This window comes from Martes martes (assembly GCF_963455335.1).
Source record: "Martes martes genome assembly, chromosome: 1".
In the NCBI taxonomy this organism is placed as follows: domain Eukaryota; kingdom Metazoa; phylum Chordata; class Mammalia; order Carnivora; family Mustelidae; genus Martes; species Martes martes.
This window is the reverse complement of record NC_137888.1, coordinates 73816005-73888093: the sequence shown is the minus strand read 5'-3', so window position 1 is coordinate 73888093 and position 72089 is coordinate 73816005. Positions and strand designations below refer to the sequence as shown.

The window sequence follows — 72089 nt, the reverse complement described above, 5'->3', positions numbered from 1 at the left end:
AAATTTCTGTAAATCAGTAAGAAAAAAAGAAAGCTTAGCTGGAAAATGGACAGGAGATGTAAGCAAGAGATTAACAGAATTAGAAGCTCAGCAGCCAATAAGCATATGAAAAAATGCTCAAACTCACATTATCAGGAAACTGAAAATTTAAAAACGAGGTTACTCAGAACAAACATTTCATACTCATTAAAAGTCTGAAAATATTCTGTCAGAAAGAATGAATACCTACCATTTCTACCGACATGGACGGAACTGGAGGGTATTATGCTAAGTGAAATAAGTCAAGCAGAGAAAGACAATTATCCTATGGTTTGACTAATATGTGGAACATAAGGAATAGTGCAGATGACCAGAGAAGAAGGGAGGGAAACCTGGATGGGAAGAAATCAGAGAGGGAGACAAACCATGAGACACTCTGGACTCTGGGGAACAAAATGAGGGTTGCAGAAGGGAGGGGGTGGGGTAACTGGGTGATGGGCATTAAGGAGGGCATGTGTGGTGATAAGCACTGGGTGTTATATGCAACTAATGAATCAATGAACACTACATCAAAAACTAATGATATACTATATGTTGGCTAATTGAACTTAATAAAAAACGTCTAAAAATATTTAGTATTATCGAGGATGAGGGGAAACAGAAAACCATACCCTGCTGATGTAGTAACAGTGACAGCTACTTGACTACATCTAGTATAGCTGAAGATTCCTATACTCTTTTATATATATGCCCTAGAGAATGCTTATAATATGCTTAATGAGACACATAAAAATGTTTTTTTGGAGTATTACTTCTATAATAGTCAAAATGTATATACAACATATTAGTAGAGGAGTGGATAAAAATTGTGGTATATTGAATATATAATAGCAGTTAACATGAACAAACTGTTGTGTCAATTTGAATAAATACAGAAAACATGGTACTAAATGAAAAAACAAGTTGTAGAAGGATTCATAGGCTAGACTAGTATTGAAGTAAATCTTTTAAAACATCCCACACTCATGTATTACTTTGGGACAAAAACACCCACAGTACAAGTATAAAAAAATGGACAGAAACAACAGAGACCACATTCGGAGCAGATGAATAAGGAAGGATGAAGAATCTGGGGAGGATGCAAGGGAGTTTTAAATAAGGCTCTAGTGTCCTTTTACTTAAAACACATTGTGGTGAAGATGGGCTAGAAGCGGCAGAGGAAGGAGTGCCTGTTGGAAGCCTCACTGTCTTAGAAGAGTGGTTGCCCCATTGTCTGTTTGGCAGTGCCTTTCTCATTCTGAGCCAGGGCAGACAGTGGGGAGTGGCAAAGCATCTTTCCACCTTCTTTTCAGCCATCAGGTTTTCTGCAACCCAGTGCCAACACATTCATGGATCACCAATTATATTTCTCGATCCAATTCTAAGGATTTTACAAATAGTGGCCATTTCTCCAGATTTTGGCAATTAAGAGCCAGTTCTAGTTTTCAGTGTTGTGAGTTCTCAGCACTTATTGGGGGGCTTTTTAAGCATCTGTATTAGTCAGAGTAGACTAGAATATACTGTGATAATAAATAAAAATGCAAAGCACAGTGGCTTAAACTAGCCCATGTTTCATTCTAGCTCCTGCAGTATCCAATGCAGATATTCCTGGTCAGTGGACTTTCCTGACTGGTTCTCCAAGCAGTGTACTCATGGACCTAGGCTTCTTAAGGGATGGAGAGAAAGATGGTGACAGATTGTGAAGTACGGTCAGCAGCCAGTTCTGAATGTGATTTACTTCACTGTTGGCCAACACCACCAGCCAAAACTCAATCACATAGTCCCACCTAGCCACAAGGGGTCCAGGGAATGTAGCCTTTTCCTGAGCCTCAGAGGAAAAATAAATGAGTTTGGTGAATTTATAGTACTGGCCAGCCACCACATTTTACTGAGGATGGAAGACTCTGTGACAGAATTTAAAACCATTATGTTTTGTTTATTTAACTTTTACTTTTAATTATTTACTTAGTTATCATTAATTAGGTGATAAGCCCCTGCAAACTCACTACCCTAAATATGAGCAAGGATCTTGACAAAATCCTGCAACTAACTAAATGCTCTTCCCCACCTCGATCCTGACTCCCTACACAAGATTACCACCATTCTGAAACTGTATTGATCGTTCCAATGTTTTTCTTTCTTTAAAAATATCAACCATTCTCTTGAGGTAATTTGAGATTCACACACAGGTGGAAGTAATAACAGAGAGAGATCCTTTGTGCCATTTATCCAGATTCCCCCAATGGTAACATCCTGAAAAATTATACTACAGCATTATAACCAGGATCTTAACATTGCTACACTCAAGATATAAAAATATTTCCATCATGGACAGGATCAGTTATGCTGCACTTCTGTAGTCACACCATTTCCCCTCCAGTCCTCAATCCCTCCTTGGCCCTGGTATTTCCTAGATTGTTCCCCACATTTATAATTCTGTCATTTCAAGAATGTTATACAAAGAGAACCACTTAATTTTGGGCTTGGGATTTTCTTCTCTCAGCGTAATTCTCTGGAAACTTATCCGGACTGCTGTGGATATTAATAGTTCATTCCCTTTAATTGCTCAGTGTATTCCATGGTACGGAGGTACCGCAGTTGTTTAGCCATTTCCCAACAAACGGCAACTGAACTGTTTTCAGTTTTGAGTTACACAAATAAAGTTCCTATGAATATTTGTGTATAGCTGCTGCTGCTTCTTTTTTTTTGGAACATAAATCTTCATTTCTCTAAGATAAGTGCCCAGGAGTGCAATTGGTGAAGTTCATGTTTTAGCTTTGATAGTCCTCTTGTCCTTCCACACAAACTCTAGAATACCTTTGTCTACACCTACAAAACACCTTGCTAGGATTTTGGTAGAAATTGTGTTAAACTTGTATATCAATTTGGGGGGAACTGACAGCTTTACTGTGTTGAATCTACTAATCCATGAACATGGTATGACTCTCCTTTTATTTAAATCTTTTATTTAAATTGTGCTTTGTAGTTTGTAGTACAAGTCCCGTACATGTGTTATTAGATTTATACCTGTTTTGTACAATTTTTAATGACATATTTTTAATTTCAGTGTCCATGTATTTATTGCTAGTGTATAGAAATTTAATTGATATTTCTGTTTATCTTGTATCCCGCAACCTTCTTGAATTCACTTATTAGTCCTAGGAGTTTTTTTTTTTTTTTTTTGAAATTCCTTGGGATAGTCTATATAGAAAATCATGTCTCTGCAATAGGGACACTTTTATCTCTTCCTTTCTGATCTTTATGCTTTTATTTCATTTTCTCACATTATTGCACTGGATAGACCTTCCAGTACTATGTGGACTAAGAGTGTGAGAGTGGATACCCTTGCCTTGTTCTGAATTTAAGGTGAAAGCATCAGCCTTTCACCCTAAATATAATATTAGCTTTGGAAGTTTTTTTTTTTTTTTTTTTTTTTTTTTTTAAGATGCTCTTTATCAGGTTGAGGGAATTTCGTCTCTATTTTTTCTGAGAGGTTTTGTAATGAATGAGTATTGAATTGTCAAATGTCTTTTCTGGATCTATTGATATAATCCTGGGATTTTTCTTCTGGGAATTTGTAAGGCTCCACTTGGTGATGGCATAAAATCCTTTTTATATATTGTTGAATTCTATTTGTTAATATTTTATTAGAGATTTTTGCATTTATGTTCATCAGGGATGTTGACCTATAGATTTCTCTTTTAATACTGTCTGTGGTTTTGGTATCAGGCTAGTACTAGCTTCATAAATGAATTGGAAAGTATCCTTTTCCTGTCTATTCCATGCCTTCTTATTAGAAGAGATTTCGTAGAACTGGTATCTAAAGTTCTGTTAATTTGGTTTTTGGGGGGCCTACTTTTTCCCTGTTGTTTAGGTTGGTTAATTTCTGCTTATTTTATTCTATTTTTTATTTGTTCATCCATTTTGCTTCCATCCACTGAGGTTTTTATTTTGTTAAAAAATTTTTTTTGAGTTCTAAAATTTCCATTAGTTCTTTTTACCTTCTTTGTTGACACTATTTATTTTTTCATTGAGATTGTTTCTTTTTTTTGTGCTCATAATTGTACACATGCATTTTATATTATAGCTACTTTAAAATGTTTACTAGATAAATTAACATTACTTTCATCTGTCTTTTCAACTATCTTTTAACTCAGTTTTAGATCATCATTGTTTCTGGTCTGACAAGTGATTTTTCAAATAAAACCTGGACATTTCGTGTATTACATTATGAGATTCTGGATTTTCTTTTAAACCTTCTGTTCTGGTATCTCTCTGGAGAATAAGGGAGGGCCCTGCCTCACTACTACCAGGTAAGTATAGAAGTCCAGGTTCCCTACCTGGTCTTTGTTGGTACCTAAGGATGTGGTTCCTCATTACTGATGGGCAGGTTTGGGAGTTCTGGCTCCTTAGTAGGCCTCCAGTGATACTTCCCTGGCAGAGAGGGTTATGAATACCACATTACTGCTCCTCATGTGGTCTCCACTGTAATGTCAGCCTCACTACGCTGGGTAGTGACGAAGGTACTGAATTTCCCCAGGGCTTCCTCTCACACCACCGCAGTGGAGAGGAAAGACCAGCACCCTGTTACTCTCAGGTTGGAGTGAAAAAAATCCAGGTTCCCCATCTTGTCTTCCCTAAACCCACAAGGGACGTTATTCTTGCATGGTGCAGATGGAAGTCCTGATTCCCTACTCTACTCTTTGACACTACCGCTACTGGTGGTTTGGAGTTCTTTGTTACCGCTTGATGGGATGTGGGTGAGTGGTGGGATTGTGATGGAAGTGTAGGCAGTTTACTCAGTCTTTGCTGGCATGGGATGGGCCACAGTTTTCTGTGGTGTTTTGATGGAATAGAGCAGTTTTTGCCTACAGGTTTTTCTGTCTTGCTAGGCTGTCCCTTTCCTGGTTCTTTGGCCAGGGAGAATAGGCTTTGTTGGGGCCTTTTGTTCTCTGTGTCCATTGGTATTTCTATGTTGCTGGATTCTTCAGCTATATGTGTGGTATATATAAGGCAAAAATAAAACCCAGAAAACTCACCAGACTTCCGTGGGTCACAACACATCCCTAGATGGTCTACTTTTTTCCCTCCACTTTTCAGGTCTTCTAATGATTGTCTTTTTTTTGGTTTGTTTGTTTATTAATTAAATAGAGGTACAGTTGACATACATTTTTCAGTTTCAGGCATACAACATAATGATTCTCTCTCTATATAAATGATCACAATTGTCTAGTTATTATCTGTCACCATAATAGTTGCAACACTTTTTTCTTGTGAAGACTTTCAAGATCTACTCACTTGGCAACTTTAAAATACGCAATACTGTATTATTATCTATAGTCACCATGTTGTACACCATGCTATACAAGCTGACCTCAGCAACATGCACTTGAACTGCCATGGTGAGAGGTTTTTTTTTTTTTTAAATTTCAATCTATGAATAACTATCTATCTACCTATCTACTTATCTAATATATTTTTAAAATTTTAATTCCAGTGTAGTTAAAATACCAGTTTCTTACACCACACATAAAAATAAACTAAAAAACAGATTAAGGATCTAAATATGAGACCTGAAACCCTAAAAATCTTAGAAAAGAGCAGTAATCTCTGAGACATTGGCTGCAGCAACATCTTTCTAGATACGTCTCCTGAGGCAAGGGAAACAAAAGCAAAATTAAACTACTGGGACTACCTGAAAATTAAAAGCTTCTGCACAGCCAAGTAAACAACCAACAAAACTAAAAGACAACCTACTCAATGGGAGAAGATATTTGCAAATGACGTATCTGATAAAATATATGAAGAACTTATACAACTCAAACCCAGAAAACATAATCCAGTTAAAAGATGGGCAGAAGACACAGACATTGCTCCAAAGAATACATAGCAATGACCAACTGACACATGAAAGGATGTTCAATGTCACTCATCATCAGGAAATGCAAATGAAAACCACAATGAGATATCACTTCATACCTGCTGGAATAGGAACCTTTTTCAGATGAAGGTCAGCTGCTCTGGGACTCCAACATCTTCCTGGAGAGGGAAGTAGAGGTCTTCCCGCACCAGGCAGAGAAGTGGAGGTGGCAGATCTTTGCGTCTCGACTCCAGGAGAAAGAAACTATGCAAAGGCTATGCTGTTTGTGCTCGTGAAAAGCACTCTCCACACCGGAGGCGGCCGGGCCCGCAGAAGACGCCCTGCGTTTTAATCCGCAGGGGCGATCCACACAGGTCGTGTAACCCGAACAAGCCGCAGCATAGAAACTTTGCACCGGAAGAGCTTGCCAAGTGGTGAGCCAGCAGTGAGGTGCGTGAGGTGCGTGAGGTGCGCACGCACTGGGCCCTGGAGTGTGTGGCGCGCGACTGCTTGTGGAAGAAGTTAGAGAGCTGCTTGTTTGCGTCCGTCGTGGCAGACCCGGCTGGGCTGGGAAAAGTGTGGTGGGATCCAGACCGGGACTTGGACCTGGTGACTCTAGTGGCCCCTGCCACCCCTGGCCACCGCTGCCGTGGGATTCGTGGGGCAGCTGCGTGCAAAGGCCTGGCCCCATCCATCCTGCGGAGGTGAAGAAGGGCCTTTCTGCCCTGCAACCCGCCCAAACGGGGAAACACTTGCAAACCATTCGGATGAGTTCTGTGGCTGATTGTGTTTGCAATTCCAGTGAAGGGAGCCCTGCTCTGTAAGGGGCAGTTGCTTTATCTCTACACCTCCTGGCAGCCTCTGCTGAGTTGTTACCACATTGGTCCACCGTCTTCCACCAAAAATGTTTCCAGAGTGTCTCCGGGACAGCTCTTGCAGTAGACCTTGACCTCGGTTGATCATATCTCCATTCTGAAGGGGTCAGTTGCCAGGAATACCATGACATGGCACTTTGTTTACAGAGGTACAGACTTCAAAAAACCTCCATAGCCTAGAGGTTGAGAGATAGGCACCATGACTGCCGATGTAGTGATGAACAAGAGCATCAGTCCTTTCAGTTGTCTTGTCAATCTTTATGCTCTTTACAGCCTGGAGGAGATCGTGTAGTGCCTGTTGACAAGCCTGAGGGAGACCCCGACTCTGATCTTCATTCTTAACTTCAGTGTTGTCTCTCCAGTGGGGTACAATGGTGGCTTCTATGTTAATTTAGCGACTGGATGAGCTGAAGAAACTGTGCGAGCAAAACTATCTTTTGGTCTCTGGAAGAAGACACGTCGTCTTTTGCTGACTCGTTCTGTAAGTAGACATGACTGAGTCTGTGAAGGGAAAATTCTGATAACCTCTGAGAATCAGCAGGCGGAGGCTACTGAGTACTGCTTTGTTGGTTGGGGGTCACCAAGATTCCAGGCATATCTGGGTTGTGTGAAGTAGGTGAGGGGGGTCAAAATTACAAACTAACAGTTATAAATAAGTCACGAGAATGTAATGTTCAGCATGATGTTTGTCTTATATACGCGGGTTTTTAGTTATACTTAGTGGGAGGAGTAGGGAAAAATACATCTAAGCCCCTGGAAGTGGGAGCTGCTTTCCTTTTTTGTATGGATAAATTGTATTTTTACTTCTTTTTTTTGTTTAAGATTTATTTATTTGTTTTAGAGAGAGGTGCACACCTTCTTGTGTGCCCCCACCCATGGGGGGGAGGGGCAGAGAGAGACTCTTCAAGTGGACTCCCCTGAGCAAGGAGCCAACTGGGGCTCCATCTCACATGCGATGAGAAACTAAGAGTTGGAAGCTTAAACCAGTGAGCCACCCAGGCACCCCTCTTTTTACATATTCTAATGTAGCCTTTGTTAATTTTTAACTTTACAAAAAGAGTATCATGTTCAACCTTTCTGTTTTGTCTTTTTTTCCTGTTATCTTATCACATTATATCATATATCATTAATATCGTATTAATGATATTAATATCATGTTGAATGAATGTCATATTGAAAAAAGTTCTCCTTATGGCAACAAGTCCCTGTGTAGTTAATTAGTTTTGCCTGCTATGTATATATAGAATGGTTCATTCATCCAAGTTACTGTGGATAGATATTTGTGATGTTTTCATGTTTTTGCTATTGTGAACAATGCTAGTATGAACAGTGTTTTACAGGTATCCTATCCTACAGGAGCTAGAGTTTCTTTTTATAAATACCTAGGAGTGGAATGAATTGCTAGACTACAGGTTATGTAAATCTTCCAACTTATAGAATATAATGTTAAATTCTTTAACAAAGTGGTTTTACTAATTTACATTCCCCCTAGCAGTGTGTTACAGATACAACAGATTTTTACTGAGCTGAAGTTTGAAAACTCTCCCAGGCGCTAAGCTTCTGGGTGATTGTGGGGCTCCCTTCAAATTTTCTGTCTCTCTAACATCACTTAACTGTCAATTGTTGTGTAATGACCAGTATCTAAAAACTACTTTTTCATATATTTTGGCTTTTTTTTTTTTTTTTTTTTTAGTTTCTGGCAGATGAGTCAGTCTGGTCCCTGACTCTGTCTTGTTTGAAAGTAGAAGTCTTTTAAAATAATTTAAACTCCTATTTTTCCTGTAATAATTGCCTTTTTTAAATTTATAAAATTATTTGTGTTTATTCTCTACTTTACTCGATTAAGTTTGGCAAAGTTTATTTAGTCAGTTTTTCCAGATAGCCATATTTTAGCATTATATCTTTGTTGGTCTTCTCTATTCTATGTTTTCATTCATCTCTTATCTTGTATTTTCTTTAGTTTTATCCTGTTACTCCTTTTCTGACCTCTTAAGATGGACAATTAATTCATTAATTTTGAGGCTTTCAGTTTTTTTCTGTCAATAGTCCTAAACAGGCTATATAACTTTCCCTCCGATCACTGTTTTTCTCACATCACATGAATTTTGATATATAATTTAAAAAAAAATTTAAATCAGTTCTATCATTGAGCACTTCATCAAAAACTAATGATACACTATATGTTGGCTGATTTAAAAAATGAGTATACTTATCATGGAGTTAGAGTATTATGCTAAGTGAAATAAGTCAGTCAGAGAAAGACAAATACCATATTTCACTCATCTGTGGAATTTAAGAAACAAAATGATGAACATAATAGGACAAAAGAGACAAAATAGAAAACAAGACTTTTAGAGAACAAACTGATGATTATCAGAAGGAGGTGGGTGGGGAGATGGCTTAAATAGGTGACGGAGATTAAGGAGAGAACTTGTGATGAGCACTGGGTGTTGTATATAAGTGATGAATCACTAAATCCTGCACTATAGACCAATATTACAGTGTATGTTACCTAAATAGAATTTAATAAAAACTTGGAAGAAGAAAATAATAAAAAAAAGAACTCCAGTCAATAAAAATGTGTTTGAGATTATTCTGCTAAAAAAAAAAATCAATAAAATAAAATTGAAAAAGTAAAAATATTTAAATCTGTTCTAGATATTTTAAAATTTCCATTAAGATCTTATTTTAACCCATGAGTCATTTATCAGGGCTTTGAAAAATATATTTTGAATAAGTGGGAATTAAAAATTTATATTTGCATTATTAATGTCTAATTGCATACTTTTTTGGGTAAAATTGTTAAGGCTTATGGCCTAATTCATGATAAATTTTTATAGTCATCCGTACTTGAGAATATTTTTATTCAAAGTATCAGATGTTCATTAGGTTATGTTTTTTAGTTATGTCATCCAGATATTGTATATCTTTGTTGTTTTTTTCCTCTATTTAGATTTATTACTTAGATTTATTACTATTTAGATTTTTCCTCTACTTAGATTTATTACTCTGTCCTTGTGATGAAGTTTTAGAATATAAGTGAGGTCCAGAGCCGAGGACCAAGAAAAAATTCTTGAGACCTCTGTGGTGCAAAATGGTGGTTTATTAGAGCATGGGGACAGAACCCATGGGCAGAAAGAGCCTCACCAGGGTCAGGAGGAGTGGCTCATTCTCTACCTACAAGTTGGAAGGAGGAGGTAAGAAAATGGAGGTTTCAAAGGAACTTTCATATGCTAAAGAGGACCTGCAAGATACCAGAGGCCTTGCCTTTGTCAAGTTAGGTGGTTTTTCCCCCTCTAGCAAGGCATTAATGGTGAGATAGTTGGGAGATTCAAGGAGGAATGTCACACTTGGCCCACCCTGGAGTGTGGGGTGGGTTTACAGTGTGTCAGCTTCTGCTTTGTCTTCAGCCATATTTCTGTTCCCTCATCAATTGCACTTCCTATAAAATTTACTTTATATACTTTTAGGCATTTTATTAGTAACCACATATATATATATTTTTAAAGATTTTATTTATTTATTTGACAGACAGAGATCACAAGTAGGCAGAGAGGCAGGCAGAGAGAGGGGAAGGGAAGCAGGCTCCCCGCTGAGTAGAGAGCCTGCTGTGGGTCTCGATCCCAGAACCCTGGGATCATGACCTGAGCGGAAAGCAGAGGCTTTAACCCACTGAGCCACCCAGGTGCCCCAGTAACCACATATTTAAAACTACTTTATCTTCTTGGATAATTGCATTAAGTAGTGAATTGAATTCTCTCTTTAATAATACGTTTTACTTTGATATTTATTTATTATATTGTTAGTAATAGCTGTAGCAACTTTGTTTTGGTTGTATTTGCTTTGTGTTTAATTTTCTATCATTTTACTTTTTTTTTTTTTTTTTAAAGATTTTTTATTTATTTATTTGACAGAAAGATCACAAGTAGGCAGAGAGGCAGGCAGAGGAGAAGGGAGGAAGCAGGCTCCCCGCTGAGCAGAGAGCCCGATGCGGGGCTCGATCCCAGGACGCCGGGATCATGACCTGAGCCGAAGGCAGCGGCCTTAACCCACTGAGCCACCCAGGCGCCCTCTATCATTTTACTTTTAGTTTTTGTGTGTTCTTATGCTTTAGGAATATCTTTTATAAACAGCATATTTTAGATCTTATAAAATCTGAACTGTGACTTCATCTTTTTAAAATCTAGTTAATATTTATGCTAATTATTAATATATTTGGACCAGTCCAAAATATCTCAACTTGTTTTTTCCCCCCTCTATTTCTATTTCTTTTCACTCACTTCATCTCCTTCTCTCCTTTAAATTAATAGCTTTGTCTACTCAAAATGCTCCTCTGAGAATTGTTACTGATCATGAGATAAAGACCTCCTGCTAGAATTTAAAATAAGCACCACTCCCTTCATTGAGAAAGTCTTTATATGTAAAAATCACATTACCTGAGCTAAGTGATTTTAGTGATGTGATTGATACACACTTTGGTGCAAGAAAGTAGTTAAGAACTGACAAACAGTTCACAAACTGGCTAGCTTGGTGGACTACAGCTTGCGTTCTTACACACCTTGTGAGAACCCAACTAACTCTCAACATACTGATAACATCTAAGCTTTTAAATAGGATTATTGTATTTCCTCTTTTATGTTGATAATATTTTTTCCTTCCCTCTCTTTAAGGTAGGAACCAACTTTAGCATAGCAACCAAGGTACTTAATCTCTTTTATTCACATATCACTTGCAGCATCTCCCTTTTATTTAAGCATCTCCCCACCCTGTTGTCATCATGGATCTTTGCATGGCATACCTTCTGAGGCCTTATATTTCTGAGAATGAATGTGTTTATTAAGCCTTGAGATTTGATTTATATTTGGGCTGTGTAAGGACCTATTTAGCCAGAGCATGGTCCATCGTCCATCCGGTTAAACAATAACTTTGTTGTTTAAAACTTAAACTGTCCCTGCCCCCCTTCCCCCAGGGGACTTACTTAAAAACAAGTCCTGGAAACCAGTCCCAGGTAACAAAGCCCAAATACAAGGATGGGTCAGGCCAGGCAGAGACATCCGATCAGTGGGCGGGGCGCATACTGTCTCCCTAGTTAACAAGGAGTATGGGCCCCGCCCTTTGGGCACCTTTTGGGTGCCAATTCTGACCAAGGTGATAGGCTGGTTCAAATATCTACTAGGGTAAATTGTAATTCAATTGGTCACTTATGTGTGACCTAACATGACTGTGCAGCTTTCTCTGTATGTTACATACAATTTTATTGGCCACCTGTGTGTGGCCAGGCTCAGCCACATGGCCTTTGCCCTTAAAAGCTAGTCTGTGAAGCAGAGAGAGGTCGCCCTCTCTGTAAGAGGCGCGGCCCAAACGTTCGGTTTGATTTTTGATGCTTGGCGCGAAATAAAGCTTTGCTTGACCTTCGCTTTGTATCAGTCTCGCTCCTTTAATCACGGACCCGTTATTGGGGGACCTAAAAGGCTGGATATACAGTTCTAAATACTAAGTTCTTTTCCTTCAGTATTTTGGGAATTCACTTCCATAGTCTTTACGGCAGTGTTGCTTCTGAATAATTTGATTAATATGTTTTTTTCTTTTTGTTAACTTTTAGGATTTTTTCTTTATCTTTCTTCTTAATTTTTAATATAATGTGGTGTGGGTTTTTCTTTCTTTCTCTTTCTTGCCACTGTACAGACTCTTTACATCTTAGGCCTGTTATCTTTTTTTTTTTTTTTTTTTTTTTAAAGATTTTATTTATTTATTTGACAGACAGATCACAAGTAGGCAGAGAGGCAGGCAGAGAGAGAAGGGAGGAAGCAGGCTCCCTGCTGAGCAGAGAGCCCGATGCGGGGCTCGATCCCAGGACGCCGGGATCATGACCTGAGCCGAAGGCAGCAGCTTTAACCCACTGAGCCACCCAGGCGCCCCAGGCCTGTTATCTTTTAAAAAATTGGGTATTTATCTGCATTGCTTCTTCAAATATTTACTCCTCTTCAATTTTTTTCTCTTTCTGTGATTTGCATTTTAGCACTTCTCTTTCTATTCCTTATGCCTATTGATTTTTTTTTCTTTGCCCTTCCTTTCTGAGCAGTGTTCTTTTTGAAGTGTATCGTTTTTGTGTTATTTATTTCAACTATTATAATCTTGTCTTTAAAATATTTGCTTCACTCTTTAATAAATTTTTAATCCTATTGATGCATTCTTTCCTTTAAAAAGAATATTTCAGGTGCCTTGGTGGCCCAGTTGGTTAAGCAACTGCCTTTGGCTTAGGTCATGATCCTGGAGTCCCAGGATCTGTCTGCATCAGGCTCCCAGCTCCACGGGGAGTCTGCTTCTCTCTCTGACCTTCTCCCCTCTAATGTTCTTTCTCTCTCTCTCAAATGGGTAAATAAAATCTTAAAAAGAAATAAAAAATATTTCATTAAGCTGATTTAAAGTTATTGGTATGTGTAATTTTGCTTCTGATAGAATCTGAAAAGCCAGATAGTTATAATCCTTAAATATCTTATGCTTTTGATTTATGTGCTGTGTTTTTCTTGGAGTTATTCTGTTAAGCCGAGCATAGAGGGGAAGGTCAGACCCCTTCCTTTGTCATCTCAGTTAGCTCAGGGAGCAGGAGTGGGATATATGTATGAGCCCTGGTGTCCAGAGGCTCAGGCAGTGAAAAACTCAGTCCATCTCACCTCATCCTAAAAAAAGAAGGTAATGTAGGGCTTTGCCCTTTGCCCCTCAGAAAAGAGTAGCTTTAGGTGGGGATCTTCCTTAAGCATAGCGACTTAACCGGAATTGATACTTTACTTTTTGCATGGTGTCGCAGTAGCTCCTGCCATTGATTTTCCTTTGTTTTTTTTTATTTTTTTAAAATTTTTATTATTTATTTATTTATTTTTTAAAATTTATTTTAATAAACATATAATGTATTTTTATTCCCAGGGGTACAGGTCTGTGAATCGCCAGGTTTACACATTTCACAGCACTCATCATAGCACATACCCTCCCCAATGTCCATATCCCCACCACCCTGATTTTCCTTTGTTTTTGATATCACTCAGAACACATCTGAGTTGCTGTAGGTGTAGGGTAGATACTCTTTATCCCAACGGTGCCTTTTCTATTTTATTCTATTTTCTATCCTCTACACTCTACTGAGCTGCCTCTTGTTCTCCCTTAAGCCAGTCGCTTCCTCTCACATCAGTTCAAGATAGCCCTCTGTCTTCATCTCAGGGATTTCTCATACCTTTCTTGGTATCTTTGGTTGGTCTTGGGAGTGCGAGTCAAGAACAATTGCCTCTTCACCTTCCTAACCTAATAGGATCTAGAAATGGATCCACCTACTCTTTGCTACTATTTTTAGGGACCATCATTTTTTTCCCCCAACACAAAGTAATCTATAGTTTTTCTCATTGTTTTATTTTTACAAAAGGTGTTTAGAATGTAAGTAAAAATGTAAAATGAAAGATATTATACTCAAACTCTTTGTGTTCTGTTTCTAAACTTTTTACCACATGTGCAATCACTTTTTTTTTTATGCTGCAGGGTTTTTTTTTTTAACCATACATTATTTTGAGTGTACTTATTTTTATTTGTTTTTCTTGTTGATTTTTATGGTTCTACAGTGTTTATTTTTGACATACTGCATAATATTCTTAAAAATGATATACCAAAGTTTACCAAGGCTCTCTTAGGTTTAGGTTATTTTTACTTTACACTGTTAGAGGTGAATATAACAGCTTTATAAATGTATCTTTTGTCTTTTGATTTATTGGCTTAGATTTGTTTTAAGAATGAGATTACAGGGTCCATGGATATAAAAACTTTATGGCTCTTGATAAGAATTACCAAATTGCCCTTCAAAGAATGATACTATTCTTTGAATGGTTTTCTATATACTTATTCTGATGTATACTTAATTGCATATGCACAAACTTGTTGTATGTCACTTAAGACAAATCCTCTTCTGTCTTTTTACACTACTCTGATTACATTTTTTAAGGATACATTAAATTAAAATGGTGATAGACCATCTCCTTTTTTTTAAACCACTATTACTTCCAAATAGCCCTTTAAAATCCTCTTAATTCTAATTCTAATTCTAATTTAAGTAATTAGGAATATAAATATAAATTAAGACAATGGGTGACATTTACTCCCTTAGATTCTAGCAATGTAGAGAGCATGTATTACTTATATAGTTTGAGGTCTTAGGTGTAAAGGTACAAAATGTTTTTTGAACTCCATTTACTTCCACAAGTTGTCTGAAAGTCTGGCCTTCTCCCTCTGTTTGGAACCATCTAAGTCCTGAGGGTTTTGTATCATGCAAGAAAGGGCTGAGGGGTGGAAAAAGGATAGCTGTTAGACTTGTTGCCAACCCTGATGTCTAGTGCTCAAACTAGATATAATTTGATATAGAAAATGTAAAAATGTAACATTATTTACATTTTGAAGCCTTGCTATTCATACCTGCTATTATCTTTAAACAAAAACTCTGAATACAATGCTTACATATATTGCTTACATCATGCTGTATAATTTACAAGATTCCTGAAATAGTTATGGTTAATATGTACCAAGCACTGTTTTAGATGTATATTTAATCCTTGTAGTAATTCTTTTAGCATAATAACAATGTCAATATCTTGGGGGTTTACAATAATAAACATTCATTTTCTCCCTCATAGGTCTGTGGGTTGTCTGTGGCTCAGCTGGGCTCCAACATTGCCTGGCCTTGCCTCTGGGCTGTGGGTTGAGTTCCTGTCTGCTTCTCCAGTGCCATTGGCTGTCTGGGGCATGGTCTTCTTATTACAGACAGCTGAAGTGTAAGTAGGCAGGCTAAACTGCACAAACATATTTAAAACTTCTGCTTGACTTACGTCTACTAAAATTCCATTGTCTCATGCAACTCACATGCCAAGTGCAGCTGCAGTAGGTTGAGATATGTATTCTTTGCCCACAGTGGGAGGCACTGCAAAGTCATGTGGGAAAGAGTGTAGATGTATATGTAACCTTATTAAGGAGTGAGTGAAGAACCGAGAACAATTGTACAGATTGTCTCTTGTTAACTTACGGTCATCCCCATCCCCTGTATGATATTAAAGGGGCTGATTGCACTTCATTTTATGAGAGAAGCCTAGTGTATTAATTAGCTTGGGCTGCCATAACAAAATCTCATCGACTGGGTGGCTTAAACAACAGAAATTTCTTTCTCACAGTTGTGGAGCCTCAGATTAGGGTATCAGCATGATTGGGTTCTGGTGAGTGCTCTCTGTCTGGCTTATCACCTTTTCACTGTGCTCTCAAGTGGGTGGGCAGAGGGAAGGATCCAGCTCTCCAGTGACTTCTTATAAGAGCACATTCTGTCATGTGGGTCCACTCTGTCAGCAGGTGGACAGGTAAAGGGCAATGGCAGACAAAGGTTTACTTTTGAGTTCTGGGCATTCTTCTATAGAATTACTTGGTACCAGCAGCTGAGATCGCTATCATCAGAGGTTTTCTGTGATCCCTTAAACCTTCCCATTAGTGGTTTTCCCTTACCTTGGCTCCCCCAGAGCTTCCCTTAATTTTGTAAGCACTGTCATATTTTATTGAATTTAAGATGCCATCAATTGTGTTGCTAAGAAAGGAAAAAGAGCTACTAATTAGATAAAAATTTTTTTTATCCCTAAGCTTTTTGTTCCATATTTTTAGAAAAGGCTCTTTTAGACTTAATTAGATAGGTTTTAAAACACCCGCACATACGATTGTACATACATAAAAATGTAAATATGAGCACAATAAATCTACTATTATTCCTGAAATAGCTTTATATCCAGAATTTTGCTCTTCTGAATCATTTTTTCCACTTAGAGTCCCCGGTGTGAGTTTTTCCTCTCATCAGGAGGCATTGGGAGAAATGGTAATGGATCATTTCTTAAGAGTACTCCATCATTACTTACTGTCTTTTCTTTCACGCTGCTAACAAACATTCTGCTAGTTTGGCTGGAATTGTCTTAATTTTTTTTTTTTTTTGAAATTGTCTTAATTTTATGTCAAATCCTGTTCCATTCACAAAGAGTACTTAAATAGTTTGTGGATTTAGTATGTAAGGATTTTACAGTGGTTGAGTCATGCCAGTGGGAATGACCATGAGGTTCTATACTTCTCTGTGAGCTTATTCTTTATTCTTCTTGATAGACATTTCTGTGATGCATCAAGAATTGATCAGTGGGTTGTATAGGATTGCTAGGGATCTGTTCCAAAGACTTTTAGCTGGCTCAGTTGGGTATCTGTCTGTTTTCTGAGCTGTGACATCTTGGGTGAAGATCTCATTTTTGTATACCATTTTGCAATTAAAAATTAAGTCTAGACCCTTAGAATGTAGAACAGCAAGAGTGAAAGTTAATGTATATATGGACTTTGAGTGATAGGGATGTGTCAGTATTGATTCATTGATTGTAATAAATATGCCACCGTGGTGTGAGATATTGGTGGGGGAGGCTGTGCATGTGTGTGGCAGGGAGTATATGGGAACTCTATTTTATGGGAACTCTACTTTCTGCTCAGTTTTACTGTGAACCTAAAATCATTTTAAAAAAACTGAAAAAAGTCTATTAAAATAGTAAATATAAAAATAATCTTGTTATTGGTAATTATTCATACCTTTACAGAGTTAGGCTACTTTTTATAACCTGTGTCATGATGTTGTTATCTTTAGCATCTTTAGTAGTGACAGTATCAGCACTGGAGTTTCTTTAGCATTTTGTTTGACCAAACAAATGGTTTTATTAATTTACTCAATTGAACCATAGGTTACTGACAATTAAGTAACTGCTGTTCATAGTCAGCAAAAAGTTTCTGACAAATTGATACTTAGGGCCTTAAGGATAATCTTGGATGGTATATAAATTATTCGCAGAAACCTCTTTTTCAGCTCTTCTGGATGACTATGCAATTTCTTCTGTCTTGATTTTCCTCTTAGTTTGGGTTCCCCTAAAAGCAGAGCCTGAGATAAGGATGTGGGTACATAGAGAGTCTATTTAGAAAGTGCTCTCTGAGGGTGCCTGGATGGCTCAGTCGGTTAAGCATCCAGCTCTTAATTTTGATTCAGGTCATGATTTCAGGATTGTGAGATCAAGTCCCAGTTTGGGCTCTGAGCTCAGTGGAGAATTTGCAGGAGGTTCTCTCTCCCTCTCCATCTGCCCATCCCGCTGGTTGCTCTCTCTCTAAAGTAAATAAATAAATCTTTAAAAAAAGTGGTGCCTGGGTGGCTCAATCAGTTAAGATCTGACTCTTGGTTTCAGCTCAGATTGTGATCTCAGGGTCAAGATATGGGAGCCCTGTGCTTGGGCTCACTGCTCAGCATGGAGTCTGCTTGAGCTTCTCTCTTTGTCTTCATCTCCCTCTGCCCCTCCCCTTCCTCACATGTGTACTCTCTCTCTCTCTCAAATAAGATAAATAAACATTAAAAACAAACAAACAAACAAACAAACAGGGAAGTGCTCTCCGAAAGCATGTTATCCTCTACGGCCAGTAACTTCATCCTTGAGCCATTTACTGCCTCCACACCCCAGCTGCCAGGCTTCTCTGAGGTACAAGAGCAGAGATACCTTATTGTTTTGAGTAAAGGGAAAGAACAGTGATGAAAAGTGAAAATTGGCCACTGGGAAGCATATGCTAGTTTTGTTTTCTCCATATTACTTGCTAGTTCAAAATGCATGAAGTTGAGACATAGCATGAACTTATGACATTTATTCTCCCAGCCTATTTGCATTTCTGCCTCTTTAACAACTGCTTGGGATGAATGCTCTCTCTGTACCCCAAGTGTATCTACTCTGCTTTCTTTGTTTCCTTACAAACCCCTATCAGCCCATAGTAGATGAATAGGTTAGCAATCTTACGTGGAAATCAGACTGTAGTGAATCCATTGACATGTGTTCATTTAACAGAGCTTGTTTATGCCTCATCACATTTCTGCACATCAGATTCTGTACTGTGGTCCCTCTGCCTAGGTGTTGCCATCCCAGGAGGCTCTGCTGAAGCAACCTGCCAGGACTGGTTTTATCCTTTACTATGTCGTAGATGTGGAGAATAAACAAGAAGTCCATGCAATAGTGGCTGGTTTGGGGCAGTATAGATGCATGCTCAGGAACTCAGACTTGAAGCAGTTGAGACAGAGGAGAGCCTTCATGGACTGGAGCCTTTTGGAAAGGCCCCACTAGGGGACTGGGTCTAATTAATACATTTGAATTGGGAGAGCAATTTTGAAAAGGGCTCCTAGGACACATTCTTTTTGGAGGCTGGACACCCCAAGCAAATGTCATTTTAAAATGTGATCTTACTCTTCTTTGATCACCAAATGTCTGAGAAGTTAGTTGAAATCTATAAACCTTAAAAGCAGGCAACTTGATTGTGGGATTGAGGTTGAGTGTGGGTTCAAATGCTGTGTTTGCCACAGAGTTGGATGACTGACATTTAGCGATGTCCTTGAAGAGGCTTGGTGGCTTACTTGTGTGTGGAAATGTCAGTCTCTGGAATGCCTGGCACTTCTGGATAAGAGCCACAGATGCAGTGGAACCCATAAAGAGGAGAACCTCGTGGTTTGCTCTTTGGGGCAGCCAGACATATTTAGTTAGGTCCATGCACTTGGGTTCAAGCCATTGTATCATCTGTGCTGGGGAATAGCTGGGGGGAATTGCTCCCCCTGGCTTGCTGCATGATACTGACCAACTCCTAGGTGGACTTGCGCTTTGAAGAGCCATTGCACACCTCCCCCAACACTTTTCATCACTAGGGAAGAGTTGTGCCGTTTACTTTGGTTACATTTTACCATGGGCTATGGTGGCTTGGAGGTGGGGGCCTAAGGTGGCTGGGTGGAATATCAAACCTTCCTTTTGTTTTTTTGTTCCTTGTTAGTCTATGCTATCCCTAAACTGTCACTTGTTAGATAGGGAAGAGTTTACTTTCAGCTCTAGAGGCCTTGAATGATGTACCACAAGGACTTACGGTCACCTTTGGAAGGCATTGTACTTGGCTCTCAGAGCTGGGTTCAAATCCTGATGCAGCTCCTCTGATGAAAACCATGGGTGATTCTCTTAGATTCTTTGAGTCTTGCTTCCTCCTTTATATGGTGGTTAATTGTACTTGTTTCATAGCATCGTTGGGAGATTAGATAAAATAATAATTAAAGTCCTTGGCACAGAGCTTTAGAAATGTAGTTTCGTTCTACTGTAACCTAATAATGTCAGTTGTGATACCTGAAGCTAGAGCCTTCAAGGATTCCATTTAAATTTAATGAAAAAGTAATATATTTATGCATTATTTAAAAAAAAGAGTGAGAAAAATCTTTAGATTTAAACAGGGATTTTGAAGATAGAATTATGGTCTTATTTTCTAAATGCATTTGTTTCGGGTGACTGTTTTATTCACTTTATAGAGAAAAAGTCATGTCATATAGAAGAGATAGTCTTGATATAAAGGCATGTGATGAAATGCAACTAATTAAACACATAATTTGGTATAGACTGTGTACCCAACATATTTTGGCACATAAAATATTTACTCTGATAGACTGAAGCTGTTATTTTGAACTGGGTCTCAGTTGTTATTGAGACTGAGTGTTTTTAATCTAGCAAACGATAATGACTTCATCACTTCTGACTTTGTGTGTCTGGTTTCAGCCGGGAATGAGATTTTATTGCTGTGCTTTCAGCTTTCGGTAAGAGTGCTTGATAGACTATCACTGCTAAATTCTGTTTTTGAGAAGAACATTAAATACTTGTTAATTTATATTTATATTCAAAACTCTAAATCTGTGCTAAACATAAGTAAGTCTCCTAATTATGAATTTCCCTCCTATTTTCAGTTTTATGTGAAAGCTAGGAACTTGAACAGCACAAAAAGTAGATCAGCTCAAAGTTTCTTTCAAAATTCTTTGCTATTTTGGTCTCTGTCTTTCCTGCTTTGTGATTCATTTGTATTAGAAAAAAGGGATAGTCTTGGTCATGTTCTAAATAGGTATATTTTGAGGAACCCCCCCAAACCTGTGCTAAAAGAAAGCATTGTCTGAGTTTCAGTTTTAAGTTTTTACTTAGTGTGTTTAAATTTACTTCTAGAGATGCAAGTTCTACTTTAGTCTAACTTTAGTTTCCTTCACTAAGTCTCAGGTGATGCTGAGGCCGCTGGTCTGAGGAGCCCACTGCGTAGAAGGAGCTCAGTGTGCACATTTGAAAATCTGACTGCTTGGGTTCGAGCACTTGCTGTACTCTTTATTATCCCTATGACCTTGCGTAGGGTGTTTAGCTGCTCTGTGTCTCTATTTTTGGCATTGTCAACATGGGAGTGATTAAAACAGCATTTGGCTCTAAGAGTTCATTTAAAGAATAACTGATATAGCCCACATAAAGTATTTAACATCTAATAGCAAAGTGATAACTACTAATAAATTTTAATATATTTTATCTGTTGAAAATAGCTTTGAGAAAATTGGAAGGGGAGAGGGGGAGTCCTAATATTTATTTATTTTTGCTTGAGAAATGTTTCATTGCAACTCAGTGACCAGTTGTCCTGGTTTTCCCAGAACCGGGTTTTTCAGTGGTTTTAGTCCTGAAAGTCTCTTGTGCTGGGAAGACATTTCTGAGCAACTAGAAGAGTTAGTCACCCTTATATTTACGGGTTTAGGGTGAAGTCTCTATTCAAATCTGCCTTTGAGTAACTTCATAGTCCTTGGATGCTTCATTACATCTGTTGTATAATCAAATGTTGTTGCTGTATTCTTATGCAGTCTTTCAGAATGTGTCAGAAGCATATTTGGTTTAGAATAAGATAAAAGAATACAAGATATTCAACCTTCACAAAGTTCATAAACAGCAGGTAAAAAGGGATATACTGGACATGCAAGAATCATGAGGCTGCCTGCCCTGATCTAAGGTCTGAGGAAAGATGACTCATCTCAAGAACTTTTTCATTTCAAAGTCTGCTTTTTGTAGACTAAATAAAATGGACAGTTGGATTAAGATGGGGGCTCCGTGGCAGACTATATAATTCTAGTAAAGGATAAGAGTTTGTGGAAGGAAGAGGATAGGAGTTTGTGGAAGGAGTTCTAGGGAAAATCTGATTTTATTACTTTTTTCTTTTTGACACTTTTCTTTCTAGTCTTCTGCCAAAACGACCAGACAGGTGTTCCTTACCTATCTTCATTTCTCTGCCTTTGTAAAAAATTAATTGAAGTGGACACAAGTGAACTTTGTCAAGTGGCAACATCAAGGGATTCCCGAACATAAGAAAGTCCTCATATTATCCCATTACCCTGTCTAAGCTTTTTATGTGACAGCCAGAGAACTGTATCAGCTGGAATCCTTCCTTTAGTCTTCATGAAACAAATGTTCTTAGCTCCAAAAATACTTCTACAAATACTTCTCACAGAATTTGCTCAATTTTACTATTAAGAAAGCTACTGCTTATTGCCAAAGGAATTCTTACAATAGTTTCCAAACAAGAGTTTCCTTAGTTGGATATAACCCTAGTGAACCTGGCCCTCAGGGGAAGTCACATTTTTTTGTTCTAAAAATGGACTTGGATATGACATTTAACATAAAAACTGAAAACTCTAAAAATTCAATGCATTGATATAAAATATAGATATAAATAATACAAAATACATTAATGCTAGTTATCTTAAAATATGTAGAATCAACAAAATTTTAAAGTAGGAACCCCTTGTTATACTTTTTTATTTATGTATATTTGTAAACTGTTTTAATGTGTATTGGATTTGAAATGTGTGTGTTCAAATGCTTGATTTTGCTATTTACAAACATTTTTATAGAAGATAAGAATTGAAATGGAAATATCCCAGTTTCATCTGTTTGATCTGCCTACAATTTTAATTGAAGATAAAACCCATGAGTAAGTTACTTTTGCAAATAAACTGCACATTTCAATAAAGATCACTAAAGTTATTGAAAAAACCTCAATCATTGAAAAATAGAAAGAAAATTTAGAATTATTCTCTACCAGTGGTTCTCAAAGTGTGGCTTCTGGACCAGCAATATCAGTATTACTTGAGAACTTGTTAAAAATGAAAATTGTTGTGTTCCACTGGAGACCTACTGTTTCAGAAACTGGTGGAGGGCCCAGCTGTCTGTACTTTAATCTTCCTTAGGTGATTCCTGTACATGTTCAAGTGTGAGAATCTCTGGTCTAAACCCTCCAGAAGAGTGTCCAATGGGTCATTATACCTTTAGCAAGGTTTGAGTACTAGAATGTGAATTGATGACTCAGAAATTAAAAATTATTTTTTTTAAAGATTTTATTTATTCATTTGACAGATAGAGATCGCAAGTAGGCAGAGAGGCAGGCAGAGAAAGAGGAGGAAGCAGGCTCCCTGCTGAGTAGAGAGCCTGATGTGGGGCTCCATCCCAGGACCCTGGGATCATGATCCGAGCCGAAGGCAGAGGCTTTAACACACTGAGCCACCCAGGCGCCCCATGATGACTCAGAAATTAGATAACCTCTTTTTCTCTTTGCCTTTGAGAAAAGTGATGACTGTTGGACAGTGTGGTGTAGTGAAGAGAATTTGAATTTTGAAGTGTGAAGATTTGGTTTCAGTTTGCAACTTTATATATGCAGACCACTGAGGAAGTTTCTAATATATAAAATGGTGATAATGATAGCCTCCCCACAACTCAGTCTCATAGAATTGCTATGATTGAATGCAGACATGCATGTGAGGGCAATTTTTAAATTATCCAGTGCTGTGCAAATGTTACTTTTCATATGATCATTACTGCCAGTATGATTACAGTTCTCAAAACTTACCCTTCTCACCTTCCCTGTCTTTGCCCCATTAAAATTTAATTACCTCTTGAAATTTAAATTTTGCAAAGCAGAGATTTTTAAAAAAAAGAAATTGGAGACTTTTTAAACAAGAAAAAACCCAGAGTTCTTACAATTTCTTTTATATATGAAATGATACTTGTGGATTTTTTTCTTTGTTTCATGAATAGTCTTTTAAGCATCTAATCCACAATGTAAAATATCAGTAGCACATTTCAGTGATACCATAGCAATAATAATGCATTTGGAACATTAAGTGTCAGATTTCCTTCACATATTTCAAAAATTGTTTCACATTTTTTTTTCTGATTTAACCTCTCTTGACACCAGTGAACTTAAGGCTTGTAATTGAAGGATAAGTGAACAAAAAAGCAGTTCAAGTGGTAATATATCCATTTCAATTCCTGTTTTCTGGACGGAGACCTTTTATGCTAAGTTCATCTGAGAATAAATTTTTATGACAAAATTATAACCCTTAGATCGATGTTACTCACGCAGGCTGAGATCTGTCCTGATGTAATGGATTTTGTGACAATGAAATGCAAGAGAGTCTCCCAGAAGCTTTGCCTAAGAAATTTCTGACAGTAGCCTGTATGCTACCAAAATTTTCAAGATGCTATTATGACTCATTTCTACTCATTACAGAAAAATGGCTTAGTATTTTAATCATGAACATACAGTTGTGTCAAAGAGGAGAAAGAAGTGTAAAGACATAATCTTTGAAATATTGCAATGTATTCATATTAGCTGCACCATTTAGTAGATGTTGTTGCTTTTACTGTTTTTTAAAAATATTTTTTAAAAAAGATTTATTTATTTGAGAGAGAGAGGGAACGAACAAGGGTGGGGGCAGAAGGAGAGGGAGAGTGTTTTAAGCATACTTCGTGTAGAGTGTGGAGTCCAACGCGGGACTCAATCTCATGACCCTGACATCACGACCTGAGTCATAACCTAAAGTGGGGTGCTTTAACCGACTGGACCACTAGCCTTCCCTTATTGCGGTTTTTAATTTGGAAGGTTGCATATATTTGTTACTCCTAATTTGACTTCCAGTCATAATTTTCTGCATGTCACAAGTTGAATGAATAGAGGTGTCTTCTGTAATTAGAGGTAATCTGAATTTAAGTTATTTCCTGTAAGTTCTTTCTTCCCTAAGTGATACTGCTGCTTCTCCCATTTCAGTAGGTTCATTTTTTTCAGGGAGAATATGTAAAGTTGCCTCAAAATATTATAACACATGCAGTTGAAAATATCACAGCATCTGTAAGGGCTGCATAGTTTTTTCTTTTCTTCCCCTCAGTTTTATTCAGTTATAATAATATAAACATTGTGTAAGTTTAAGGTGTATACCCTGCCTATTTGATACATGTATATATTGTGAAATGATTACCACAATAGAGTTAACACCTCTGTCACCTCACCTAACTACCATTTGTGTGTGTGTGTGTGTGTGTGTGTGTGTGTGTGGTGAGAACATTTAAAATTTATTCTCTTAGCAACTTTTATGTATATGATACAGTGTTGTTAACTGTTGTCATCATGCTCTGTATTAGAACCCTAGAATTTATTCATCTTTCAGCTGGAAGTTTGTACCTTTTGATGAACATTTCCCTGTTTCCTCACCCTCAGCCTGGCAGCCACTATTCTGCTGTTTCTTTGAGTTTGGCTTTTTTAGATTCCACATATAAGTATTATCATACAGTATTTGTCTTTTTCTGTCTATCTTATTTCACTTAGCGTAATGCCCTCAAGGATCATCTGGGTTTTCATAAATAGTGATTGCCTAGTGTATATGTATGTATATATGTGAATACCGTTACAATGACATTCATGTTACATATGTTACATATATACATGTATGTTACACACACATATTTATATTATACACATACCCACATTATATGTATCTCATATCTTCTTTATCTTTTCCTCCATAGATGGATACTTAGGTTGTTTCCATGTCTTAGCTATTGTGAATAATGCTGCAGTGAACATGGGACTACAGATTTCTCTTTGAGGTCTTGATTTCATTTCATTTAGATATATACCAAGAAGTGGGATTACTGGATCATATGGCAGCTCTATTTTTATTTTTTGAGGACTCTGTATTATTACAGTGGCTGTACCAATTTCTACGAGTAGTGCCCAAGGATTCCCTTTTTTCCAAATCCTTGCCAACCCTTGTTATCTCTTGTCCTTTTGACAGGTGTGAAGTGATAGGTCACTGTGATTTCAGTTTGCATTTCCCTGATAATTGGTGGTACTGAGCATCTTTTCGTGTACTAATTAGCCATTTGTATGTCTTTGGAAGATGTCTGTTCAGGTTCTCAGTCTAATTGGATTGCCTTTTTTTCCCCTCTCTATTGATTATATGAGTTCCTTATAGATGTGGTTGTTAACCCCTTATCAAATAGGTGGTTTGTAAATGTTTTCTCCCATTCCATAGGTTGTCTTTTCATTTTGTTGATTATTCCTTTGCCTCTACCTACAGGATTTCTAGTTTGATGTAGTTCTACTTATTTATTTTGCTTTTGTTGCTGTGCTTTTGGTGTCATATCCAAAGAAATCATTGCTAAGACCAGTGTCAGGGAGACTTTACCCTATGTTTTCTTCCAGGAGTTTTACGGTTGCTGGTCTTACGTTTAAGTCTTTAATCCATTTTGAATTAAATGGTTTCCATTTGCATGGAATAACTTTTTCCATTCCTTCACTCTGAACCTCTGTGTGTCCTTAAACTGAGATGAGTCTCTTATAAGCAGCATATGATTAATTTTTTTTGTCTGTTTTGTGTCTTTTGATTGGAGACATTTTTTACACTTAGAGTAATTTTTGATAGGTAAGTATTTACTGATGCCATCTTACTGGTTTTTTTGGCTTTGTTATGGTTCCCTTGTTCCTTCCTTCCTCTCTTGCTGTTTTCCTTTGCAAATTCATGATTTTCCATAGTGGTATGCCTTGGTTCTTTCTCTTTATCTTTCATGTATACTGAAAGATTTTGCTTTGTGGTTACTGGGAAGATTACATAAAATATCTTATAGATATAACAGTCTCTTACAGTGATAACAATGTACATTCAATAGCACACAAAAACTCTACTCCCTTTCTCCCCATCTTATATGATTTTGATGTCATAATTTGCCTCTTTATATTGTATATTCATTAACAAATTACTATAGCTGTAGTTATTTTTTTTTCTCTAAGATTTTATTCATTTATTTGTCAGAGAGAGAGAGAGAGAGAGAGTGAGCACAGGCAGACAGAGTGGCAGAGGGAGAAGCAGGCTCCCTGCGGAGCAAGGAGCCCGATGTGGGACTCGATCCCAGGACGCTGGGATCATGACCTGAGCCGAAGGCAGCCGCTCAGCCAACTGAGCCACCCAGGCGTCCCTAGCTGTAGTTATTTTTAATACTTTTGTCTTTAACCTTTTTTTAAAAAAACTAGAGTTAAGTGGTTAATATAACACCATTTCAGAGTATTATGAATTTGATTATATACTTACTTTTACCAGTGTGTTGTATATTTTTACGTTTTTATGTTACTGATAGAGTCCTTTCATTTCAACTTCAAGGACTCCTTTTAGCATTTCTTATAAGGCAGATCTAGTGGTGATGAACTCCCTCAGCTTTTGTTTTTCTGGGGAAATTTTGATCTCTTCTTCATTTTTGAGGGAAAACTTAATTGGATAAAGTCGGTTGGCATTGTTTTCTTTCAGCACTCTGAATATATCATCCTGTTTGCTCCTGGTCTATAAGTTTTCTGTGGATAAATCTGCTGATAGACTTATGGGGATTCCCTTATAAATGATAAGCTTCTTTCTTTTTGCTATTTTTTCGTTCTGTGTTTGTCTTTGATTTTTGCCAGTTTTATTATAATGTGTTTTGGGGAATATCTTTAGAGTTGAATTTATTTGGGGACCTGTGAGTTTCATGAACTTGAATGGGCAAATCTCTCCCCAGATTTGGGATGTTCTCAGGCATTGTTTCTTTAAATAAGCTTTCTGCCTCTTTCTCCCTTTCCTTTTCTGTTACTCCAGTAATTTGCAAGTTGCTTCTCTTGATGGTATCCCATAATTCACATTGGCTTTCTTCACTCTTTCTTTCATTAAAGTATCTTTTTCCTCTGGATAGATGATTTCAAAGTTCCTGTCTTTATTTCATGGATTTTTTTTCTTCTGCTTGGTCTGTTCTGTTGATGCTCTCTATTGAATTTTGTGTTTGATTTGTTATTTTCTTCCACTCCAGAATTTCTTTTAGGTTCTGTTTTTATGATATCTATCTCTTCGTTAAACTTCTCATTTTGTTCATGTAGTGTTTTCCTGGTTTTTTGCAGCGTGATTATCTTTCTGCATTTTATTGTAGCTCATTGAGCTTCCTGAAAATAACTACTTTGAATTACCTGGTAAATTGCAGGTCTCCATGTCTTTGGCGTCAGTTATTGGAAAATAATTATTGTTAACCCTTTGGTACTGTCCTGTTTGTTTGATTTTTCATGTTCCTTGAAATCTTATGTTGCTGTCTTCACATTTGAAGTAGCAATTACTTCCTCTAGTCTCTGTTGACTGACTTTGGAGAAGAAATACCTTCTTTCAGTCTTGCTAGGGATTCTGAGGTTTTTTTCAGACCTTCTGTGGATTTTCCTGTTCCACACTTCTTGCTCCCTCTAGTGGCAGAATTCTTAAGCTTGTATGCCTTGTCTTGATTTTGCAGTGCACCAGGCTGGGTGCTGTTAGCCTCCCTTTTACTTTTCCAAGGGCAGAGCTAAATGTTCAAGTTTGTGGTGTCTCCTTGGCCTGCAGATTCAAGCCAGCTTTTGGCATATGTTCACTGTCTGTCTGCCAAAGCTTGTTCTCACTGCTATTGGGAGCACACACAGGGAGCCTGCCGTGGCGTGTGAGTGTTTGTGTATGGTGAGCATGTAGCCCTGTGGTGCTTGTGAGCTAGATGGGAGATAGGCATGTGAGGTGTCTCAGTGACTCATGGGTGGACCTTATGATGAGTTCCTGATAAGGTTAGGAGCATCCATGTCCCTTAGATATGTTCTAAACCCTGGCTGCTATCCTCCCAACCGCTGATTGCTTTCCTCTCCTATGGCTCAACACTCAGTACTCTGGAGGCAAGAGATAAATGGGCCTCTTTGGCAGCATCCCACACAGCTGTAGAAGCCAGGTGCTCATACACACTCTCTCCCTTTCCTCTGTGGGAAAAATTACAGGCCAACAGGGCCCTCGTGGGTTGAGCTGTGCCACCCTGCAGGAGAGGTGATGTGGGTAAAGTAAAACTGTTCCTCTTACCCTCTCCATTGTGTCCAGACTGAAATGTTTTTGCTCCACTTGTATGCTGGAACTTCTCCACTAGGCCCCTGGACTTCCACATAACAAATAACTTGGCAGGCTTTAATAATTTTGTTAAATTTTAGGATATTTAATTTTCTTGATTCTGGTAATTGGAAATGTAATAGGTATTTTATATATTTCTTCTGAATATTGCTAAACAAACAAAAATTCATGGTAACAAACAACAAAAAAGAAGCAAATTACTACACAAACTCTGACTTTCCTCAGTTGAAGTTAATACTTACTTTGATGTATGCAAATATTTTTTCAAATTATGTTGGATTTTGTTTTCTATTGTTCTTAATATTTGCATTTGAGGATCAGTGACCTTTAGACTGTAAAAATTTGTTGAAATCCATTTGCATACAGGAATATGTACATATGCACATGCGCATTTCACTTTGCTTCCCATGGTAGCAGGGCCTTGGGGAAGAACCACATTTGAGAGCAGCAGTTGTGCCATTGTTTTTGTGCCACCCAAACACCTACCTCAAGTAGAAACCACCTAACCCAGCTCTCTTTAAGATAAGTGTGCTTTGTCCCAAATACAAACAAAATGGAAATTAGTGGCTTACCTTGGTGAGCATTTATTATTTCAAATACTAACAAATATCTAGAAGATAAGCAAGGCAGGCAAAGGGTGATTGTGTCTTACTGGATATCAGAATTCTCATCCGAACTTTCTGATTTCTAGTCCCATAATTTTATATAACATAGCATTACTCTCCAAGGATTTCCACCCAGGACAACCTAGAACTGTTATGCTAATTGTCATGAGCATAGGCTTCTACTGTCATGTTTTTTGCTTCAGTTCTTGAGGGCATTTTATGGTTCAAGATGATTGCTTAGTATCAGTCATCACAATTGTATTTCAGTCTGAAAGAAAGAGGGATGGAGAAGAAGGACCAAAGTATATATACCAGAGGTCTTTGAAGTTAGCTGCTTAGACTTCGCCACATGATGTTTGTTCTTCCAGCTTATTGGCCAGAACATTTCAAGAGCCATCTCATTTTGAAAGGGAAGTTTTGAATTTAAGATCTTGTTTGAGTAACTATGTGCCAGTTCAGAATTAGGAGACCTATTACTATGGAAGAAGGAAGAATAGATTTTAGAGGACAACTGGAAGTTTTTAAAGTCAGGCACAGTTTCTGGACCCCATTGTTTCTTATAGATGCTCAAATAAATGAGTGTTCAACTAAGATTGCTTACTGCTGCTGCTTTGTATTACTTATATCTTGGGAAACCAATATCAGTTTAATACTACCACATTTCACTGCAGATTTTTGGAATCAATACATATTCTATATTAACAGTAGGAGATTAGTTTATAGTACTGAGAGAACCATGCAGTGGAATCAAGAAGAGTCGTCTGTCCATGATCTTTTCCCATGTTCAGGAAAGCCCAACATCCATCCATTTGGAATGACCAAAATCATTTAAATTCTTTTATGATAACAAGGTGCTGGGGGAGAGTCTGACAACAGAGAGGACTTGTGTATTCTCAGTGATCTAAGTTTCTCTGGGATTAATTTTTTTTTATCCAAAGAAAATCAGGCATAGATGTTTGTTTTAAATGAAAAACAGAAACTCTTGTCAATAAACCTAAAGTTTATTTAGCCAGTGAGCACTTACATAGTTATAGAAGATATACATTGTGTAGGATGTGGGGAGGGAACCTCTGATACAACATTTTAAAAGCAGTTTGGAGTCATAAATCCACTGGAAACTCATTTATTTACATTAGTGAAAATAATCCGTGAGATGCTTCATTTCCTCATATAATGGAGATGTAGGTCTTAGCCACTAGACCAATGCCATTAAATAATAAATTTTCAAAATATTAAACAGTGTCTCTTGAGTTAAAACTAGAAAAGGATCAAGGATTTAGAAGATTTTCATGGTGAGACATATTGTCAGGAATATTGTAAGAGCTCAACTTGTAATTTGGGTACAAAATCCTTTTACTGCTAAATAAGAAATGACAAGAGAAGAATTACAGCACTGACTACTCAAACTTTTCCATAAATAAAATGATGTTTTAGTTTTAAAATTTTAATAGAAGTGTTTCTTCACATATTTTTACAATTCATATGAAGTCAAAGAAGCAAATACTCTGTCATGCAAAAGATATTAATTACCATAAAGAACGGTCTTATTAGGATTTTTGATTTTTAGCCACTCAAGTAATTTTTCTCTGATTGAGAAAAGAAATATTAAACTACATAATAACTGAAATAAAATGGTATATAAAACTTTTGTGTCTTTTATAATCTAAATAATGGATGAACACAGAAGATAGTCAACAGTTGGGATTATCTTTCTTACCTCCCTCCTCCATCTAAAGACCCACTGGAATTAGAACTATTTATGTAATTTTTTTTTTTTTAAGATTTTGTTTATTTATTTGACAGAAATCACAAGTAGGCAGAGAGGCAGGCAGAGAGAGAGGAAGAAGCAGGCTCCCTGCCGAGCAGAGAGCGGGATGTGGGACTCGATTCCAGGACCCTGAGATCATGACCTGAGCCGAAGGCAGCGACTTGACCACTGAGCCACCCAGGCGCCCTACTATTTATGTAAATTTTAAGGTTAAAATTTCTCTTGGTCTTTTCTCAGTTGAGTAAGTGTGAATGAGTGAATAATTGCCATATGGTAAGTTTGATGGAATGAATTTACATTCCCATTTTCTGAGCCAGTTTTGAATACTAAATATTTAGGTATAGATATTATGTTTTATAATAAGAGGCAATGTAATCTCATAAGTACCTTTTTGCCTTTTACTTTCTTGACTCTTGTCACCTTTCCCCCCATACCTGTAAAGCAATTTTGTTAGTTTATGTTGGTTTCCTCTAGACAATTTTGCACGAGAAACTTTTTTTTTTTTTTTTTTGCACAGGAAACTTTTACCTACATCATAACTATCAGAAGTATTCACCACATTGTAGATTTGATAGCATTCGTTCTTTTTAGGACCCCCTATAGGATTAATGAAGAATGTCCCAGATTATCTGTATACCTGGTTTCTCAGGATCATGGAGGATCTTTAAAAATTTTGTGCAGTGTTATGAGAAGTCAGTTTATAGGAAGTCAAGGAACTCCTTACTTGTCCCTCAAATTCTAGAATGTAGATACTGCTGTAGTCATATGATGAGGTATTGAAAAATCATGGTGTTGGAGGCAGGGTAGGGGGAGATATTTTGTAACTCTATCTTAAACAATAGGATTATAAGCAATATAAAAGTTTAAGTTACTCTGATTGTCCTTGGTCAACATGACTTTTTCTCTTACACTTGTACTATATTTCCAGACTTTATTTCCCATCCATTATGAGGGCAGGGCTCACATCTGACCAGACTGTCTTGGCTGTGTCAGTAACTACTGAGAGATGTTTTGGCAGGTAGTTTCCTTGGATTATGGCAGGTTAAATTAAACTATTTTGAATTTAATGTATGTCATGTTGAAGAGAACTGCATTAATTGTTTGAAGCACTAAGATTCATCTCTATATGTACCACTTTATTTCCTGTTAGGACATCCTTTTACTATTGCGAAGATATAAACAATGTCTCCTTCTATTAAAAAGAAATATATATGCAGGCAAAGTATGTTTTTGAATTGAAGATATTACTTCTTATTAACAGACTGCATGAGACACATTAATGCTTGATTATTAATGCTAATAGAGAAATGTGGAGAGTATATTTTATCAAAAAACAGAAGATGCATTTTGGAGTATAGTTTATTTTATTATATTAGTACATGAAATGATGAAGCCATATGGAAAATCTGATTCTGGAGAAACCTAAGGCTCTCATTTCTTTTCTGTGACCAAGTGTATATCATGTTTCGAAATACTCAAAATATACTTTTTGCTGGGTTTGAACTTCATTTGGAGCAAAGAAAGGAAGTTGAAAGCTTTCACTTAAAGCTATTTGTTAAGATGCTATTAAGAGTAAATAAAAGCAAAAAGAAATAACATAGGATTTAAGTGAGCAAGAGAGGGACCTACTCACGTAATGTGGAACCCTATATTTCAGGATAATTGAAGATTGACTTTCTGGTAAAAGGCACAAAAAAGGATTAATTGGCTCATTCTAAACCGAGGCCACTTCTTTAGGAAGTATGCTTGAGGATATACTTGGCAATAAATTTAACAGCTAGCAAGGTCTCTTTACAGGTTGGCTTTATCAGAGATTCTGGAAGGAGAAAACCAAATTTGCCTTTATCTCGGAGTTCAAAGGCAAATGTGTGTTTGATGCCCAGGTTGTAAGCCCAGTCTAAAGAAGAACCTGATGTCGGGTCTGTAAAACATAAGCAATAAATATTTAATTAGAAACAAATGCTAATGTTTTTCTTGAAATGGAAATTCACTGGTGTAAAATTAGCAGTAAAAAATAATTATGTGTACAGTTAATTGCAGTAATGGATAACAGTAGTGTTCTACATAGTATTGAGTGTTAGAGTAAAACATAATCATGGTTTTGGGATCCACCACACATTTTAAATATGTGCTGCATTTTCAAAATTACATTTTGCTTGGGTCAGTACTATAAACTGATTTTGTTTCCTGGGCACACAGTGTTGCAGATGGAGTTGGTCTGGACAAGGGCAAGCAGCTGTGGAAACCAACTGAGGAGGGGCCTCTGGTCAGTGAAAACTCAGCATACAAGCTAGATAAAAGTATATTCTTTCTCATACTTCAGGTCTCTTTCTATTCATGTTGCTTGGATAAACAATTTTTATAGTTAAAAAAACTAAGAAAGCTTAAATCAGTTATTTTAAGGATGTATTTAATCCCTTAGCCCAACTTTTCAGTCAATATTTATGAGATCTTACTAAGAATGTTATTTGAAAATCTAAACAGACATCTATAAATTATGTACATGTAAGGTTTATACAAGTACATATATATACTATAAATGCATTTATGTATATTTTGCTTTGCATAATAAGGAAACTACTTTCTTGTACATAGAATCATTTATGTTCTAGGACAGATAAAGAGTTTAACTAATAGTAATGTTTTAGGTTTGAATGATAAAAATTCAAAGCTGTGATGAAGAAAAGAGGGAAGAAATATTTTGATAGAAAGAAGGTTGGGTCTTAAACTATTCAACAAATATTTATTAAAGTTTTAATATGGGGGTGCCTGGGTGGCTCAGGTCATGGTCTCAGGGTCTTGGGATCCGGCCCTGCATCAGGTGCTCTGCTCAGCAGGGGGCCTGCTTCCCGTCCCCACCCCACCTCTCTGCATACTTGTGATCTCTCTGTCAAATAAATAAATAAAATCTTTAAAAAAAAAAAGCTTTAATATTCACAGTGCACTTTACTTAGCACTGTTGGAGGGTGACTGTGCAGGGTACAAAGATAAAGATGATATTGGTGTCTTTGGGAACTTACTGTTCAAGGGAGATAAGTCAAAGATGCAAATCAATAGAGATAGGGCAGAATATGTAAGTACCATAAGGAAGGTACAATCTCTTATGAAGATTAAAAAAAAATATATATGTCTGGTAAGGAGGGTGACATTTCATGCTCAATGCCTGCTAAATACCGCCTTCATGATGGAGAGCCTTGAAAGGTATTTTTCCAGATGGAAATGGAAGAAGGGTATTCTGGTCAGTGAGCTACAAAGACAGAAAAGCATGGAGGCCTTTTCAGGGACCATTGGATCCAGCTGGACTGGAACAAATGGAGCAGTGAGAGTTTGTGGGCAAAGTTCAAAAAACCTGATAAATCAGGACAGGTGTTTTGTTTGGGAGGCAATAATAGTTATTTTAGTGCTGCACTTAGGACAGGTAACTTGGACTGGAAACAGTAGAGACCAGCGAGGAGGTATTGTGAAAGGAAAACGTGAACTTGTGTAGAGTCACCACACCAAGGAATAGTGCTGAGGGTTTTATGTCAAAAACACTGGAATGGAAGAATCACAAAATCTGATAAAAATGATGGAGATTTCAGTCTGAGATTTCAGATTTAATAGAAATAGGAACTCAGGATAGTGATGGGGAAAAGAGAGGATAAAGGAGGAAAGACAAAGGATGTTTAGCATCAACCACATTTAAGAAGGAGCTTGCAAAAATGAATTTTGAAGGTATTGGCAGAAACATTATAGGTGAAATTGGCTTGCGCACATTCAGGATCATTATGTTTTCTTGGTGGATTGATCCTTTTATCTTTATTAATGTCTCTCTTTGTTTCTAGCAAATTTCTTTGGTCTGAAATTTATTTTATCTGATATTTAAATATCAGATGAATGTCATATTAATATGGCCACTTCTCCTTTGATTAACATTTGCATGGCATATCTCTTTTAGGCATTTCAATTTCAACCCGTCTATGTTATTTTTAAAATGAGTTTATCGTACTCAGTGTATTGTTCAGTTGCACTTTTTAAAATCCACCTGCCAGTCTGTCTTTATTTAATATCTTTAGGTAAATTATTGCTATAACTTAAATCTGCCATCTTACTGTTTGATTTTTATTTGTTCCATATGTTTTTCATTCTTTTATTTCTCTTTTGTTTACTTTTTCTGGATAAATGAACATTTTAAGGATTCCATTTTGATGTATTTATTTTTATTTTTTAGATTTTATTTATTTATTGACACAGAGAGAGAGAGAGTGCATGAGCAGGTGGAACTGCAGGGGGAACAGGAGAAGCAGGCTCCCCTACTCAGCAGGGAGCTGGACACGGGGCTCGATCCCATGACCCTGGGATCATGACCTGAACCGACTGAGCCACCCAGGCGCCCCCATTTTGATGTATTTATAATAAAGTTTTTGGGTCTATGACTTCATGTAGTTTTTAGTGGTTGCTCCAGGTATTACAGTATACATATTTTACAATACACATCATTTACTCTGCTGATATCAGTGTTTTACCACGTCAAGTGACATATAGAAATCTTACTTGCATTTAGGTTCTTTTTATCTTCCTACTTTTTAAACATAATTGTCTTGAGTACTTCTGTACATGCACTGAGGATACATCAAATGGAATTATATTTTGTGGTTCCACCATCATGAAGACATAGTTGTCTATTCATTCATTTGTTGTCATATTCATTCATTCATTCATGACCTAATCCATCGTCTTTGCTTCATTTCTACCAGTTTTAAGGCTTTTCCTGTTACATTTCTTTCTTATTTGGGGAGCCTCCTTTAACCATTTTTAAAGGGTAGGTCTTTGGGTGATTAATTCTCTTAGTTTTCCTTTGTCTGAGAAGGTCTTCATTTCCTCTTTGCTTCTGAAGGATATTTTTGCTGAATATAGAATTAAGGGTTGATAGTTCTTTTCTTTTAGCACTTGAAAAATATTGTCATTTCCTTTTGGTTTTCCATGGTTTCAGTGGAAAAATCTGTCCTTTGAATTATTTTTTCCCCTCTAGATTGTTTCTCTCTGGTTGCTTTCAAGAATTTTTTCTTTGTCTCTCGTTTTCAAAAAAAAATTTTTTTTAAATATTTTATTTATTTATTTGACAGAGATCACAAGTAGGCAGAGAGACAGGCAGAGAGAGAGGAGGAAGCAGGCTCCCCACTGAGCAGAGAGCCCGATGTGGGGCTCGATCCCAGACCCTGAGACCATGACCCGAGCCGAAGGCAGAGGCTTAACCCACTGAGCCACCCAGGCGCCCCATCAAAATTTTAATTATGAGGTACTCGGTGTGAATTTCTTTGAGTTTATCCTATTTGGCATTCACTTAGCTTTTTGGTATGTTGGTATATGTTTTCAGTCTTTATTTTTTTTCACGTATTTTTTCCATTCTCACTCTCCTTCTCCTCTTCTGAGACTTTGATGATATGAATGTTGGCTCTTTTATTACTACATTTCAGGTCCCTGAAGTTTTGCTCATCTTTTTTTTCCAATTTGTTTTTTCTCTTCAGTTTGCCTGAATTCTTATTCTGCCTTTAAGTTAATTGATTCTTCTCTCCATCATACTCATTCTGCTATTGAGTCCTTCCAGTGAGTTTTTAAGAATTTAAGTTACTGTATTTTCTAGTTCGGTGATTTTCATTTGGTTCCTTTTATATCTTGCCTTTTTTCAGTGAGATTTTCTGTGTTGTTTCAAGGCTATCTAATTACTTGTTGAAGCATTTTTATGATTGTGACTTCAAAATTCTTATCAGATAATTCCAACATGTAAATCACCTCAGTGTTGGCATCTTTTGGTTGTCTTTTCTCATTCATGCTGTGATCTTCCTCATTTTTGCTGTGACAAGTAATTTTTCCTTGTATCCTGGACATTTTGTCCATTTTGTTAAATTTTAAATCTTAACTGAAAGCTATTTTAGCAGTCATCCTTCCTGTTTAGATTTAGCATGAGACCCTCATCTTCTTTTGAGCCTTGTTCCATTGTTCCAATGACAATATGGTTTTTAAAATCTCTGCATGGCGGGGCACCTGGGTGGCGCAGTGGGTTAAAGCCTCTGCCTTCTGCTCAGGTCATGATCCCAGGGTACTGGGATCGAGCCCTGTGGGCTCTCTGCTCGGTGGGGAGCCTGCTTCCTCCTCTCTCTCTGCCTTCTTGTGATCTCTGTCTGTCAAATAAATAAAATCTTAAAAAAAAAAAAATCTCTGCATGGCTATTTTGGACTGGTTGGTTCCCCTAGTGCAGCTGGTTTCCCATGGATTGCTGCAGGTAACTACATGGGTGAAAGATGATCCCTCTAGCTTGGCCACCTGGTGCCTCTAGGTGGCGAATGAGGGCTCTACCCTGAAGGAAAGAGAGCCCTTCCCTGATGAGGAAGAAGCAAGAAAGAGGAGGAGGGAACTGAAAAGAGAACCCTGTGTGGTATATGTGTAGTGTACCTGGTTTTGGTTTTGGGTGTTTTTTTTTTTTTTTTAATGTCTACTTCTAGAGGTAGTCAGCAGAGAAAGAGTAGAGAAGAAGGTGGTAGAGGCAATCCAAGAGAGTTTATTTATTATTTTCTTAAGGAATTTATTTATTTGACCCAGAGAGAGATCACAAATAGGCAGAGAAGCAGGCAAGTTGAGGGGGAGGGGAAGCAGGCTCCCTGCTGAGCAGAGAGCCCAGTGTGGGGCTTGATCCCAGGACCCTGAGACCATGACCTGAGCGGAAGGCAGAGGCTTAATCCACTGAGCCACCCAGGTGCCTGAGAGAGTTCATTGTTAAGGAAGGCAAAGGAATGGCAAGAAGAAGGGATATCACCAGGGTCCAGTGTTGTAGGGAGATTGTGGAACTTGTGAGCTAAGTGTATTGGCTTTAGTGATCAGGAAGGCTGTCATTTTTAGCTAGAATTGGGTTTAAGTTCATTAGAAAAAGGCACATAAAAGTAAGAATTTGGTAGCAATAAAGGTAAGGAAAGTAGGAATTATGTCTTATATGGTGATTTAGAGTCTACTAGGCATTTTATTAAACTTGGCCAATTTCTAGCTGTACTAGCTCCCCATTTGCAGTTAAGTAAACTATTGTGATTTAAAAGAGTTAAAGAGTATGGCTGTATCACTTTGACAGATTTGCTTTATGTGAAGCTTCTCATTAAAATTAATAGTGGTTATTGAGAATATATGTAATTTGTGATTCTTCATAATTGTGTGATGTTATTGAGTGTAATACATTTTCTTTTTTTTTTTTAAGATTTTATTTATTTATTTGACAGAGAGAGACACAGTGAGAGAGGGAACAGAAGCAGAGGGAGTGGGAGAAGGAGAAGCAGGTTTCCTGGGGGCCCATTGCAGGGCTCGATCTCAGGACCCTGAGATCATGACTGAGCCAAAGGCAGACGCTTAATGACTGAGCCACCCAGGTGCCCCTACATTTTCTTTTTTGATACCACTTTTTGTATCTTTAAAACCTTAACTTTGCAAACAAAAACTATGTAAGGCATAAAATAAATGCAAAACTGAAAGCTTTTTACTTGTAAGAATACATGTTTATAGAACTTTTTTGAACATGATACTTAGCTTTTTGTTTATCTACAAGCTAAACCTACTAAAATATTTGTGTGTGTGTATATATATATATTTATTTACTTTTTAAAAAAAGATTTTATTTATTTATTTGACAGACAGAGACCGTAAGTAGGCAGAGAGGCAGACTCGGGGTGGGGGGGAAGCAGACTCCCCGCTGAGCAGAGAGCCCGATGCAGGACTTGATCCCAGGATCCTGAGATCATGACCTGAGCCAAAGGCAGAGGCTTAACCCAGTGAGCCACCCAGGCGCCCCGTATATATTTATAAGATATAATAGCCACTTGCTAAATTCCAGGCACCCTTTTAGTGCTTCACATATGTTAACTCATTTCACAAATTCCTATCACAACCTTAGGATTTAAGTACCAGTTGCTTGTTTTACAGAGGAGGAAATTTAGGCCCAGAGGGATTGAACAATTTGCTCAAAAACATTAGCTAGTAAAGGTTGAGTCAGGAATCAAACCCAAGCTGCATGTCTTTAGAGTTTGTGCTATTAACCATTGTACTATACTACCTACTGTATGTCAGTCTATAGTCCTCCCAATAAAAAGTCTTCTTTGAGTTCTACAAGATAACTTTTTGCTGTTGACATCATTTTCTTAATATATTGTCATTGAAAAAAATTCTGTGCCTTTCAAGGCATGTTAGGTGCAAGGAACTTACTGTAAGACAATCAAAACAAGTAAAAATAAAACTGAACCAAACTGGGAATCTGGTTTCAGTCCACAGGAATCTACATAACATAATGCTGGTGGCTTAACATTTGTTTTTCAAAAAAAGTATTATTGACATGCATTAAACATAATAACCGGCACTTTTATGTCAATACTAAATGAAATTTCTTTTTGAAGCAAGAGCTAAGCTAGAGGTATGTGGGCATAAATTGAAATCTTTTCTTTGCATTTTTATTGCTCCTTAATATAATCTCAGCTTGAATGTCTTAGTAGATAGAGATTGGGTATTGTGAGCTACAAATGTGAGGTCTTGATTTTCTCTTTTTCAAAATGTGGAAGTGGTACAGAGTGTAGAAAACAGTACCGGGTTGAGATATAGGAGCAGATCTAGCAATTTGGTATGTAGGGAAGGCAACAAGAAAGGCACGTTGAAATTAACTTTTTAATTTATGATGTGATTGAAGGTGGATGATATTAATGATGCAAGCTATCTGTTCCTATCAATTCAGTGAACTGTTCTTTCTAACTAGGTACTATATTCTGTTATTTCTAAGATGATAAAGGATTGGATAGGTTACCAATATACAAATGTAAACATTTTACAACCTTTTACATCAGTTTTTGTGTCATCTAAATATTGTTGCTTTGTGGCAAAGTAGTTGGTATACCTTTTGACTTTGGTCTGGAACGCTAATCTTTGTTCCTATTTTTCCCCAAATTGATCAAATCTTTCTTTATTTTATTTTTATAGTCTATGAAAGAGGGATTAAGCGTAGACCACTGGTTCTCAAACCGAGTTTCATCTTTTTTTTTTTTTTTTTGTTAAAGATTTTATTTATTTGACACACAGAGAGAGACAGTGAGAGAGGGAACACAGGCAGGGGAAGTGGGAGAGGGAGAAGCAGGCTTCCTGTGCGGTGCTCGATATGGGGCTTGATCCCAGGACCCCAGGATTATGACCTGAGCGAAAGGCAGATGCTTAACGACTAAGCCACCTGGGTGCCCTCAAACCTAGTTTCATCTTTGAATCACTTTGGGCACTTGCAAAAAAATGCAGGTGACTGGCCCACACCACAAACTAATGAAATCAGAATTTCTGGGGGTGGGGTCTAATCATCCACATATTTTAAAAGCTCAGATGATTCTGATGGGAAGTCAGGATTGAGAACCTTGAATTAGATCATCTCCTAGATTTCCTCCTGGTTTCAAATTTTATGATTTTTATTTACTGGCTATATTTGCTTCTTAGGTTCAAATTGCAAACTTATTTTTTCTGGAGGTGAGAGCTCTCTCTGTAATTTGGGTTTAAAAATGTTTCTTAGCCCTTTTCTTTGGTCTCCATCAAATTAAAGAGAGAAAACCACTAGCAAATGCTATCAATGCTTTCCCTGAGTCCTGGGACTTTTTAAAGTGACAACCAGGGTGTTGGAATGACTAAATTTTAATTGTGGGGTGCCCTTATTTTCTGTTCTTACCAAGTTAACACTTTGTTACCCTCTGCTTCTCATGAATGGTTGATTAATTCAATCAGGTACTTTACTAAAGCAGTCACTCCTAAAAAATTTAAACATCTATCAAGCTGCTCTAGCCCTGTATGGAAGAGGCAATTTTTTCTAAATCTGCATTTCTTTAAAAAATCTTTTAATATAACTAAAAAAATTTAAGATACTGTTACACAGTTGTACAGAATGTAATTCCTCTTCACCTTATCCTCCCATTTTGAAAGTGACACATGATGGCTTGGAGCCATGGTATTTTTGCCTGTCTTTCTCCTAGTTAGAATATAACTCCTTGAGAGCAGTTATTTTATCTTAATTCTTCTAACCTACCTCTCAAAGCTCCAAAGTTCTGGGCTATGAAAGAGGCATTCCATAAATTCTTGCTCATTAAATTGACTATGTTACAATGCCATGCATAGCTTTAGTGTGCTCAAAATTTGCAAATATATGTAAATGTACATTGCATATATATGTGTGGAAAGTGTAAGAGCAGTAATCCTTTGATGTTCTAGTTGCCATTTGCAAAGTGTGCTCCTGTTTGGAACCCTTTGTTCTTTGATGCCAAGAAAGAACATCTAGCTTGTCTGGTACTGCAATTCTCAATATCCACTAAGTAGGCTGCCATTTTAAACTGATGTTCTAGTTTGTCCTATCATTCTTTGCCCACTTTTGGTCCACCTACATAGCTGAGTATATCATCTTTTTTGAAATCCCGTTTTCATCCACTCGTATGTGTAATTAATCTCTAGCATGGCTATGTTGCAACAAGAGATCTGAATTGATATTGGTGAATGATTGTGTCACTGTACTTTCTCTTCAGCCTTTTAATAACGACTAGTTGATAGGTGATTGCTGATGAATGTTCTCTGGGAATGGGACTTGTCTGGTTTTTTGATCATTTTTCTAATTCCACCAAAGGAGCTTCCAGTAAATTGGCTCTAGAAGTTGTATGTGATAGCATAGCAGTTAGCAGTTATTGAGGGTATAGACCTTAATTCCAAGTTTGTACTTTTAGCTTGGGTTGGGGAAGTATTTTATAAGATGTGGCCAGGTAGAATTACTGCAAAGAGTCCATGGATTCACACATATATATTTCTTTTCTTCAATCCTTGAATTTAAAAAGGGTAGTGGAAATAAGTATATGTGTTTGGTGGTGGTGGGTTGCTCATGAAATGTTTAAAGGTTAGGGAAACCTAGGTGTCTCTGTCAGTTAAGCGTGTGCCTTCGGCTCAAGTCATGGGGATCTAGCCCCAAGTCAGGTTCCCTGCTCAGCGGGGAGTCTGCTTCTCCCCCTGGCCCCACCCGACTCATACTCTCTTTCTCTCTCTCTCTCACACACTCTCCCTATCTCAAATGAATAAATAAATAAATAAATAAAACCTTTTAAAAATATTTAAAGGTTAAACAGCAGTCTTCATACTAAAAATATTGGATGTCCTGGCTCTAAGGAGTGATACAGGCTAAATCGAGTTCAGTCTTGTGGTTTCAATCCACATTCATTCTTTTTGGATCAGTCAGGGTGCTATTTTAACCGAGCAGGTTTATGGGAATTAATTCTGCTATTGTTCCATGCCCTGCACTGTGCTAGGTATTTTGTGATCTGAGAAGAGATCTGAAGTGTAATCCTTGCTTTTGTGGAATTAAGTTTTGTTGGGAAGTTAAGGTTTTGTAAGCAGTTCTTTGGGATTTTTCCATTCTTCAGTTCTAAGAATTGAAGCTGCGAAATGATTTGGAGAAAAGGCAATTTTTACTGAAGTATTTGCAAACTAAGATCAGTGGGATCGTGCTATAAGAGAACAAATGATTTTATTTCCCAAGGCCTGAATTAATGGTCTTCGGTGAAAAATCAAATGAATTTCTTTTCATTTCTTAAAAATAGAAAAACCTGGTTATTTTAGCTAAAGAAACCAAATGAGAAAGCATTATATGTAGTGGCCAAGATCTTGGTTTTTGGTTTTGAAACCTGGGACTAAATCTCAGTTTAGCCAGTTATAAGTACAGCCTACCTCATAGGATATTGTTGTGATGATTAATGAGATTGTGAAATCAAGGGCCAAGCACAGTGCCTGACTTGTCAGAAATCTGTCAGTAATTAAAAAAATGCACAGGGGTGCCTGGGTGGCTCAGTGGGTTAAAGTCTCTGCCTTCGGCTCAGGTCATGATCTCAGGGTCCTGGGATCGAGCCCCGCATCGGGCTCTCTGCTCAGCAGGGAGCCTGCTTCCTCCTCTCTCTCTGCCTACTTGTGATCTCTCTCTCTGTCAAATAAATAAATAAAAATTTAAAAAAAAATGCACAAAGACAAAGAAGTCTAAAAATAGTGAAGAGTAAGAAGTGGTACTTAGACACTAAAACAAAAGCAACAGCACTAGAATCTTTACATCATCTTTCTTAATCCACCATACACATTTCAGTTTAACACCATAGAAAGGGGCTGGTGAGAAGGACAAGAAACTGGTTTTACATGATGAAAGTGGCTGAAACTTTTGGTCGGCCCATTTTCCTATCAGGAGCTGGGGAAGACGTCCAGTTAAACAACAACAACAACAACGACAAAAATTGTAGAGTGTGCTTCATCTAATTCTCATTAGTTCCTGTGAGGATAAATGTTGGTGGGGAACGGGAGGGTAGATGAATTAAACCAAAACTTCATCTTGACTTAACAATTTCTATTGACCTTGTAACCTTGTATAATTTGTTTCTAGAAAAATCTTATCCCCGAAAAGGGCAAAATGTATCCCCTAGATTCACATGTAATTCAGAATCATCCATTAAAACTGAAGTTTAAATTAGCAATTCTAGATGTTCTAATCTCAATTTACAAATTCTAAAATTTCTTTAATATTTATAAAAAGAATTAGTGAAAATACCACAGTAAATAATAGGAAAAACTTACAGATTGTTGATGCTATTGGGCCATAGATGTAGCGGGTTTCATATCGAGTTGCTAGAACATCAGTGCCAATTTTTGCAACTTTGGCCTAGAGAAAAAGGAAGTTAGAGTTGGAATGATAGAAAACTATGTAAACAGTATTAATTTGTTTGGGAATCAAAAAAAGTAAATTTTATTGGTTATTTGGCAACTGAAGATCAAAATAAAATCAATAGTTAAATTAGGAATTTATTTTTGGTAAGATACATTGTTATTGTGAAGAATTCTAAATGTGAAATCAGTTATATATAATAATGTCATATCTCATTTTAGATTTCTATCCTTTCTTTTCTCTCTTCTTTCTCCCTCCCTCATTGTTCTACCCCCGCCTTCCCTGCTTTCTTCCTTTTGTCCTTCCTTCTAAAAAACATACTCTTTCTACTTCCTCTCATATACTTTCTGGCTGCAGATACTTGTCTCTTCCAAAGTCAGTTTCTCCCCTGTTTCTGCTTCCTTTGTTTTTATGGGTGCCGCATTGCCAATGGACATCTTCCACACTAACTTTTAGCGTGCTGAGAGAAGAAATGTAGTTGACTCTTCTTTAAAATAGTTGTTAAATTAGAGTTTCTCTTCCAAGATGAATGCATTTCGTGACCTTTAATATATATTAGTGTTTCATGCTATGAGAATGATTATTGGAATGAATTTTAATGGAATGTAGTCACTAACATATTAGTACCCTCAATGAAGATTTTTACTTTGTATGTGTAATGTATATAACCAAAAGATAAGTTTTTTCTTAATTAATTTAGTTGCTGTTTAAGAACTCTTTACTCAGAATGGTTTGTTGTGTGTATTTGTATTTTTAATCCATAATACCATTTTCCTAAGGGCAGACTGAAATTGCATTGCTGTAGCTTTTCATGAACTAATCAAACTCATGGGTTCAGATTGGCTAAATAAATGACTTTGGGCCACATATTGCTTGTATATTTTCTTTGTTTTATATATACAGATGGTTTTGATGACTGGTTCAAATCTCCGCTGCAACTAAAATTAAATGCTGTTGTGCTGAATACAATGGATGGAAATCAAAATGACAATAGTGACTTCTTTTCATTTTTAAAAATATGAGGCAGTATTGGAGCCATAGCTTTTACTGAATGTTGTGCTGTTTGTCAGCCCTGCATGGGATCTGGGACACTGAACTTTATCTGCTTTATTTCTTTTCTTTACAGCAAAAAATACCCCTTTTTATGGATATTCACATTACAGGTTCTTGTGATGCACTGGAACCCATATGCAGAGGTTTTATTTGTTTTAAGCCAACATGATCAAATTAGTTTTCATACAAAGGGAAAGGATGCATAGTGAATCCTAGTTCCTGAAAGACAGTGTGTTCTCAATGAGGAAGCTTTACAAACATTCATAATGTTCTTTCTTTGGGTAGTAACAGAATTAATATTATTTCCAAGTTGACTAGGAGGATAAAAATACAATGGGTCTTCTTAAATATGGTGTTTTAGGGACAGAAATAGACATCTTTGCTGTTCTATTAGACTTTTGCTGCTTGTGGTTTTATAATATGTCTATGGCAAATGTTTATATAACCATCTGAGTAGTAATGGAATTCTGGTCTGGATGGCCTAGACATTTTTCTCCACTGGCTTTATCTTAGAATCACATTGAAAGATTTTGTCTCTATCTTTTTATTACATGAAAAATTAATCTAGGAATTATGACTTTTAACTCTAAAGTAAACTTTAAGGTAAACTCTATTAGTTTTTTCCTTTGGTATTAAAATGTGAAATTCTTTCAATTCATGCAGTTGTTCATAGAGAAGAGTTGTTTGTGAAAGACAGTGGCAATGTCTGTCAGTGCATAACTGTAGTGTTTTTTTTTTTTTCTACATACCAGGTCCTTGTGGTTAGCTGGCAGTTTTGATGTATATCCGTAGGGAAACAGTAGCATCTGGGAATAGGAGTGAAAGGTGATATAGGCCTTGATTGATTTCAGGTGGCTTCGAATGAAATCAGTGACAGCCTTGGTCTCTTTCTCGGACTCTGGTTCTGGGCCTCGATATATATCCGTACATGGATTTTTGGTGTTGGGAAAAGCTGCAGTGGACATGGATGGATGAGATCATAGTCTGCTTCCCCTCAGAAAAGCTCCTGCCTCTTCTGATATGGACACACAAAATGTTTTAGACATTTTCATCTCCCAGGTTTACAGGCTGCCTCAATGTCTCTGGTGTCATAGTCATTGCAGACCAACTTTGTACACATAACTCAGAATGTGACAGACCCAGTCCACTAGAGTATTCTTAGCCTTGTTTATTTTGCCTCTTTCCCAAGATTATAAGAATAGTACACCAGAAACAACCCAGAGCCTGGAGCTGGATAGAGCCCAGTTCCAGTTCAGAACCCAGTTCCACTCCAACTTGTTGGGGACTGGTATGAATTACCTTTTTGGAGTTTGAGTTTCTTCAACCCATTTCCTCAGGCAGCTCTCGCTTAGGGATAGCTGCTATTATCATAATGACTATGGTAGAATAAAATTAAAAGCTAAGGTGGTATTTTCAACCAAGTTAGGTAAAGAAAAAAATTTATGAATAGGGATAGTGGTAATTTCTCCTTGAATGTATGTAATGATGAACTCAGATTTTTGTAACATCTACAGTGTTATCTGATGTAGCAGGCTTCTGCTTAGCATTGCATTTCTATTAAACCTTTCACTTTTTTTTTTTAAAGATTTTATCTATTTATTTGACAGACAGAGATCACAAGTAGGCAGAGAGGCAGGCAGAGAAAGAGGAGGAAGCAGGCTCCCCACTGAGCAAAGAGCCGGATGCGGGGCTCAATCCCAGGACCCTGGGATCATGACCTGAGCCTAAGGCAGAGGCTTTAACCCACTGAGCCACCCAGGCGCCCCTAAACCTTTCACTTTCTTTGACCCAGCTGTTTCTTTTCACTAAACATCTGAAGAACTATCTGTATGCTGGTTTTAACCACTGGTATTTCTCAGCTTTTATCAGACCAGAAGAGGAGGGACCTGAGACCTCTCTTTAGATTCTGAATTTTTGTGTATCTGGATTGTGCCTGAGTTTTAGCAAGCTAGATATATTAAGTAAGAGATGGTTTGATAAACAACCCCACCCCGCACTTCCTCCCATATAACAAAACATTCATAATATTTCTAAAGTAGGGATGATTATCTTTTATTTTTTGGATTACAAAATTAACACTCAGGGGGTACATATTTTACTGAAATAAGTCAGTGGTTTAACTGAATTTGCTGTGTGAACACTTTTTTTTTTTCAAAGATTTTATGTATTTATTTATTTGACAGATCACAAGTAGGCAGAGAGGCAGGCAGAGAGAGAGAGGAAGCAGGCTCCCTCTGCTGAGCAGAGAGCCCATGTGGGGCTGGATCCCAGGATCCTGGGATCATGATCTGAGCCAAGGCAGAGGCTTTAATCCACTGAGCCACCCAGGTGCCCCTGAACACTCTTTTATAGCTAATTTCCTTGAGATCAAGTGTACTACTCACAATTCCATGAGGCATTAAAATTCCTGTTGAGGTCAGTGCCGATGCATTTGGAGTTTTGGTTTTTGGAACGATTTTTTCTCCACATGCGGTTCTGCAGTATTGGATGATGGAAGTGTTTATACCAGATCAGTTTACATTTTTCAATTTGATCATTTCAGACCCTCTCTGCAGGTGTCCACAGCATTATTTGAAATCTGCCTAGTTAACCTGAGGCTTCTTTTTATGAAGAAAAATATATTGTTTTCCTATAACTTATAATATTTTCAGAAACATTGTTTTTTTAAATTACTGTTCTAAGGCCTTGATAAAATAATTTAATTAACTTTAAGAACTGTTGATTAGTTCTTGGTACTAGAAAGTGATGAATGATGTTCTGAAATTACCTGTAATTTAAATTATAACTTCATTACATCCTTCACCATTTATAGATTTCGGGTATTAAACAGGCCAAATTGTGACTGTTGGAGCGTAATTTTCAGAAAGAACTGAATGTGATAGTATCTGAATGTTCAGTATTAGTGTTATTTAGCAACAATAGGTCAATAAGGAATCCAGTTAAAGGACAGATAGATAACTGTGTCACTCTTTTATATATTTGTTTATTTTGATACATTTATTGACATCAGATTCTGTTACAGATAGACTGGAATATAGTGCCTTTTGCTTTGAGATCAGTGTTCAGAATGTCTTTAATTTGACTTTTATTTTTTAGGTAGAATGTGCTTTTTCCATATCATATAACATACATTTCTTTTATAATTATTGCTCTTTTTCTTTTTATTCATTACTAGCTTCAGCAGCAGAAATTTCATATCATTTCAAGGACACCTGTGTAACCAGGAAATCACACTTGCCTTAGTCTGAAATTGAGATTCTTTAAAATTACATTTTTCTGAATTAGAATTAACTAGTTATTGAAACCTTAAACTTAATGCATAACAACCAGTGTGCATTAAAGTCAATAAATACTATATTGTCCAAATGCAAACAAGAGATTATGGTCTCTTACCCGTGTCCATGACCAAATATATCCATCAACATTGAATACAGGAAGAACATAAAAATTCATTCGGTCCAGGAGTTTGGTCATAATTTTATTTTTTCCATAAGTTTTGGCTGCCTGTAAGAATAGGAAAAAATTAAGCTATTGGTGGAAAGTTCACCGCCATGTGGAAAGCTGTGGCTATAATAGTAATAATTACCACCGCTTTGGTCATTTGCTCAGTGTCACATGATTTCAAACATATTTCCTCTAAATAGCATAAAAATAAGTGACCCATATAAAAGTTACTTATTCAGACTAGTGAAAATAATTGAACTGACCATTCTTTAAAGGATCATTTAATTGTCAAGACTGTAGCATTCCACGTATAGTATGCAAGATATGTTATATATAGGGGCGCCTGGGTGGCTCAGTGGGTTAAAGCCTCTGCCTTCGGCTCAGGTCATGATCCCAGGGTCCTGAGATCGAGCCCCACATCAGGCTCTCTGCTCAGCGGGGAGCCTGCTTCCTCCTCTCTCTCTGCCTGCCTCTCTGCCTCCTGTGATCTCTGTCTGTCAAATAAATAAATAAAATCTTAAAAAAAGAAAAAAAAAAGATATGTTATATAGGAAGAATGGAGCCAAGTCAAAAATTAGCCATACACCTTGATTTAAATAGATTCTACCCCTCACATCCTTTAGGTAAATAAAGATTGAGTTTGTAAGCATAGAAATATGTAAATATTGGAGATGATTTATAAATTAATTATAAATAGGATTAAAGAAAAATGCTCTATTAATTAAAAAACTCAAGCATTTAGATTGACCAATCAACTCCTTTTCTCCCAACAGATTGATATGTCTGGAATTATCTGTACTTCCTATGGCTGCCTAAAATCTCTCTCATTCTTGGAAAATCTCTTCCAGGTACATTTGTTCCAGAGCGAGGGGATTTCTTGTAGCCCTGTCACATGTATTCCTTTATAAGTTGAGTAAAGGGAGCTCTTGGCCCTCAGCTGGAAGAGCTAAAACAACTGCAGGATAAATCAGTTCTACTGGCAGGTTCATTCCTAGTTAAGGCATCCATGCCCAGAGAGCCATTGTCATGCATATTACATCAGCATGTTGTTTGCAAAAGCTGGCATAAAAGAGAAAGTTAAAAGATGGTAGGAATCAGAATAGAACAGAATGAGAGGAACAACTCATAAGCTGTATTTACCTTTAAAAAGGATGAGTTGTTTTTCCCTTGGAAAGGAAATTAAGTACGAAAATTCCAAGTGTGTGATTGGCCAGTTAAAGATCGAGGTCTGTGCTTTGAGCTCACCGAAGAAAGGCTAAGATTATAGGTTGTAATATGAAGGTAGCTTCAGATTGTCTATACTTCAGTATAGGAGAAACCATATCATAACCTCAAAAAATTCTTTTAGTTTTATAAACTGTCAGCTGGAATTCAAGAAGTTTGAAGGAAGGTGTCAATTTTATAAAAACCCCAACAATGAGTAAAATCCAAAGCATTTATTTCCTGACAGCACCGAATGTGGACCCTTCTAGTTAAGTGGAATTGCACTCATTTGGAAAGGGGTGTTGCCACACAGTGAAGGGCTGGAGATTTGACAATCAAAGGAGAATTGGATGAGTGTTCCGATTCACTTACCTGATAGACAAACCACTGGCAGAATGCTGGGGAGATCCATTCTCGTGCATGAATGCCACAATCCATAAAGATAGCCTTTCTTCTTTCATCCCTTTTCCCAATCTATTTAAAAATAAACTTGAGATATTATTTTGCATGAGCTCACACATTGATCCTTTGTTGTCCAGTAACTCCTATGCTCAAAGCAATTCTTTTCCCTGTCTTCTGTTGAATAACTGCATATGCACATACTGTTCTCAGGGAGGATGATGGCACATATCCTTAAATGTCTATACATAATTCATAATCTATTACATAGTCTATTTTTTCAAAAAATTTTCCTAGTGTCAGAGTTGCTTTTAGGGTTTAAAAAAATCATAGTATATTGTTTTTCTTATTTTATTGTTAACATCCTTTGGTCTGAGAAATAGATTATGCGTTGTTTCTGTTTCTGCCATTTCCTTTTGTTTTTCTGGCTTCATAAATGGGACATTTAGCTTTGGGTGGAAAAGATTTTATAGTTGTGTTTGCAGTGGGGAGGAGGACCAGTGGCTGGATATTTGAAGAACTGTCATTTTGAGGAGAATTTAGATTTGTTTTGTTTGGGTACTTAGAATAAATGGATGGCAATTCAGGGTAAGGAAGGACTTCTCAGTTATTAAGGGCATGTTTCAGGGAAGAGTGTCTTTGGATGTAGAAAAATCCAGCAGCAGCTGAACAGTAATTGTCAGCTCCATTATAGAAGGGAATTCCCTGTCAACATAGGGTTGAAATGCCTTACATACTGTTCCAGGATCCTGTGATTCTGTGATACTTAAACTTCTCTTTTCTTCATGGCATTTAATCACCAGCTTCACTGAATTTTAATAGATGGAAAACTTTTATCTATCGGGGACATCATAAACTCTTCTAATAAAGATATGGGATAAGATATTTGTCTGAGTTTGTCCATTGTGTCTCACAAATGGCTTATTCAGGGACTTTATTGGTACCACCTAAAACCACCTATCACTTCTATATGTTCTTCAAAAAAATATAAAATTTTTATTGCCTCAGAATTCACTAGTTGGGTCACAAAGTAACTTTTAAGTTAATATTTTCCCAAAATAATAAGAATCAGTAGTTCTTGAATTATTTTTACCTTGAGAACATACAGTGGATTATCTTCAACAGTGGTTCCAATTTTAATACGAGAGACCATTTCAGGATGCTTATGCACCATTTTTTCAGTCCAAGCAACAATCTTGAGAACAAAACCAATTTTGAGGAGTTAGAATAAAAAAAAAAAAAACAACTAAAAAAAAACTAAATGAGAACGAATGTTAAGGGTTATAGTTTTTTTTTTTTTTTTAAGTATAGGCACTTTATACTGTACCTTGTCCCAGTTATTGTATTTTGCATAGCTGTGCCTGCCTGGGATATCTTCTTTAACATCAAACTGTTTCTCAATCTCTTCTTGCAGATCATGAATCAAGATTCTGTTTGACAGGGGAATGATAAAATACACATTTATTGGAGGAAAAAAACCCCAGTTATCTCTCATTTACAGAAATTTTCTCTTCCTTCTTCTCTATCTTAGATCAAGTTTTCCCTGTTTCTTCATTATTCTCTAACCATCTCTTTTAGATATGTCATGTGTCTGGCTTCAGAACTTTCCATTTGGGGCGCCTGGGTGGCTCAGTCATTGAGTGTCTGTCTTCAGCTCAGGTCATGATCCCAGGGTCCTGGGATCAAGCCCCTCCCCGCAGAGCAGGGAGCCTGCTTTTCTCTCTCCCACTCCCTCTGCTGTGTTCCCTGTCTCGCTGTGTCTCTCTCTGTCAAATAAATAAATAAAATCTTTTTTGTTTTTTAAACTTCCCATTTATCTAGAGCTGAGCTGTTCAGTATGGTAGTCTAACCACACATGGCTATGGAGCATTTAGAATAGGGGTTGTCCAGAAAAGAGGTTGCTATTATGTCAGATATACACTACACTATGAAGATTTTTTATAAAAAGTTATGTAACATCTCACTAATGAGTTTTGTGTTCATTATGTGTTGAAATAATATTTTGAAGTAATAATATTGGGTTAAACTATATTGCTGAAAGTAATTTGCCTGTTGCTTTTTAACTTTTTTAATGTGGCTACTAGAATGTTTAAAATTGCACATAGGGCTTGCATTATACTACTGTTGGTCAGCATTGATCTATAGTCGTTCTCCAGCATTCTTCAAACACACACACATTCACCTACATGCAACACAGGTAATAGTGGATATTCTTAGGCACAAATTTACTGACCATCCCATATCACTTGATACTTTGAGAGCTGGGAGAAACTTGAATAACTGTCATAGTAAGTACTTATTTACCATGTCCCAGTCATTGCTCTAAACCACCTTATGTACATTAACTCTTCAATCGTCACATGAAATTATCCTCATTTTATAGATGAGAAAACTGAGACACAAAGTGTTTAAATAACTTGTTCATAGTTACAGAGCTAGAAAATAGTTTGATTTGGAGAGAGTGAGATAAGAGACAGGAAGTATTGTTAGAGGCTAATTAGGGACCCAGAACTCTTATACCTCTACCCTCTTCTCTATTTTTATCTCTATTCCTGAGTTATCTTATCTCATTTCATTGAATTCCATGGCTGTAATGGTTGCCAACATTTGTATTTCCAGTTCTGGACTCTCTCCTGAACCCCCCATGCTTCTAGCTCTTCCCCTACTTCTCCCACTGCTTGTTCATCCAGCAGCCTACCTGACATTTTCACTTGAATATCCATTGTTTCTTATGGGTTAGGTCCTGCTTCACATACATTATTTTGTTTTTATCTTATTAATATTAGCACCATTTTATAGATGGGGACATTGTTGCTTAGAAAGCTTAAATACCCATAATTTGTGTATGTTGGGGTTGGGAGTTTGAATGCGACTTTGCTTGACTTTAAGATTTATGGTTCAGAAATGCCATTGTCATCTCATATGTACTCAAATATTTTGTACGTTTTGTCTGTTTGGGGATTTTCTGTTGTGCTCCACTGGTCTGTTTTCCTACTGTTATGTAAGAACCAAACCATATTTAATTATAGTTTTAATATTGAATTTCAATGTTTAATGTAGTGTCTGTCTTCTTATTCTTGTTTCCAAATTTTCCTGTTCTTTTTTTTTTTTTTTAAAGATTTTTTATTTATTTAACAGACAGATCACAAGTAGGCAGAGAGGCAGGCAGAGAGAGAAGGGAGGAAGCAGGCTCCCTGCTGAGCAGAGAGCCCGATACGGGGCTCGATCCCAGGACCTTGGGATCATGACCTGAGCCGAAGGCAGCGGCTTTAACCCACTGAGCCACCCAGGCGCCCCAAATTTTCCTGTTCTTAATAAATATTTGGTCAGAATCATTTTAGAAGTGATTCGAATTATTAGAAAAATACAGGCTTTTCATTAGAACTGTATTAATTAGGAATAAATTTGAGAAGAACCTTATATTTTTTGAGAAGAACCTTATTAATTATGGACCATAATAAAACTGTCTTCTTGATTCTTCAGTAAAATTTTGTATATTTTGTTTATTCATATATTTTTATTAGTCTTGTGAATGGCTTTTTTCTCACTAAACATTTGAACTAGCTATTCATATAATTAAAAAAACTTATTGCTTTAGTTACACTTATCTGTTAGCCACCTTATTAGTTAAAAAATGACCTTTTCACTTCTGAGAATTTTTTAGCTATGCCTTTAGGGTTTTTTTTTTTTAGGGTTTTGGGGTAGTTACTTCTTTTTAATTAATTACTTTTATTAACATATAATGTATTATTTGCCCCAGGAGTACAGGTTTGTGAATCGTCAGGCTTACAACTTCACAGCACTCACCCTATCACATACCCTCCCCAATGTCCATAACCCAACCACCCTCTCCCACCTCCCCTCCCTGGCAACCCTCATTTTGTTTTGTAAGATTAAGAGTCTCTTATGGTTTGTCTCCCTCCTGATCCCATCTTGTTTCATTTTTTCCTTCACTACCCTCCAAACCTCCCTCCCTGCCTCTCAAATTCCTTATATCAGGGAGATCATATGATAATTGTCTTTCTCTGATTAACTTATTTTGCTCAGCATAATCTTGCAAATGGCAAGATTTCATTTCTTTTGATGGCTGCATAGTATTCCATTGTATATGTATACTACATCTTCTTTATCCATTCATCTGTTGAGGTAGTTATTTCTTTTGTAAAAAATAATACTTTCTATTTTTTTATTCCAATAAAAAAATTCCAATTTTTTTTATTCCATTTTTTCCCCTTGCTTTATTGCATTGGTTAAACTTCCTGAACAATGGAAAGTAGTAATGGTGAAAGAGGGCATTCTATTTTTTTCCTGCTTTTAACAAGAAAACCAGTCTTTCACCACTACATATAATGTTGATTGCCTTTTGAGATTAATATAGTGGTATTTTTCCATATGATCAAATTATTATTGTCTGTTGGTGTCTAGTTGCATTGAGTTTTAGTTTTAGATTCCTTAGTATGTTAAATGTAATGTTGTAATCATCAGAGATTAACAAATACCCTCACAAAAAGCTTCATTCATCTTATTTTAGATATAATTATAGAAAGCTTATTTGATCTATAAGGAATACATTGGACATAGGTAAAATGACTTGTAGAAAGCAAGCATGCTATTATTAGGAGATAGCTAATAGCAAAAAGAAGGAAAATAAACTATATCAACAGAAGGATTTAGCAAACACAGGGATCATTTGGTGTAAATCCAAATGACCTAGCATATTTTAATAATGTGAATAGCTCTTAAGGATGTCATTCCTTTAAAACACAGTGTGAAAATTCCTGTTAGTAATGGTAATTCCTCAACCAAATTAAACTGTAGTATTTACTGTACCTTGTTTTTCAGGATAGAGAGTGATGGCTTATATTAGAAATATTTCATGAAATATTTAAAATCAAGAATTGTTTGAAGTTGTACTTGAGTAGTTTCCTTATTTGGATTATCATAGTTCCAAATGACTTCTTATAAAAAAAGGCGTTACTATTGTTTAGGGAATGCATATGTATTTTCCTTCTGTTAGCAGTAAGTCCTATGTAGGAAGATACTGTCTATTTTTAAACATGCATTCTAATAATTTAGGACAGTATCATGCACTCTTTCACCTCCATGAGCCCAACCATAAAAGGAAGTAGTGACCTGGTGAAAAGAGGCTCTGTGGTCATTCTTGGATTCCAACCCCATTTTGGCTTAATACTTTATGTGATCTTCGGTGGGTTAACCCTCTCTCTCAGCCTCAGTTTACTCGCTTTTACAGTGGAACCAAATATATCAGCCAGGAGTGTGGTGAGGATGAAATGATTTGAAACGTGGGAAGTGATTGGCAAGCCACAGGTACCCAATGAAGCTCATATGACAGTGAAGTTGAGTCACAAAATTGACAACCACTTCACAGACTTAACATGTCTTTAACCAGGCTTTGGTGGTATGTAGTTGTTTGACTCTGATTTCTTCAGTTTCTTAACGGTAATGAACTGTGACACTGTAGCATCCACTCTACTTGTCGGTTTTTTCTTGCTGATTGACTGATCTGAGTTTGGAGACAGAAGATAAATGAGGTATACTTCTAATTAGAGTTTATTTAGCACATGACACCAAGTACTACTCATGAATATTGATTCCCATTAACATTACTGACAAACACATTATTATGCACATTATATCTAATTCACTGTATGCTTATCTTTTTGACTTATGATGAACCTGGGATTTCTCAGAAGAAAAATTATGACACCAGATTTGGAATCAACTGTGACATGTTGCCCTAAAACTCATGAAGCCTGAGAGGGTTAGAAATTATATTTTGGGTGGTCACTATAGACATAATGAGTTCCTTTAATTAATTGTTTTAAGTTCTAAATAGGGTATGAGGCTTTTGCTCTACCTGCATTTATAGAAGTAGAGGAACCAAGCAAAAGAGAAATTTTATGGTCCCAGAGGTTGATTCATAACATAAAGCAGTATTAATTAGTCACAGGAAGCTCGTATCTAAGAATATTTTTAGACTTACACATATCAATTTAGCTCTTGTGATAACAGCAGCAAAAGAAAGTCATGTGAGCTAAAATATGACCTTTCCATAAAGCAGCTGCATGAGGACATCAGAATGGTGCCAGATTGTTGCTGATAGGGACTAGAAATTAAGCCTAAGGCTGGGAATTAAGAACTAGGGCCAGATGTTATTTTCATGAGCCCCTCCACTAACCAGAAGTTAGGCTTAAGCAGATGAAACCATATTACTTTTTCCCAAATATTATTTTAGCTCTCCAAGATTTGCTTAATTTGTTAAAGAAATTCCTAAATGTAGATGAAAGGATAGATAATTATCATTGAGGATTTAATGATATAAATGACTAATGTTTGTTGAACCTTTCTTATTGCCAGGCATTCAGCGCAGCCTGGTATTTATTATTTGATCTTCATATCATCTCTATTATTTGATTTGATCTTCACATCATCACTATGATGTGATGATTTTATTATTTGATCTTCATATCGTCACTATTAATTGGATACCATTATCACCCCCAAAGGTTAGGTAGAGGTTTCCAAAGTTGACACAATTGTTAAAATGCAGATGTTGAGATTTGAACTTAGAGGTGTCTGATTTCAGTATTCCAGCTGTGAGCCATTATACAACGATGCTCCCAATGACAAGGAGTGAAATCTCTGGGAATTGCCCTCAGACCTGTAGTCTTTTTAGACTACTGAGTATTGTGCAAAGTTCTCCCCGTTGACCAGCTCTCCTAGAAGACTGTGTCACAAGCTCAGGAAGTAGGTAAGAAGTTCAGAGAAGAGGCAAGATGAGTTCCTTTTTTGACAATTTCAGGGCTCCCTCCATCTGTTGCTTTTTAAAGAGTAACAAAGAAATGGAGAATGATAGGCCAATGTATGTGACAGCCATAGGCTGTGTGTGTGTGTGTGTGTGTGAGATGGGGAAGCATGTTCCAGGGATGCAAAGTCATTTTTATGGTGTCTTATAATCTAGAGGTCTTGATTGCCTCCCCTCTTTTATGCCCACATTCCAGCAGGATAGGGACTACTCAAAAAGTGTGAGTTCAGGTTTCCACAAGATCCCATTTGTCCAAAATTACTCCCTAACTGGATTACCATGTATCCAACTTGGCATTAACTGACATGGATTTCCCAGCATTTGAGGCACACCTCTGTGTTGGATAATAAACTTTAAGGCACTGATTTACTCACTAGGAGGGAAAGGGAGCGTCTAGTGATAGACCCTAGTTATCCTCTGTTGTAGAGTGTGTATGTGTGAATGTGTGTGTGTGTGCACTCATATTAATACATGTATAAGTGGTCTTTCCCTCACTTGCATTAGTAGAAGTAGAGGAACCAGGCAAAAGGTGATTTTATTGTCCCAGCCAATCTTCATGAAACCTCTATTTTAGAGATGAAGAAAATGAGGTGAAGAGAAGTTAAGTAAATTATCAGTGTTTAAATAACTAACATGTAGTTTAGATGGGACTGGACCCAGGCAGCCTCACTGAGAATCCACATTCTTATTTACCACACTTTACTGCTTTCCACCATGACCAACATCTCTTTGCAGTTTTTAGCAGGTATCAACATACATGTTTCACTCTTGGGCAAGTAATATATAAAAATGTAGAGCAAAAGGAAAAATGGGACAAGACATTAGGATGATTTATTTGAAATACTTATCTGATAGGACTGTGTATACATTTGGGGTATTGTGTCTGATCTTTATTAGGTAATTGGATATTAATATGAAGTGTCAATAAGTCAGTTTGATATAGATTGGTCAGTTTGATATAGATTTCTTTTGCATTTCCCATATAATCTTATGTGCATCTTACTAAGATGTCACTTAATTTTTTAAAAAAGATTTTATTTATTTATTTGACAGAGATCACAAGTAGGCAGAGAGGCAGACAGAGAGAGACGGCGGCGGGGGTTGGGGGGGAGAGCAGGCTCCCTGCTGAGCAGAGAGCCCGATGCAGGGCTTGATCCCAGGACCCTGGGATCATGATTTGAGCCGAAGGCAGAGGCTTTAACCCACTGAGACACCCAGGCACCCCAAGATTTCACTTAATTGTATCATTTGTTTTGCTTTATTTGTGTTGTACCATTTATATTAGTAGTTGTTTTCGGAATTACCTTTCATGAATAATTCCTTGTTTTCTAATTTTAACTTTTGATCAAAGAAAAGATAATCTAAAATGTGTAAAAAAAATTGGTAAAAGCACTGGGGTTTTTAACTATTGAATCTAAATATGGTGTCTGCTCCTATAGAATCAGTCCAATAGTTCTACTTTTCTTTCTTTCTTTCTTTTTTCTTTTCTTTCTTTCTTCCTTCCTTCCTTCCTTCTTTCTCTCTCTCTCTCTCTCTTTCTTTCTTTCTTGACTTTATTTGTTTATTTGACAGAGAGAGCACGAGCAGGGGAAATGGCAGGGAGAGGAAGAAGCAGACTCCCCACAGAGCAGGGGGAGCCCAATGTGGGACTCAGTGCCAGGACCCCAGGATCATGACCTGAGTCGAAGGCAGTAACTTAACCAACTGAGCCACCCAGGTACCCCTTAGGTGTGCTTTTTAAAGAAGTTTATTTACAAGTCTGTTCAGGTTTGTTGGTATGTAGGTATTATTTGTTTTTTAGACTTGGTCTTTTATGATTTTGTAAAAGTGTAAATAAAAATGGAGCAAACATGCTATATATATATATTTTTAAAGATTGTATTTATTTGACAGAGGGACACAGTGAGAGAAGGAACACCAGCAGGGGGAGTGGGAGAGGCAGAAGCAGGCTTCAGGCCCAAGCACGGAGTCCGATGCGGAGCTCGATCCCAAGACCCTGGGATCATGACCTGAGCCAAAGGCAGACACCCAATGACTGAGCCACCCAGATGCCCCTCAGACATGCTACTTTAAAATTAAATCTGGGGCACCTGGGTGGCTCAGTGGGTTAAGCCTTTGCCTTCAGCTCAGGTCATGATCTCAGCATCCTGGGATTGAGCCCTGCATCAGGCTCTCTGCTCAGTGGGGAGCCTCCTTCCTCTCTCTCTCTCTGCCTGCCTCTCTGCCTACTTGTGATCTCTCTCTCTGTCAAATAAATAAATAAATAAAATAAGTTCTGTCTTGGTAATTTAATTTTCTAAAAATTAAAAAAAGTCACACACAGATACTTTAAATAATGGTTTATATGCGCTGTCTAATGAAGGATATCTAAGTAAATTGTTGTGTCAAACCAGCTTCTTAATGTGTTTTTTTTCAGACTGGTGCCTGGGTCCACCAGATGTTTCTGTTCTTAGAATACTTTTCCGTTACTGACTGACACCGAGTAACACATATAATTAATATGCAAATAAAATTATCTATATAATTAGTACTTGGAGAGAAGATTTAAATAGTCCTTGTCGGCACAGATCACTTTACATATTTATATTTCTGAGGAAGGTAACTATCTAATTATATGGCTTTCCCACAACTGTGGCTAATTTGGACCAATTTCTAGAAATCATGTCCTAATTAGATAAAACTAATTTTTATTGGTAGCTTAACACTTTGGTTCTTGATGTAGGTAGAAAGGAAGTATTTTGGCATAAGACAAAGTGAAAAACACACTGTATTTGTGAGGATCTGGATTTAGACCTCTGCTTGAGTCAGAATTGTTTCAGCCTAAGAGTGACCTAGAGGTCCAAAGAGGAGAGAGAGGTGCCACCTGCCTAGATATCTTCTGTCACAGCGATCTGTTCTATTGTCCAAACTCATGCCAAGCAACTAGCTTTTTGTCTACATTACTAGGATATTAAGGAAAACTTAATACTTTATTTTTCTGTTGCTCTTCAAATCAAATTAAACAAAAGTGACCTGCTAAAATTAATAAATCAATTAATTAATTAAAATTTATTTTAGCTTGGGCTGGATACCTTTTAAGAATTAGTTGATCACAGAAATTTGGGTCAGGTCTATGCTAATGAAGTAAAATAAAGTGTATAATAATTGAGGCACACATTTAAGAAGACTGGCTGTGAAGTAAATCAAGAGACACAGGCACCGGAGAATATACAGGGGGAGGAATGATTTCTTTTAGATGAAAGAATCAAGACCATCTGAACCTTAGTGTAAGTAGAGAGTCTATAATATACTACTAGTTTCTGAGATCTTGGAGGTACATTTATAAAGTGTCTTTCTAATTCTAATTTTAATGGTAAAATTTATAAGAACATAGAAAAGCACATATTGATATATTAATTAGAAAGGGTTAAATGCTGATAGAAATTAATTCTGAATATGTGCTCCTCAGTTATTAATTTCTACATTTGTTTCACTACCCTCTTGAAACAACAGGAAAAACAAAGAGTCATTAACAAAAATCACAAATAAAGCCTGCTACTTTTTAAGCCATTAAGCCACAAACAAGAATTTTTTTACTTGTCTTATATTTGTCTTTCCTTAATTTCAATAGAGTTTATATTTATTAAAGATATTGTGGCAATAAGAACACAAGCAAGTTGTGGTAAGCAGCAGTAAATCCTGCTCTGCCTAATAACATGATATGTTTCAGCCAGAATAAGAAGGCTTCTTTAGTTACAGCTCTATGTTGGGTAGCAGAGGCATGAAATAGCAAGTAAAAAAGAAAGAGGTAGTGCTTAGTGATTTGAATGCTGAGGGTCTCAATGAAGGGAATTGCTGGGATGACAAGGGCTGGCAGAGTTAAAACAGGACCCCTCGGCCCATCAAATGCATTTTGTTTTCTATGTATGTGTGAATTTGTGATATTCATCACTGGGCTCCCTTGTTCAGTGCCCCAAGGCCCAGACTGTGCATGGCCAATGGTTGGTGGTCAATGAGTTCTAATTTTCCCGTATTTCTCTATGGGAGCACAATGACTCATTTCTGCATCTTTAGTCATTTAGAATTCACTCCTGTTGGATTTAAATCTTACTCTGTTGCATTGCTTTGGCTTTCTCTGAGGAAGAATTTCTTTCATAAAGAATAATTTATTATATATCTTATATTCCCATATCTCTGACTCAGTTATTTGGGTCTCTTTTTATGTAGTTGGAGAATTAAAATTCTCAAGAATTGGTGCTGGTGGTCACCAGTAGTGCTTGAGCTCTGTGTTGATTACCTTTCAGAGGCAATGAGTGTGGCTAAACCATTCATGCCTGCACAGATGCACAATGTCCTTACTAGGAGCTGAATTTTGGAGAGGGCAGACATAGATAATTGCCCTTCTTGCAGATCAAAGCAAGTAAAGATGGAAGTTGAGTGGCCACGTTTGATCTCATCACCTCTGTAAGCAGGCCTCAATAGTCTGTTCAGAAGTCACTGTAAATTTTTATCTCATAGAGCATTCATTTTTTTGGCCTAATTAAAAAAATAGTACTTCCTTCTCAATTTCAAGATACTCCAAACTTTGAGTGTCTAACACATTTGAATATTTCGTAGGACTTACTCATAATGCATTTTATTTTGATCCAAGGCAGACTGGATGGAGTGGGATTCCTTTTCTCTAACTCGGAAGTCTATTGTCATGTTAGCAGCTACATGGTGGATAGCATCTGGATACCAGAAGTCAAGCTGTAGAGAAGAGTTCAACGTTAGTCACAGTAATTTGTTCACCCAACACATATTTTTTAAGTAATGCATGTGTCATACACTACAAAAGGAATCTGGGCTAAGATATGGGCCCTTCTCTTAGTAAGCTTAAGAGAGTGTGCAAATACACTATTGAATATCAGGGAGTGGGAGGGATTGTACTGATCATTTGCACTGATTACTTTTTCAGGATATAGATAGTATCTATAAATGCAAAAAAAAAAGAGTAGTTTTTGCTTAATCTGTTTGCTTCTACCATCTTAGGGTTGAGTGGGTTTGTCTCACAGTTTATTTAACCATAGAATCTGTCTCTAATTGGGAATATAGATTAAAATATGGCTCCCTCAACCCTGCCCGAGTCAGGCCTCAAAATCAGTTGCCTCTGTAAACTCTGGAATTCCTGCAAGGTTTGTGTCTAACAGAAGGCATAATAATCTCCAGCTCTGTTATTTTTCTAGCCATATGTCCTTGGGCAATACTAAAACTCCTTAAGTTTCAGTCCTTTTCTGTGAAGGAATAGGGTTAAGAGGACTCCATTTGGAGTCCTCTGTAAAGATTATGAAATGGATGTGAACTCTGGGACTTGCAGACATTTAACAGCTGCTGATTCCCTTTTCTTTTTCTTCCTCTAGCTGAGAATTTCAGAAATTTGGTGAATTGGTCCAAAAGGATAGCATTCAGGTTAAAATAACTTTTCGAAGATTCCAATTCTTGTTGTTCTTCAAAATCCTACTCCATCATGAAATCAAATGAAGTACAATTTCCCAACTTGGGAAATGTGAAGGAAGTGCTCAGTTCCTACCCACCATTCCAAGCTTGTAGACATGTCTAAGTCCACTTGAGTATTTTGTAGTTGAATCCCACTCTACCTCTAGGTCAGTCTGTTATACCCTAATACGAGGCTGCTATGAACCAACAAGTATTTATTAGTTTATTTTGATGAGAAGCCTACAGCATAAATTGGACACATGAGAGATGTAGTATGATTGAAAGGCGTTTTGGTGCTCAAGGAGCTTGAACAGTGAGAAAGGGGGTGGAGGAGTGGGAGACTGTAGAGATGGGCAGTTTGGCAGATCATGAAGGATTTCAAATGTCACACCAATACTAATAGAAAGTGCCTCTATAGTGCTTATTATGACCAGGCATCCTTCTTAGCGTCACCAGATTATTAGCTTCCTTAATCTTTATAACAACCTTAAGAAGTAGGTATGATTATTATCCTTACTTTACAGAGGCAGAAACAGATCGAGAGAAGTTAATTAAGTAACTTGCCTGAGGCCACAGAACTTGTGTAGAGCTAGTACTTGAAATTTTGAAGACTGTGCTCTTTCCATACCAGGCTGCCTCTCACTAAAAATCTTCAGATGGAGGAATACAATGATCAAGCTTTAGAGCAGTCAGGCTGTAGTGCAGACGTGGCTTTTTAGGAGGCAGTACTAGAACCTGAACCCTGGATAAGGGCCTATTGAAATAGTCTGGGTAAAAGGTGGGGCAGACATAAATTTGGCAGTGGCAAGGAGGGAATGAAAAGCAAAGTATGGATTTGAAAAACATTTGGGAAATTAGAAGAGCAGAACTTTCGATTAGTTTGATGTGGTGATGAGGGGGCTGTGACTAGAATAAATCTCAGATTCAGTTCTGGATTTAAGTCTGCCGTGTCATCTTGGTCATTTAATTTACTGTCTTTGAATTTCAGTTCTTTTGTTTTAAGTGGGTTTAATTATGCCACTGACCCAAAATCTGTTGGAGAGTTTGAAATGATACATAGAAGGTGACTGACGCTGCGTGCCTTGTATATGGGAGCCTCTGAATAAATGATAAAATGATTATGTTAGCTCACTGGATTTTAAAAGAATGATCAAACTTTAAGAGTTTCCTTTTAAAATGGGTCTACTTTTGGAAACGGTTACATCTTGGTATTATAAACCATTACTTTGATGTTACCAGTTAACCAATACCTTGATGTTATCATAATTTTAAGAGAAACTATGCCACTGGTGGATATCAGAGTAGGAGAGAGGAGAATGGAGCAAGGGACTAGCAGGGAAGAGGAAAGAGGCCCCCAGAAAGATGTCAAGAATGCCTGCCTCCTTATTTCACAGTTTCACCTAGAAAAAACTGTTGTTTACAAAGCTTTTGGGAGGGAAAACAAGAGTGGTAATTTGGGGAAAAAATAAACAAAAACACGGGAAGCACTATAGTGGTGACTGGCTGAATTATCCAGGTACCTTCTGCCACTTTCCCCTTCTTTGCCTTTGGAAGCTCTGCGTGCATTAAAAATGAAATACAAAAGAGGCAGCTTTTAGAAAACAGGAAGAAAGGATAAAACAACCCTCTAAATGCTTTACCTGGTTGGTTTTGGCCAAGTCCTTTATGATATTTGCTTGTTTTTCATCCTGGGGCTTCACACGGAGCACCTTCTCCCTTTAAGAATGTAAAAAGATGAAACATGTGAACTGTAAAGAAGCATTCCTTTATCCTCTTCCTGTATAGAAACTGGAATGCAGGGCAGTTAGGTTTACCTGTCAAAGCGGACAGGAGCAATTGCTAGGGTGGTAGCGATCAAACCCAAAGGCAGGATGAACCGCATGGTTCTTCTTTGACCGCCCCAAGATCCTCTACCAGTTTTATGCCTCAGGTCTTATCTGGAGGAGCAGCTGATTTCCTCTTAGGGTTCTGGTGGATGAAATGTTTCTCTGATTGGGGAGGGAGGGGTAGGATAGCAACACTAACACCAAATGCCTATTTTGTGGCAGATGCAAAGTCACACTACCCTTTTGGAATTGGGAATACCCATATTACAGATGGCAGGCATATTCATTTTTTAGGAAATAACTTGCCCAAGATAGCAGAGCTAGTATGTTGAGATTTGAGCCCAGTTCTTTGTTCTGAAATGCAGCTTGAGATTTGAGATTTGAGCCCAGTTCTTTGTTCTGAAATGCAGCTTTTCCGTGATGGAAAAAAATCACTTCAAATTTGCACTTGGAACCTGAGATGAGTTTGGGTATCTGGCTTCAGAACCTTGGTGGGTGGTCCTTAATAACATAAAATATGTTTTTGAAGCTACATTGTAACTTGGTAAGTTATAAAATATTTTGAATATACTAAAAATACTATAATCCCAAAAATATTGATGTGTTCACTATCTATATTTTGTACTCTTGCCATATTTTCTCCGTACCTCTCTGTGAAGAAGTAACTGTTACAGAAAGAGCTAAAGCAGTCACATCCCCACTCCCTTCTCCTTCTCCTTCCTCTGTTCTCAGAGATAATTCCTGTATCTAAAGCAACTTGAGGACTCCTAGAAGGCACCATTATATGGTTGCTCAAGTGTTTGTTCCTTGGCTGCTCTCTTTAGGGTCTGGATGCAGGGTTCAATAAATGCTTTCAGAAAGTTGAATTAATGAAAGTCATTTATAGACCATTCTAAATAGTCTCTTGAGGGATCTTAAACTTTGAACATGGGTTATTTGGGAGAAGTCATCACCTCTGCTCAGTAGAATTAAGGTAATCTAACGGAGTGAGTAAATTTAGCTAATCAGATAACTTATTAGACTTTCCTTTTAAAAGCTACTTCTTCACATTGACAAATGTATATAGATCGTCCTATAGGAAACTTCTCAGAGTCATGGTTATATAGTTTTATTATCAAAATAATAGTGTTGGGGAGATGCCCATGTTGCATGTACAGCAGCAATAGCTTCATTCCTCTCTCTCTGATAGGCGTGGATTAGAACATATCCCCACGGGGCTCTCCTTGCCCCAACCTTGAAGGTAAGGGAGAGGTGGGTTTTACAAATGCCTTCACGTTTTTGACACTGGATAAGCTCATCAACACTAGAAATACCCAAAGCGAATATTTGCTCCATTGCTTCTGAGGATGTATTTGGTAGGGGTACAGAGGAAAAGGAAGAGCTTGACATTACAGTTAGAAACACATAACCTTAGAGTGGCTCCTTCACCCTGAGCGGGCTGCTTAGTCATTGTGGGCCTTTGTTTCCTCATCTGTAAAATGGAGATGCAACTTGGACTCCGTCAAGTGGTGTGAGGGCTAAATGAGATAGCATATGTGAAGGACTTGGTGGATGGTAGGTGCTAAAACATATGCTTGTGCCCTCTAAGCACTTGTTAAGGTTGCCAGGTTCTGTGAACAGACTTATAGTTGACCACTCTCAGCTGGGGTATCAGCATGTATCATGTGGTAGATTAAAGCCGTGGCTACAGGGGTGCCTGGGTGTCTTAGTAGGTTAAGCGTCTGCCTTCAACTCACGTTATGATCCCAGAGTCCTGGGATCGAATACAGCATCCCACCCCCTGCATAGTGTGGAGTCTGCTTCTCCCTCTGCTCTTCCCCCTTCATGTACCCATTCTCTCTCTCTCTCTTTGTCTGATGAAGAAATAAATAAATCAGTGGCTCTTTCCTTTAGGGGTGAAATATCTTTCTGTATTTGTTTTAATGTGGACTACTTCAGGAAAAATTTTTTGTTAGGGCTTTTCTTTTTGGGGTTTTATTTTCTGATTCTTCAAGTAATGAATGCCTAGTAGAAATAATTTAGCAGAAACAGAAAATTTGAAAGAAGAAAACAGAAATCTTTGATTCGAACATTCTTTTAAGTTTTCTTAAAGCCTTTTTCTGTGCGACTAGTATTAAAACTGTGGAGAAGGTTCGTATATCTGTTTTTCAGGTCAAGTATGAAGGACACTTCTGTTTTATTTGGGGATCTGTATAAATGTGTGAAGGATTCTGGTATCTCTCAGGATAAGACTCTGATTATAAATAATCTTGGACTTTATATCTGTACATATTTCAGTTCCCCTGTTTCTAGAACAGGATATTGGCATGCGATGCTTTTAAGACTACCCACTACTCCCCAGTTTACTTAGCCTTTGAAGAACAGATACAATAGATAGATTTCAAGAGTATTCTGGAGCTTTTCCTCAGAACAAGTGATTTCTTGGTAGTTATAATTCTGAATAATCTTATATTATTGCATCAAAATTTATAAAAGATCTTGGCATATGTATAGAATAGGATAATAGCTATTGGACAACATATTTTAGGATTGACTTTGTAAGGTGGTGTGACGTTTCATAGGTCAAATTAATCTCTTTAAAAAGAAATTTAAAGTTGAATAGCTCACTCAACAATAATTTTCCATCCTTCTGGGTTTCTGTACTCCTGGGATTTTTGTAGTATATATCTAGCCACAGTATAAAATAATTGCTTTAGGGGCATCTGGGCAGCTCAGCTGGTTGGGCGTCTGCCTTTGGCTAAGGTCATGATCTCAGGGTCCTGGAATCAAGCACCACATTGGGTTCCCTGCTCTCTGTGGAGCCTGCTTCTCTCTCCCTCTGCCCCTCCCCTTCTGCTCTGTCTCTCTCTCACTTTCTCTCTCTCAAATAAATAAATAAAATCTTAGGAAAAATAAAATACTGCTTTATTTTTGAAGCTATATTTTAATGCATATTTTCAAACATCACTATAAAAGAGATATCCTAGAAAATGACAATTCTCTTTGATTTTACTAGACTCTTTCAGATACTTCTCCATCTTCAAATCAAATCCAATAAGCTTCTGAAATACCTTTAGATATCTCAGAAAGGGTACGTTGAAAGAAAAATTTGTTGCCTTTAGTTGTGGATATTGGATTCTTAACATTGAAATGAAGCTGCCCTGCAAAATGCTGCAGGAAACTTGTCTTCATTATTTGAAGGAAAGGTGGCATTTCTGGACAGAGTTGTGGGTGTGTGGTTCAGGCAGTGCCAGACCTGGCTAGAGTGGGGGGAAGTGACTATCTGCTCAAATGAGATGACCTAAGAGGATCATCAAGACCCCATTTGGCCCCCAAATAACCTCATTAGCTGTCATGGTTCCTTCTCTTTGTCCTCTGTGCCTGAAATTTTCTTTGAGCAATTCATATAGGTTAGCTAGCAAAAACAGGTGAATTCATGGGATGTTATTCTAGATCTGAAGAATCTACTCCCATATTCCAGACTGGAAAACCAGTCTTGCTATGTTATAGCAACACTGTTTGAGATAGGAAAAATTCAGGGAGCCATTTCTGTGCTGTTGGTTAATTACCGTTTGGGGAGATAAGGGCTGGGGACTGAGGAAAGGCTCAGAGCCTGTCCTGGGATCTCAGTGTGGGGGTAATTCAAAGGAGGGGGTTAAAGGCAGGTGCTCTTACAGTCAGAGGCTCTTGGGTGGGCAGGGCTGGGTAGGAACCCTTTGCAGTCCCTGGTCCACCTGCAGGAGGTCATATGGTGTTACTGCACTGGGAAGGACTAAAGCAGACATGTCTTTTTGTTTTAGCTCAGTTTAGCTCAGGCAAATGGCACTCCTAACCAGCTAGCTGTTGACTTTCAGTCGGCCAGAGATACAGCAAAAATTTTTCTGGTGCAAGAAATCTTGGATGCAAGGGATTTTAAATGAGAATATTTACATACTTGCTTTCCTGGTCCTTACCTTTAAAAAAAAAATTCCTTGGAATTTTTGAACATTTCTAATTTCTAATTTAAAGTGCTCAATTTAGGGACATAGTTCTTTATGGTTGACATACGCATGACTTTTGAACTTTGGGTCACACACAATATTTCTTAGAGGTCAGTGTTATCTGCTAGAGGTGGAGTATGGGAGTGTCTTGTGGAACTATCTATGGATTGAATGATATACATCCAGCAAGATAACTTCACTCAGGTAACTCTGGATGAGTTAGCTCTCCAATTCCCAACATGGATATAAATTTAAATAACACGGGAAAAGATAATTTAACTAAATTACATCTGTTTTTTCTGTTGTGATCAGTACTACTTGAGAATTCATGGGAGTTTCTTTTCGCACTTAAGTGTCTGTGTATCTATTTAAATGTACTAAATTTTGTCAATTTGTTTGACAAATTATAGCAGCTGCACTGCTACCATCTAGTGGACAATTAATGCAATTAATCATTCTTTGGCTTGACAGCTTCTGAACTACTGTGGCTTCAAAGGATTCTTCCTTTGTTGTTGTTGTTTTTCATTTTGTTTTATTTGCTCATCACAAAGTATTCTTCTTTTGAATAGAACACTATCATAGATATTTTAACATGTTTTGCTCTATATGGAATCCTGTTTTCCTTGGATCCACATAGAAAACAACGAGTTCATATTTTAAAGTAAATAGAATAGTTAAGTAGATTTTAAGTTAAGAGATGCTCCTGAACTGCAACTAAATACCTATTATTATATTTTAAAATTTGAACTTTGCATAATACTCTCTGACATTAGCATGTTCAATTATAATTCTGGGAAACTTCAAGTCATGGAGTAATTTTTGCCTCTTTTGTTTAAGACCAAACACCCTCTTGTTTTACCTCCCATCTGCTTTGTATCACCCTCCTTAACAAATCTCCTTGTCAACACCCTTCTGACACCCTCTTGTTTTACGTCAGTCTGCTTTCCACCTTAGCTGGTTGATGTTTTAAAAACTCTGATCATGTCTTTTGCAACTGAATGTTTTCCGTGGCTTCCCATTATTCTTAGACCAATGTTCCAAACCCTTAAGCTCTAAGCTCTGCTTAATAGTCCCTCCTTCCCTCCTCAGTCCCAGTACATGCCCTTCTTCCCTTTGGCTTTCTTCCTAAGGTTTCTGCATCTTCACAGGGCTTGGAAGGAGCACTCTCTTCATCCAGATCATTGTGATCCTTTCTTCAGGTTCCAGCATTCTCTGAGAGAGCCTTCTCTTCCACATCAGGGAGGTAGACCGAGTATATGTTCTTTTTATGTAATTTGTCTAGCACTTACTTGCTTAATGTAAATTAAGTCATGAATTACTAAATAATTTGTGAAATATCTAATTATTTATTTCATGTCTGTCTTCCCAAATGTTCATTGAAGGCAAGAACTGTCTTTCTTTTTCATTGTTCTGTCTCTAATTGCTTAGCAAAGTGTTTGACATGTAGTCGACAGTTCATAAAATAAATGAGCTGAGAAGAAAGCTAAAGCAAGATGGGGTCTTTCCCCCTGAATTTCCATGTATATATCTTCTTCCTCATAAACCCCCATTATAACCGTACATCTCTAGACTCTGCCAGTGTTGGCAAATACCCTGAGGACTCTAACTCCTATATAGTTGATCTGCATCATTACCTGTGGATGGCTTGCTTAGTCACTGGTTCACATCATTTTTTTTTTCCCCAAAGAAGTAGACAGTCTGTCAGGTTTCTAATTATAATGATTCCTTTTTATTATGATCAGTACTAAAAGATCCAAGTAGTTTAATAGACTAGAGGCTTAAAAGAAAGATTGGGATCTAGAAAATATGCAGGCAGACAAAAATAAGAATTCAGGATAGGAAAGAGACAAAGGGTGAGCACTTTGAAATAAGGCTGTCAGCATTCTCTGCTAGTACAGGTGTCCCAGGACATATCTGGCAAGGTACTTGATGGCCAGCATTGTCTCCTCACAGGTTGGCCGAATCTGGGATTCAGGGAGGGCAAAGCCATATCTGCCTTTGTCTCGGAGTTCAAAGGTAAAGGAGTATTTGATACCTTGGTCATAAGCCCAGTCATCAGAGCCCCCAGCAGCAGGATCTGAAATATGCAAAGAGCAGAAAAAAACAAACAAACCCCCAAAAACTTTAAATCCAGGAAGGAAATTAAAAAAAAAAAGAAAGAAAACCAGCTTTCTTTTATAGTTACAACTGTTTCACTGGGCAAAATATTATAGGTAGGCCAATTTTCTGGAAAACTGGATTATAAAAGATACGGGGGGCTGTTTTAAAAAATCAGTCCAATCTTACCTCTAAGCCTAATTAGTGGGAATGATGTATTTCATACCCCAGGAAGTATGTAATTTATAATAAAATATAAACTTCTCACTGTGATTGTATGCTGTGGTAAACTATATCATATATAATTTGTTTACAAAATATAGATAATTTCTTAGGAAAGATTGTTTGTTTCCTAGGAAAATATGAAGAGCCGCATGATGACTGATGATAAGAGAGAGCTCCAAACCCCAAGGAAACAGTGCTGACTGATGAAATCGGAGCATCTTGAGGGCAAGGCTGGGCCTTTGTTTGTGTTTCCTCAGGGCCTAGCAGATGGTCTGGCCGAGGTTAGGCATTTGTTCAGTTCTTCATTTGGTAGCAGTTACTAAGTCACTGCCTTGTAGATTTTGTATCTCTTCAGTCACTAGGTCATTTGTTCGTTCATTCATTGATTCATTCTTTCATCTCTTTATTCAGTCAACAGCCATACAGCTCTCACTGAGCAGCAGGCCATGGGCTCTCCTCTGGAGATGCCAGAATAAAGGAAAGACATGACTTATGCCCTTCAAGGGTTTACAGTATAATGAAAAAAGAACCCTCACTGAACTACTCTGCATAAAACATATAAGAAGTTCACGCTATATGAATAGATGGGCTACTTCTGTTAGAACCCCCTTTGGAAAACACTATACCCCGTACGGTTCAGAGCAGGTTAAAAAGGGATAAGACTATAGAAAACTGTTTTACATAAAACAAAACAAAACAGAACTCAGGTCTGGAGCCTCTCCAGCTGCATGGAGGGCCCTGTGATGACAGGACTGGGTCTTTTCCCTTGTATTTCTAGTCCTTTCAGATCTGGGGCAAAAAGAAATCATGCAAAGGCAAAGGAAAATATAAGTAGAAATTTAAAACGGGGCCTGCAGGATGTGCCTTCCTGGTGAAATTTAAACTCTGCAGCATCTAAGTGAAATCTGGGGTCTAGCCCCTATCTAACTCTCTTGCTGTGTGTCTCTTGCCACTTGCTCCAACACACCGAGTGACTGGTCAGGGGGGCTGACATCTACCACTGGAAAGTGGCTTGAGCCTGAATCAGCCCTTGCGTCTGCAATCTTTTTAGTCAGGAAAACACTCCTTCTTATACTTTCTTCAGCAGTTGTCCTTCCAGGTAAAGCGGCTGTGTCATTATCCTGGGCAGTCATCCCTGATGTTGTGGGATGGGCTGGTTGGTGCTGGAGTATACTCTTTCCTTGTGCATCCTCTGTCATAACATCCAGCACCCTATATTTAGTTTTCCTGCTGCCCTACTGTTGTAGATTTTTTGAAGACTGTGCTAGTCCCCCAACTTCCCTTTCTCCTTTTCTCTTGCCTTCCCTCCATCCTCCTTTCCTTTCTTTCCTAGCACCTAGTGAGAACCTGGCACAAAGCAGTGGCTGCTCAGTGGATGTTTACCGAGCATAACTGTTTTCTTGGGTTGGAGGGGATACTTTTTCTGAACAGAAAACTGATTACGTGTATAAAAAATTCACTGTCAGGCAAAAGCCACATGCTTTAAATGATCTGAAAGGAAAGGGTCTGGGAACCATTTGTTGCCTTTTTAGGCATGTGGTCTCTGCACAGTTCTGAAGCCAAGACTCACAGATTGTTGTAGCTCCTGGGCCATATGTGTACTTGGTGCCATGCAGGGTGGCAAGTTCTT

At 37.4% G+C, this 72089-nt stretch overlaps 2 protein-coding genes across 2 annotated transcripts in view; both read right to left on the bottom strand.

The window, feature by feature from the left end:
* Positions 1-32610: 32610 nt before the first annotated feature.
* On the bottom strand, positions 32611-64234 carry CPA3 (carboxypeptidase A3; the record flags this gene model as incomplete). Its single annotated transcript, XM_080811140.1, has 11 exons — positions 32611-33182; positions 43886-43970; positions 45776-45978; positions 47411-47501; positions 48420-48530; positions 50046-50147; positions 51166-51267; positions 51400-51502; positions 61502-61626; positions 63993-64068; positions 64167-64234. 11 exons carry the CDS (start codon positions 64232-64234, stop codon positions 32995-32997), a joined length of 1254 nt encoding a protein of 417 aa, XP_080667266.1. The 3' UTR covers positions 32611-32994.
* A 5792-nt stretch (positions 64235-70026) lies between these two features.
* Positions 70027-72089, bottom strand: part of CPB1 (carboxypeptidase B1) — a gene marked incomplete at both ends in the record, with an annotated part of 32536 nt that continues 30473 nt past the window's right edge. The window contains 2 exons of the mRNA XM_080807064.1: positions 70027-70214; positions 72030-72089. The exon at positions 72030-72089 is cut by the window's right edge and continues 25 nt beyond it. Coding sequence (XP_080663190.1) covers positions 70027-70214; positions 72030-72089 — 248 coding nt within the window. The remainder of the gene's footprint in view (positions 70215-72029) is intronic.